At 35.6% G+C, this 60,948-nt stretch overlaps 1 protein-coding gene across 1 annotated transcript; it reads left to right on the top strand.

Moving 5' to 3' along the window:
• Window positions 1-17,560: 17,560 nt before the first annotated feature.
• LOC145668100 (protein KTI12 homolog) lies at window positions 17,561-56,176 on the top strand. The gene is made up of 6 exons (XM_081735622.1): window positions 17,561-18,039; window positions 27,092-27,143; window positions 32,132-32,184; window positions 46,357-46,652; window positions 54,701-54,763; window positions 55,601-56,176. Exons 1-6 carry the CDS (start codon window positions 17,892-17,894, stop codon window positions 55,808-55,810), a joined length of 822 nt encoding a protein of 273 aa, XP_081591748.1. The 5' UTR covers window positions 17,561-17,891; the 3' UTR covers window positions 55,811-56,176.
• Window positions 56,177-60,948: the final 4,772 nt, after the last annotated feature.

Genomic DNA, 60,948 nt, shown 5'->3' on the forward strand with positions numbered 1-60,948 from the left:
GTCGTTCCCTTTCATGGGTAAAAAATTGCCAAAAATTCAAATTTCGGAGGTTTTTGACCTAATTTATCCCCTTGGATGAGGTGTTATTACCCTATATGGTTATATGGGCGTATACAGGGGTCCATTACCTTTCATAAGACATGGGAATATTAATGCACCCCTTGAAAAATTTGGGAGGGGTACCTTGGCCCACCCCTTAAATTTTGGAAATTGCCCAATTTCAACATTGGGTATTATAGTACAGGACGCTAATATGGATCACTATAAATTTGGGTGGTCCACCTCGTTCCCTTTTAGGGGTACAAAATTGCCAAAATATAAACGTAAGCAATACGTTGTACCACGTGTTTTGTTTCGACCTAAGTTATCCCTTTGATGAGGTGTTATTACCCTATATGGTTATATGGTCATGTATAGGGGTCCATTACCTTTCATAAGACATGGGTATATTAATGCACCCCTTTAAAAATTTGGGAGGGGTACCTTGGCCCACCCCTTCATTTTTAGAAATTGCCCAATTTAAACATTTGGTATTATAGTATAGGACGCTAATATGGATCACTATAAATTTGGGTGGTCCACCTCGTTCCCTTTTAGGGGTACAAAATTGCCAAATTTTAGTACAACCACGTGTTTGGTTTTTAACCTAATTTATCTCCTTGGATGAGGTCCTATTACCTTATATGGTTATATGGTCATGTATAGGTGTTCATTCCCTATCATAAGACATAGGTACATTGGTGCACCCCTTTAAATTTTTAGGAGGGGTACCCTGGCCCACCCCTTCAATTTCAGAAATTCTCCAATTTAACCATTTGGTATTATAGTACAGGACCTCATTATGTATCATGATAAATTTGGATGGTCCATCTCGTTCCCTTTCATGGATACGAAATTGCCAAATTTAGGTACAACCACGTGTTTGTTTTTTGATTTAATTTATTCCCTTGGATGAGGTCCTATTACCTTATATGGTTATATGGTCATGTATAGGGGTCCATTTCCTATTATAAGACATAGGTACATTTTTGCACGCCTTTAAATTTTTGGGAGAGGTACCTTCGCCCACCTCTTTAATTTTGGAAATTGTTCAATTTAAACATTTGGTATTACAGTATAGGACCCTAATATGGATCACTATAAATTTGGGTGGTCCACATCGTTCCCTTTTTAGGGGTACAAAATTGCCAAATTTTAGTACAACCACGTGTTTGGTTTTTTGGCCCAATGTATCCTCTTGGATGAGGTCCTATTACCTTATATGGTTATATTGTAATGTATAGGTGTTCATTTCCTATCATAAGACATAGGTACATTGGTGGATCCCTTTCAATTTTAGGAGAGGTACGTACCTTGGCCCGCCCCTTAAATTTTTAAGCATTCGGTATTATAGTACAGGACCTTAATATGTATCATGATAAATTTGGATGGTCCACATCGTTCCCTTTTAGGGGTACGAAATTGCCAAAATATAAACGTAAGCAATACGTTGTACCACGTGTTTGACATTTTGACCCAATTTATCTCTTGGATGAGGTCCTATTACCTTATATGTTTATATGGTTATGTATAGGGGTCTATTCCCTATCATAAGACATAGGTACATTTGTGCACTCCTTTAAAAATTTGGGAGGGGTACTTTGGCCCACCCCTTAAATTTTGGAAATTGCTCATTTTATATATTTGGTATTATAGTACCGAACCTTAACATGTATTATTATGATAAATTTGGGTGTTCCACCTCGTTCCCTTTTAGGGGTACGAAATTGCCAAATTTTAGTACAACCACGTGTTTGGTCTTTTGGCCCAATTTATCCTCTTGGATGAGGTTCTATTACCTTATATGGTTATATGGTTATGTATAGGGGTCTATTCCCTATCATAAGACATAGGTACATTTGTGCACTCCTTTAAAATTTTTGGGAGGGGTACTTTGACCCACCCTTAAATTTTGGAAATTGCTCATTTTATATATTTGGTATTATAGTACCGGACCTTAACATGTATTATTATGATAAATTTGGGTGTTCCACCTCGTTCCCTTTTAGGGGTACGAAATTGCCAAATTTTAGTACAACCACGTGTTTGGTCTTTTGGCCCAATTTGTCCTCTTGGATGAGGTCCTATTACCTTATATGGTTATATGGTCATGTATAGGGGTCCATTACCTATCATAAGACATAGGTACATTTGTGCACTCTTTAAATTTTTTTGATAGGGGTACTTTGGCCCACCCCTTAAATTTTGGAAATTTCTCATTTTATATATTTGGTATTATAGTACCGGACCCTAACATGTATTATGATAAATTTGGGTAGTTCACCTTGTTCCCTTTCATGCGTAAAAAAATTGCCAAATTTTACTACAACCACGTGTTTGGTATTTTGGTTCACCCCTTGGATGAGGTCCTATTACCTTATATGATTATATGGTTATGTATATTGGTCCATTCCCTATTATAAGACATGGGTATATTGATGCACCCTTTAAAAAATTTGGGAGGGGTATCTTGACTATCCACTCAGTTTTAGAAATTGATTAATATAAGCATTTGGTATCTTCGTACAGGTCTTCAATATGTACCACTATAAATTTGGATGGTCCACATCGTTCCCTTTCATGGGTAAAGAACTACCAAAAATCAAATTTCGGATGTTATTGACCCCTATTTAATACGTTATATGGTTTATTACCTCTATATGTTTATGTTCTCTTTTAAATTTGGGAATTATCAAATAACAAAATTCGGTAAACGTTTTCTAGGACCCATTGGTATTCCTCTTATGGCCAAATATTCAAAATTTAAAGGTTATTGACCGGCTTTATTATTGAATAAGTACAGGATTTATTACTTTTTCATAAGACACAGGTGTATTTGTGTACCAATCTTAAATTTTGGGAGGGGTACATTTCTTATTGTCATATCAATAATTGGTAATTGTTCTTTGGGTAAATCATTGTGATCACGTGATCAGTTATTGACCTATGATGGGATTAGGAGTCCAGGACATTGGTACATTGAAACTGTAGGATAATTTGAGAATGCGTCATTGGTATTGATTATTACAGCCAAATATAAACGTAAGCAAGACGTTGTACCACGTGATTGACCTTGATGAGGTAGTGTACAGGGATACATAGCTAACCTTATTGAAACTTATGACTCATAGTCTTAAGGGAATACATGCTACAACACTGGCAAAGTTATTGTTGATGCAATTTGATTGGCTGATCACTATCTTTCGTGCAATCTGATTGGTTGATCACTATCTTTCGTGCAATCTGATTGGTTGATCACTATCTTTCGTGCAATCTGATTGGTTGATGAGTTTTAAATCTTTGCTGTATTCAGTTTTAAGTTTTGTTTTACATTTAAAAATCTTGTTTTCGTTCAACATTTTGCACTCAATGATAAATATGATCAAAACCGTTTATTTGTTAATCGAATAGTTAAAAACCGGATAAAGTTTGACGGTTAACCGTGAAACGTAAAAATTTTTTAGTTTGAAAATTTTTTGTTTGAAATTTTTTGTTTGAATTTTTTGTTTGAGAATTTTGTTTGAAATTTTTTTGACAACTTTTGTTTCAAAATTTTTTGTTTAAAATTTTTTTTGTTTGAAATTTTTTTCGTTTCAAAATTTTGTTTGAGATTTTTTCGTTTGAAATTTTTGTTTGAAATTTTTTTCGTTTGAAATTTTTTGTTTGCAAATTTTTGTTCGAAAATTTTGTTTAAAATTTTTTGTTTGAAATTTTTCGTTTCCAAATTTTTTGTTTGAAATTTTTTGTTTCAAAATTTTGTTTGAAATTTTTTTCGCTTCAAAATTTTGTTTGAATTTTTTTTTGGTTTGAAATTTTTTGTTTGAATTTTTTTTTTCGTTTCAAAATTTTGTTTCAAAGATTTTTGTTTGAAATTTTTGTTTCAAAGTTTGAGTTGACATTTTTAAAAGTTTGTGCACTTATTAGTAAAGAACTGGAACTGTTTAGAACAAAAACCTTTGACAACATTATGGTGCAATAGTACACGTCAGAACATAGGGTTGTACTTGAAATGAAAAAACACAATTCATTGAAATGGATCATTTTATTACACTCCACATACATCCATACCAGATAGTGGTTCTGGATATTGTCGATACAATGTATTTTGAACTTCTTGTACTAGTTTGTCTTTAGCATATAATTTTAATTTCAATTGAAGTCTTTTAAGGTCTAATGCAATATCAATTGGTGGAAACTCAATGTCCATTTGATCACAAATAAACTGTTTATCAATACAGGTATGCACCCACGAACGATGTTGACAACCATCACAATATCTAGATACATGTTGTACAATATGCATAACACATTTTTCAAAATAGTACTTTTTCAGGAATATACTTGTTTTGTTACACACTTCCACTGCATGTTTCACACACTGAAATACGCTGATGAATTTGTTCCATTCTGTTTCCGTTAGATACACCATATTGCGAGGGACATGGAATGTACTCTTTTTACGTAACAGCACCATCTTCTCTTCGAGGACTGTACGCAGCACCACTTCATGATTTGAGCCTAATGATTTGACTATGGTCACATTTAGCTCATCATGAAAATAATCGTTCATTTGGTCGATTCGTGAACATAATATTTGCCATTCTTCACAGGTCAGTTGTACACCAAATTGTTCTGCTTTGCCCAATCGAATCACAGGTTCAAATGTTCTAGCACTGATACCAATCATCACATGTTTTGTTTGAAATATATTTATTGGATAATAGCTTGCGAAGATGAACTCTTTATCGTTAGAAGTACACATCTTTCCTCCTGAAAAGCACTTGCTCAAATGATTTCGTGGGATGACAGTGTATTGGTTGATTTATAGTTATTGCTGACGTCATTGGAAAGGAATGTGCTGACATTTGAATTCATGGTTTCATCACAGTTACTGACGTCATGCTGACCAACCACATTCATACAACTATGCCTGATGTGCTGATGTTTGAATTCATGATTTCATCACAATGGCTGACGAATCCGGCTATGTACTAAATTCAAGTTGATGACTTCGACCCAAGAATCCTTTGTAACATAAAGATACAGATCCAGTATTTAAGAAACGCAGCAGTTCTTCTTGTTTTGATGGTTCCATGGGTAAATATCTTGCTGGTAAAATTATATTCTTATCATTTTCAAGCTTCACTACGATTCTTAATCCAAACTTTGTAGGGATCATTTGGCTAGCTAAGATTCTATAAGGTACATTCTGTTGTAAATCAGTAATCTTGGTAAATGATTTCATCACATCACGTGTGTTTAGAAACTGCAGACAAGTAGCCATGATGACGTTATCATGAATACTAACTCGAACGATACTTATATATGATGCAAAACTGATGACGTTGCATTATCAAGTTCTGACGTGTACTATTGCACCATAATGTTGTCAAAGGTTTTTGTTCTAAACAGTTCCAGTTCTTTACTAATAAGTGCACAAACTTTTAAAAATGTCAACTCAAACTTTGAAACAAAAATTTCAAACAAAAATCTTTGAAACAAAATTTTGAAACGAAAAAAAAATTCAAACAAAAAATTTCAAACCAAAAAAAAATTCAAACAAAATTTTGAAGCGAAAAAAATTTCAAACAAAATTTTGAAACAAAAAATTTCAAACAAAAAATTTGGAAACGAAAAATTTCAAACAAAAAATTTTAAACAAAATTTTCGAACAAAAATTTGCAAACAAAAAATTTCAAACGAAAAAAATTTCAAACAAAAATTTCAAACGAAAAAATCTCAAACAAAATTTTGAAACGGAAAAAATTTCAAACAAAAAAAATTTTAAACAAAAAATTTTGAAACAAAAGTTGTCAAAAAAAATTTCAAACAAAATTCTCAAACAAAAAATTCAAACAAAAAATTTCAAACAAAAAATTTTCAAACTAGAAAATTTTTACGTTTTACGGTTAACCGTCAAACTTTATCCGGTTTTTAACTATTCGATTAACAAATAAACGGTTTTGATCATATTTATCATTGAGTGCAAAATGTTGAACGAAAACAAGATTTTTAAATGTAAAACAAAACTTAAAACTGAATACAGCAAAGATTTAAAACTCATCAACCAATCAGATTGCACGAAAGATAGTGATCAACCAATCAGATTGCACGAAAGATAGTGATCAACCAATCAGATTGCACGAAAGATAGTGATCAACCAATCAGATTGCACGAAAGATAGTGATCAGCCAATCAAATTGCATCAACAATAACTTTGCCAGTGTTGTAGCATGTATTCCCTTAAGACTATGAGTCATAAGTTTCAATAAGGTTAGCTATGTATCCCTGTACACTACCTCATCAAGGTCAATCACGTGGTACAACGTCTTGCTTACGTTTATATTTGGCTGTAATAATCAATACCAATGACGCATTCTCAAATTATCCTACAGTTTCAATGTACCAATGTCCTGGACTCCTAATCCCATCATAGGTCAATAACTGATCACGTGATCACAATGATTTACCCAAAGAACAATTACCAATTATTGATATGACAATAAGAAATGTACCCCTCCCAAAATTTAAGATTGGTACACAAATACACCTGTGTCTTATGAAAAAGTAATAAATCCTGTACTTATTCAATAATAAAGCCGGTCAATAACCTTTAAATTTTGAATATTTGGCCATAAGAGGAATACCAATGGGTCCTAGAAAACGTTTACCGAATTTTGTTATTTGATAATTCCCAAATTTAAAAGAGAACATAAACATATAGAGGTAATAAACCATATAACGTATTAAATAGGGGTCAATAACATCCGAAATTTGATTTTTGGTAGTTCTTTACCCATGAAAGGGAACGATGTGGACCATCCAAATTTATAGTGGTACATATTGAAGACCTGTACGAAGATACCAAATGCTTATATTAATCAATTTCTAAAACTGAGTGGATAGTCAAGATACCCCTCCCAAATTTTTTAAAGGGTGCATCAATATACCCATGTCTTATAATAGGTAATGGACCCCTATACATGACCATATAATCATATAAGGTAATAGGACCTCATCCAAGAGGACAAATTGGGCCAAAAGACCAAACACGTGGTTGTACTAAAATTTGGCAATTTCGTACCCCTAAAAGGGAACGAGGTGGAACACCCAAATTTATCATAATAATACATGTTAAGGTCCGGTACTATAATACCAAATATATAAAATGAGCAATTTCCAAAATTTAAGGGTGGGTCAAAGTACCCCTCCCAAAAATTTTAAAGGAGTGCACAAATGTACCTATGTCTTATGATAGGTAATGGACCCCTATACATGACCATATAACCATATAAGGTAATAGGACCTCATCCAAGAGGACAAATTGGGCCAAAAGACCAAACACGTGGTTGTACTAAAATTTGGCAATTTCGTACCCCTAAAAGGGAACGAGGTGGAACACCCAAATTTATCATAATAATACATGTTAAGGTCCGGTACTATAATACCAAATGTTTAAATTGGGCAATTTCCAAAATTTAAGGTGTGGGCCAAAGTACCCCTCCCAAATTTTTAAAGGAGTGCACAAATGTACCTATGTCTTATGATAGGGAATAGACCCCTATACATAACCATATAAACATATAAGGTAATAGGACCTCATCCAAGAGATAAATTGGGTCAAAATGTCAAACACGTGGTACAACGTATTGCTTACGTTTATATTTTGGCAATTTCGTACCCCTAAAAGGGAACGATGTGGACCATCCAAATTTATCATGATACATATTAAGGTCCTGTACTATAATACCGAATGCTTAAAAATTTAAGGGGCGGGCCAAGGTACGTACCTCTCCTAAAATTGAAAGGGATCCACCAATGTACCTATGTCTTATGATAGGAAATGAACACCTATACATTACAATATAACCATATAAGGTAATAGGACCTCATCCAAGAGGATACATTGGGCCAAAAAACCAAACACGTGGTTGTACTAAAATTTGGCAATTTTGTACCCCTAAAAAGGGAACGATGTGGACCACCCAAATTTATAGTGATCCATATTAGGGTCCTATACTGTAATACCAAATGTTTAAATTGAACAATTTCCAAAATTAAAGAGGTGGGCGAAGGTACCTCTCCCAAAAATTTAAAGGCGTGCAAAAATGTACCTATGTCTTATAATAGGAAATGGACCCCTATACATGACCATATAACCATATAAGGTAATAGGACCTCATCCAAGGGAATAAATTAAATCAAAAAACAAACACGTGGTTGTACCTAAATTTGGCAATTTCGTATCCATGAAAGGGAACGAGATGGACCATCCAAATTTATCATGATACATAATGAGGTCCTGTACTATAATACCAAATGGTTAAATTGGAGAATTTCTGAAATTGAAGGGGTGGGCCAGGGTACCCCTCCTAAAAATTTAAAGGGGTGCACCAATGTACCTAAGTCTTATGATAGGGAATGAACACCTATACATGACCATATAACCATATAAGGTAATAGGACCTCATCCAAGGAGATAAATTAGGTTAAAAACCAAACACGTGGTTGTACTAAAATTTGGCAATTTTGTACCCCTAAAAGGGAACGAGGTGGACCACCCAAATTTATAGTGATCCATATTAGCGTCCTATACTATAATACCAAATGTTTAAATTGGGCAATTTCTAAAAATGAAGGGGTGGGCCAAGGTACCCCTCCCAAATTTTTAAAGGGGTGCATTAATATACCCATGTCTTATGAAAGGTAATGGACCCCTATACATGACCATATAACCATATAGGGTAATAACACCTCATCAAAGGGATAACTTAGGTCGAAACAAAACACGTGGTACAACGTATTGCTTACGTTTATATTTTGGCAATTTTGTACCCCTAAAAGGGAACGAGGTGGACCACCCAAATTTATAGTGATCCATATTAGCGTCCTGTACTATAATACCCAATGTTGAAATTGGGCAATTTCCAAAATTTAAGGGGTGGGCCAAGGTACCCCTCCCAAATTTTTCAAGGGGTGCATTAATATTCCCATGTCTTATGAAAGGTAATGGACCCCGTATACGCCCATATAACCATATAGGGTAATAACACCTCATCCAAGGGGATAAATTAGGTCAAAAACCTCCGAAATTTGAATTTTTGGCAATTTTTTACCCATGAAAGGGAACGACATAGACCCCGAATACTGATAGAGGTACATACTATGGTCCTAGGCTACCATACCAAATTTTTAGATTTGGCAATTTCCGAAATTTAAGGGGGGGTGGTCCTATGTACCCCTGCCAAAATTTAGGGGGTGGGCCAAGGTACCCCTGCCAAAATTTAGAGGGGGTGGTCCTAGGTACCCCTAGGTCATTGACCCCGGGCCAAGGTCATTGACCTTTGACCTATGACGTCACAAAAATTTTTGCTGACTCGGCGCAATATACGCGGGGGCCTACTACTCCTAATATGGGACCTTGGGGAATTCTACACTTTACTAATGATGTGATTGATGTATGTCCATTCACACTAATATATTGCAACAGATTCGTTAATTATGTTTTTGTAAGATTTAAGGCGATTCCCCTTATTCCCTAACATTGTAGTTTCTGAAGTAATATTTTGTGATTTACGGTATTGAACGTTTTTTAAAGATGATTGAACACACCTATCACGTAACTACTCTCGTCAAGAGCATCTCAGATGTAGTTTGAAAGACCATTAATTGCAAGTAGTGTACTTTTTTTAAAATCCATATCGTTCTTAAATTATTATTGAATGTTTTATGAACTCTATTAATCTGGAAAAGATTACTTTCTCATATATTTTGCTCAAAATACGGAGTATCGAAATTAGTCTGTAACAGGGTATCTGCCCGAAATTTTATTTAGAAAGGGTATAGTGAATTGTAGAGGGGGTGCAGATTGTAATGATATGTTTTATGTAAAAAAAAAGCATTTCTTTAGCGTATCTTAATACAGTAGAAACTCGATTAACCGTCACTCTTTTAATCGTCGCTCTCTGTTATCCGTCACTGCTCCGGACAGTACTCTACTTTATTTGTGCCGTAATTGACGCTGTGCGCCGTGGAGAGCACGGAATAAAGTGTAAGCGAAATGGACTGAAATAGTCATGCGTCACTTCCGGTCATGCTACTTTCCACACAAAAACTTGGTACAGTACTGAAACCCTTATGGAGAAAAGCATGGACTTGAAACACTCAAGATGCCAGAAATTAAATTCCAGGGGATCATTGAAAACATGAAACGTCGGTACATAAGAAGTTTCATTGAAAATTTGCTGTAATCTGACGATGCAACGACAGTTAAGGAATTTTGGAAAACCTACAACATTAAAGATGCTATATTTAATCTTGCCAGTGCGTGGGCGGATCTTGAATATTGAAGTCTGAAAAAAGGGTGGAATAAGCTTTGGCCTGAACCTGAACCTGAACTTCCTACTGATGATACGGTTACTGTTGAGGAAACTGTGTAACTTTACAATAACGGATTGGACAGTGAAACTTTAACGACAGAAGAAATAACAACCTGGTTAGAATGCGATAAAATGGATGGAAGTTTTCAACTTCTGAGTGACGACGAAATTATATCTAATGTTCTGCAGGCCAATGACGAAGCTGACGACGGGGATGAAGAACCTGAAACTGAGCAACAACCATCATTAACCACTCCGAAGCCGAAAAAATGTTAACCCAGTGCATCGACTGGTTTGAGAGACAAGAGGAAGTGAATGCCACACAGATACTACTTCTTAGAAAAATACACAACATTGGCGCACAAGAAGCTCGGCGTTCGAAGAAGCAGAAGAAGATGACAAATTATTTTTAAATGTGTGGTTATTTCATTACCAGTTCAGTGTTACTCTTGTATGTAAATACAGTACAGTAATTTAAATACAGTATAAACATATATTATTCACTTGTATAAGGTTATTTATTTCTTCCAGAACCTTTTAAATCTACTTACTGTAGAGGTTTATAACGATATTTCTGTTATCCGTCTATTCGCTTAACCGTCATGGTCCCGGTCCCGAGGGTGACGGTTAATCGAGTTTCTACTGTACTACATACACATTACAAATTTAGCATAACCTCGGCAAAGGATTGCATTATTTGCTTTAGTTATGAACAGGAGAAAAGGGAAACGCTTTCGTTTTTACTTTTATTTGCTATTGTATAAACATACGTTTTTATTCTCATTCTCTTGTACACAGACATATACTTGCCTTCATACATATCTTTTGTTCTACCTAAATTGCGCGACGTTCATTCATTCTTCACATATCTTTATGCATAGCAATTATCTACACATTTCTGTGAGGTTGCTCTAACCAGATGTTGCAAGCTTTACCTACCACTTCATTTACGACCCGCTCGGGAGAGTAATACTCCCGGAGGTACGTTTTTCCGCGCGCTACTTTAGACAGATGTTTTACGCGCTATCATAGCCAGTTGTTATTTTAAGTTAGTCACAAAATTTATATCATGAAGTACAAGGGGAACAAAACGACCCTATATCATGGAGTACAAGGGCATAAGTACTACAACTACTTATCTGCATAAAAATAAATAAATCACTTTTTTAAGTATTATTTTCATATTATTTTAATTTAATAAGTGTTATAAAAATGTAAAAAAAAAAAACTTCCCTCGGGCGGGGTTTGAACTCGCGCCAAAAGAGGATTTCATTATTAGCATATATCGCTAGCCCACTCGGCCACAGAGGCCGACAAAAGCAAGCGTTTGTTCTCTGCTATTTGAATGCAACGTGGCAAGAAGTGGATAACGCCAACCAATCAGAAATGTGTTTCTCGTTTCTACTTCCGGGAGCATTACTCTCCCGAGCTAGTCCTCTTCATTTAGCCTTTGTTCTTCTTCTTTAGAACCGGAGCGAATATTAGGAATATAGGAGCCTTCTATGCATATTTTCATTAAATTTGTTTACATGTTCACAACTAAGTCAGTATCGTTCTGAACATAATACTCTGTTCATTGTAGAAAATGAATGCTCTGCCCACAGGAAATAATAGAAGAACACTTGCTACTTCGAACAGAGTTGGAACATAATTATTCTTTCTTCTCCACAAGCAAGATCCAAGAATTTTTGGTGGATGCTGATGTTGGACTTGCAGGAACTCTTTTGTAAATTTTATACTCCAGTTCGAGTTTAGATTTATGAACATTACAAATGCTGGCTACTTCAGTTAAATTACGTGAGTCGTTTTTTATTTTTATATATATATATATATATATATATATATATATATATATATATATATATATATATATATATATATATATATATATATTTTAGCACATCATAGGAAGAGGTGAGACAGCTATTTTAGAGTATCACCAAACCTTTAGCGTGTTTTGAAATCTCTTCAAAAATAATATTTTCCAAATGTGCAATGACACCTACCAACATTTGCGCTGTAACCATATCATTTCCACTCGACAATTGCAGACTTTATCTTAGTTTTGCAAGTGGTTGCAAAAGTGTATTTAAGAGTACCAGTGTGAAAGTTGTCGATGTCTTTCTTAGTTCCAGCAATAGTCCAAGAGCATCTGATGACATGTCTCCTGCATCAACATAGATATGCTCTAATGCAATGTATATTGCAGCACAGTGTTTGATTACCACAGAAACACTACCTTCATATGAAAGCCACCTAGTGGAAGCAGGCTGCACCAATTCGTGATTCCACTTCCTGTAAAACTTTCATCCGCTTGTGACTACCACGAAATGCAGTGTACAGTTTACTCACCTCACTTACAACCCTTTTGATATATTTTGAAGTTCCACACGCCCTTAACAAAGCCAGTTACAAAAGATGGCTTCTGTAATGAACGAAAATCAACCTGCGCGAATCTTCTTTGAGACGTGCCAGTACTCCGGATTTTTTTCCGCTGAAATTTGAAGCACCATCGAAAGCCACAGCAGTTAGTTTTGCAGGACTAAGCTATGCTTTATGTATTTCTTGAATAATTGTCTCTTTCATGCATTCTGCCTTAGTAGACTGAACTGGGGCAGCACAAACGAAGGTCTCATTCACTTTGCAACCCTCTATGTAACGTATACAAATACTCAGAACTTCTCCTCCATCTACTGTATATCTGTCCAATCGTCTGCCATGAGTGAGAATTTACTAATTGTAGAAAACGTGGCTTTCGTAGATTCAGTACCAAAAGATTCTAGAATAGAGTAATGCGACAAGTGATGTACATTCTCTAGTGAGTTTCTTATATGCTACTTCATTGTTCCTTAATGGTCTAGCGATGCCACCGTACTAACCAGTGGTCTCCATTTGGATGCGTGTGGTATTTCTTCGGAAAATAGGAAATATGCGATTTTGAACAAATTTTTACTTACTACCGAACTACTTTCACGCTAAATGTTAAACTGCTGATGGACTTGAGTAGTAACTCCGTCACCTTGCAATGAGACCTGTACAGCACATACATGGTCTTTACTTTTGTCATCTTCTCTGAGAGTTCTCTAGGTAAATATAAAGACACATCGATTAACAACGATTGTATGCTCTTTATTCCGCCCATTCATTTGACAGATTGATGCTCTCATACCACCGTTTCTTGTTTCAAGCTCTGTTATCGAAACAAGAACACTTTACAATACTGCTCTTGACGCAACAGCCTACGTGTGCCATCACCAGGGCTACAGCTTGTCACGGATAGGTTTTCAGTTTGCTACTGCTCGTTTGAAGTTTACCTAATCACCTTTATTTTACTGATTATAATGAGCCAGCTTAGACATTGTTCTGGTATCAGATTTCAGTTCTAACATGGATTGTTTATAGACCTCTATGATTCTCAAGCAGTTCTTTAAGCGCAGCACTTCACACAATTTCGTGAGTAGAGAAATAAAAATAAATAAATAAACAAAATCGAAGCTAATATTTAGATTGAAGCTACTGAAGCTAATATTTAGATTGTTGAATTTCGTGCCAGCTACATGAAAAGTATCAGCAAGAGGTTATTTTTTGGGCAATATTTTACACTTCTGGCACCGATGATAGTACTAACAAAAATTGTACACCCCTTTGGGGTAATATTGACCTGTTTTGCCAGGGGGCATACCGTCTATCACAGGGAGGGTGTAAGAGGGTGTTAGGGGGTTGTTAAAAATTCCCTGGTTTGTAATTAGTTTTATATGCTTCTTTTTTTAACCATCATTGTACACTGGTATTACTTTTGTGATCTTCATTCCATCAGGGAATATTCCTGTTTCTAAAGTTGCAATAATTGTATGTTCTAGAATGGGTGCTATTTCCTTACTAGTAGTAGGGTAAAAATAGCCGAAAATTTCTCACAACCCAGAACTAAATACTATTGAAATGATTTTTGCACAACGTTAATGAGTATTGGCAGGGCCGGCGCGAGGGGGGGTCGAGTCGTGCCACCGCCCAGGGCGGCAAAATTTGAAAAAGAAAAGAATACTATCAAAATATAATGCTTCGTAATAGGCCCACAAACAGAAACATAAAACTGTATTCACCTGAGAATGTAATTGAACTTACTTCACTCACATTCAAGAATTTTTTTACTCAGGAAATTCACAGCAATCCCCCTCATTTTCAATTATCGAACTACCAGCCACAGGTATCTCGTTCAATATTTTCCTTGCAGCAGTGAAGATTTTCAGCTAGGGTGGATAAGATTTTCAAGGTGTCTTATATATATATTTTTTTTATTATTTAGCAATGTTCTAACGCTCCACTCCAAATATGTAAAAGGTACACTTCCACTTGAGACAGGGCGTTTAGCCTACAGCATCTAGAGACATTTAGGTTCTAGCAGCGAGTTTTTAATTAATTTACAAATTGGTTGAAAACTCGTTGGTTTCGTACCGGTAACAGACACCGCTGGTCTAGGACCTACAGAAGTACTAATAATTAACATCTAAAGGAAATGAACATTCCTATCGAAGACATGAGGGGCCAAGGATATGACAATGGTTCCAATATGAAAGGCAAACATTCAGGTATTCATAAGAGAATTTCAGAAATATATTCCCGAGCCTTCTATGTTCCTTGCAGTAGTCATTCATTAAACCTTGTCGTTAACGATGCAGCCACAGCACCTCAGTACGCCGTTTCAGGTTTTGTATAAGTTCAACGTTAGGCCATACTAAAGGAACATATTAGCAGTCTCATTTTAAAACCATTAAACACCAAAAGATGGGAGAGCCGAATTGATGCTCTGACTCAACTTACGTGTTAGATATCAAATAGGGGAGGTTTATGATGCCTTACTTCAAATAAGTAACGACAGTAGTTCAGATAGAATGGTCACCCACGATTCTCTGTGTATAGCAAACCAGCTGCGTGGCTACTTTCCTTTGCTCACTCGTTATCTGGTATGACTTTTTACTCCACATAAACATAGTAAGCAAAAGTCTCCAAAGCATTGATTGTCATATGCTGGATACAGTCGAGTATCTTGAAAATGTATTTGAGTACTTTGAGAGGAGAAGAAATGATGCAAAGAATATATGGATGATCCACAGATAGGTAATACAGTGCATGCTCGAAGTCGAAAGAATAAGAGACAGTTTCAGTACGATGCAGAGGATGAAGTTATTGAAGATCCACAAATAAGATACAAGATCGATTTTTATTACAAAGTTCTAGACTGATTGTGTTAGTTTAAGAGAATGGTTTGAGCAACTTCACAGCGAGTATTTCGATTTTCTTTACGATATAAATAATCTTAAAGATATACCAGCTGAACTTTTGTCTGAAAAGTGACTAAACTTGCCAGCATTTTAACACACCTAATCGAAAGGTATTAACCACAATTATTTGAAAGATGAACTGAAAGTGTTATCCGCTATAATTAAGCCTGAAAGGTCACCAAAATGGACTTAAAAATTAATTAAGGAAGATGACTTTGCTCCCATGACTTAGGATTCTGTTAACCTTACCAGTAACAGTGGTAGTGGAGAAAGAAGTTTCTCGAAACTTAAGTTCATTAAAAACTATCTAAGTTCTTGCATGTCTAAAACACGCTTGTGTGGTCTAGCGATTTCAATAGAACACGAATTGGCTGAAATATTGGACTACGCGAATGTGATAATGGAATATGCTCGTATCAAAGGAAGACGTTTCTTTCAATTAAAGTATAATCACTTAGTTTTGCCGTAATATCTGATTCAATGCTCCATACTCTATTGGAAACACCTTTTGATATAAAATAAGCTTAAAAATTAACCGCCTTATGCAGAGTCGTTTCGACGTATGATTAGCATCATACTAAAACACTGACTACTGCAGGAAACTTTTGTTAGTCGAACTCTTTAGTATGGCACTAATCGCGCTTCAAAACGACTCTGCATAAGGCCCTAAAATTCTTACCCGTGACTAAAGCATTTTTATTTTATTTTCTGTATGCGCTGCTGCACATCACAGGTACACAGCGAAATCGAGCATACTAAATATTGTGTCATATACGGAGTATGTAAGCAAAATTTTAAAAAATTCTTTGAGTTGTACGTCCCACGATTATGCCGACTAGGCCGACTAGCAGACAGTGATGATGAGAAATTATGAAAATGGTGGAATAAAGAAAGTAGTAGGAAACGGGAGAACCCCGAGGATCCACGCACACGGTGTTTGTCCATCACAAAATTCACTTGGCGCGAGCTGAGATCGAACCACGGACCACATGCACCACAGCTGAACACTCTTCCACTGAGCCATCGTGGCCCATCAAATATTACGTAAGCATTCGAGAGAAGTGGTTCAATTTTTTGTTTACTTTTCCATTTCATGCATGCTTTTAAACGGGGCATCTTTTTCATGTCATTTGAACGTCTTCTGTCAAAATAAGGTTTGTGGATTAAGGGGGCGGCATGTGATAGTACCGCCCAGGGTGGTAAAACTGCTAGCGCCGGCCCTGAGTATTGGTACTCTTTATAGGTGAAATGCTAAAGCATGGCACTGGCAGGGGACCGCGGTGGCTCAGTGGTAGAGCGTTCACCTCTGGTGCTAGGGGTCTCGGGTTCAAACTCTGCTCCCGCCAAGTGAACTTTGTGGTGGACAAACACCGTGTGCGTGGGTTTTCTCGGGATTCTCCCGTTTCCTCCCGCTTTCTTTATTCCACCATTTCATTCATCACTCATCATCACCGTCTCGTTTAGCCTAACCGGCATAAGCGTGGGACGTAAAACTCAAAAATTTCATTTCATTTCAAGTTTGTTCCAACTCCTACGAAAAAACTATTGAACTCGTTATTTCATGATCGGGCCATTAATAAGGGTTCCAAGTTCTTAACGATATTTTATTACCGCATGTTTTCCCATTGTTTGAATATTTATTTATTTATCATTTGAATTTAGTTATACTTAGCCTTCATGATAATATGTTTTTATTTTTTATAATATTTTTTTTTTTTTTTTTGGATAGACAAAATATTCTTCAGAACTCTGAAAAGTCACTGATTTTTTTCTTTCATCAAGACTAGTAGAATTTTGGCGCTTTCCGTCGCGACATGATGACAACACTGCTAACAAATTTTAGCGAAAAGAAGAAACAAATGAGTAATGAAATTGTTGATTGTGAAAGTTATTATATATTGTAAAAATAAAAATAAGTAAAAAATATAATTTTGAGTTATCCCGTTTAGTTAATTTTCTCTAGGCAATAGGCATTACAAATGTAGTAATTGAGTAATTACTAATATAGTGCTTTATACGAAGTTCATTAGTATCATAACTAAAAGGAACTTACCTATCAATTTCATTATTTTGTATAAAATTCTTCCGAACACCATGCAAAATTGTAGTTCCTGCACAGGAAAAGTTAAAAGCTTGATGTTTGACTTGATATCGCGTATATGTTAAGCTTGTATGGTGTTTGAATCTGCAGAAGATGCCTCTTGCAATTATTACGGGAATACCGTGCTCTGGAAAAACAACACTAGCTTCAAAGTTGAAATGTTACTTTGAAGAACAACAGGGCAAACAAGTTCACATTGTTTCAGAAAATAACATCGTTACCAACAGGGAAGTGTTCCAGGGTGAGTATAAATATGTGAGCCCAAGCGCAGCTGGCGTTGAATCGATTTCGCGTGACTAAAGGGTTTCACACGTGGTTTGTGAGTACGTAGTCTAGCTTCCAATGTTGAGAGTGTACGGTAGATCAGTATCTTTGATGCTAAATATTAATGTTACGCTAATCCGCTACTTGAAAAAGTAGCATGTACTTAAGTTCTTTTGTAAACTACTAGATCTTTAAATTTTGTAAATGTTAGCACATGTATTCTTAATCTGAATAGGGAGAACCGTCCGCTCGAGTAATGCAAATTTGTCTCTTACCAACATTTGGACAGTTCAGGTTCAAGTTCGTTAGTTGGTGTCCCGCTAAAATAAAGTTTCTAACGTTTATCTGAATGGAGAAACAATTTTGATTTTGTTATATTTCTGAAAGAAATGGCATTACTCGAGCAGACTGTTCTACCAAATATTGGGGAAGGTTCTAGAACACAGGTCCCCCTTTCCATTTAACTATAATAAAGACAGAAAACGTACCCTGCGGGGCTTTAACTTGCCCTCACTCGCTGTTGCTTGCTCGGAAATAACATGTGATTTAAAGCATAAACTTTGGTACAGAAAGGAACCAACCTAGCTACCAGCCTATATGGGGGGACCTGTCTTCAGGTCCCCCTTCTCATTTAGCTCTAATAAAGACTGAGGTAATAGTATACATGAGAAATCCCTGATCTGCGTTTCTTCTATGTTCTATCACCACTTCTACATGAAATACCATAAATTTTCTACGTAGTGCAATAGTAAGAAGTATCAATGTGCACAAGACATGCGATATGTGTTAAATCCCCCCCCCCAGACACTTAGTCATAGATAAAGTACAAGGGCACTACACATGCAGATATAAAGTACAGGTACGTTCTTTTTTATTTTCGTATCAGTCGATAAGTAAATTAAAGTCGCTTTGTTACCCCCTTTGTAAGTTCGTACATACTCAATGAATAATCCCTGAAAGTATGAGCGTCCTGCTCCTTCGGGAACTGATGCAGCTTCATGTATACTATATCCAAGACTGAAAACAAAGGCCTTGCGAGGCTTTAACCTGCCTTCACTCACTGACGCTCTCTTGGCAGTACTATGTGAATTAGATATTAAACTTTGCTACAGAGAGGAACCAGCCTAGCTACTAACCTATATGGGTGGAACCGTGAAGGGGGGCCTGTGTTCTAGAACCTTCCCAGGGCGCAGCACGGGGCCCGAGCCATGGCGGGAGGTGCGTCAGGAACTGGAGGTATACGCGTAAACGAGGGTAGTGGAAGAACTCACAGGTACAATACTTTCACTATCGCTCAAAATTCCGTGTAGGATTACTTTTGGCGCAGACGAATATTCGGACACAAGAGGAACGGGAATGGGAGATGGCGGAAACTTCATAACGAGAAACTACATAATTTATACAGTTTACCCAACATTGTTAGGGTCGTCAGGTCTAGGAGGCTTAGGTGGGCAGGTCATGTAGCTAGAATGGAAGAAAGTAGAAACGCTTTCAAAGTCTTTACTGGAAGACCAATAGGAAAACGACCATTAGGAAGACCTAGGCGCAGATGGGAGGACAATATTAAGATGGATCTCGCAGAGATTGGAATACAAAGTAGAAACTGAATCCAATTGGCTAAGGATAGAAGTCAGTGGAGACCTTTTGAGAAGGCGGCATTGAACCTCCGGAGCCATAGAGTTAGTTAGCACCACTCGAAATAATTGTTGAAAAATTATAATTCTTTCACTAATTTCTTTCTTATTGTTTCCCTCAAAGTTTTGCGCTGGGCGATATGAAAATATCTAACTTGGCATAAATAAAATTCAGGAGGGCTGCCAGAAGTAACTTGAAAAATTACAATGCCATTTCGATTTGCTTATAAATACGGCTTCCGGACGTATGGCATAAGAACTACAGTGCAAAAGCACAAACAAATCTGTGCCAGGTGACCGCTAAAATCCACGAACCGGGTCAGGGCAGGGTCATGGTGGAAAGTCCACGTGGGGGTGCGTTCCGAAGGGAGCAGGCGCGTCAGCGATGGTGGGTATATGTGTAAGCGAGGATAGTGAATAGAAGATAGGATATAAATAAACTATATTTTATTATAGTTTGGTTTGTGCATGCGTATCTTTTTGTACAGCGGGGGACACTTCTAAATGGTACAGCCATATGGAGATTTACGGCTAAGGTGTACCATTTAGAAGTGTCCCCCGCTGTGCATAGATGAATAAATGAACGTCAGTATGTTTGGAAAGTTAAAGTTCGCGATATTTTTTTCGAGCACTTCCAGTTCGAATTTTCCGCTTTCCGAAAAATAATTGTATCGCTTCTGTGTGCAACTTTTGTCGCAAAATATTTGGGAAATTGTCAGATTTTCATATATCGCCATTTTCTCGAAACATTGTATTTTAAAATTCTGAAATTTTGTCAGATTGTTCAATTTTACATGAATAATAAACATACCAAATAACATTCTCGACTAATACTTCATGAATTAACTACAACCCTTTGAAGTTAGCGAAGTTTCGTTGATTTTGAAGTTGCAGTTGGCAACACTGGAAACAATAAAAATGCAAACAATTTGATAATGTTTGTGGTTCACATTCATTATTTAAAGAACAAAAGTTTTTCCTGACTGCTGTTTATTATTTTGATGAAAAAGGCTCTTTGAAAGAGAAAAAAAAATCGTCCCCCTCACTCCTCTGTTTTCTTAGATCGATTACGAAACACAATTTGTATGTTTACCTATTTAAAATAGTCTTCAGTCAGATACAAAGTTTCACTGATTTTTTCTCACACTGAAACGATCATGTGTTTGCTTAGTGTCGTCTTCGCTAATAGCATGTAACCGTCCAGATCCTTCGATAGGTGTTGGTGCACTCACATCTCGTAGTACATTGTCGATAGTCACAAAACACTTATTTTCACTTCTCTTCTGCTCTTCTGGAAACCTGTATTTGTTGAAAGTCCATGTGGAAGCTTAAACAGCACTTCAACTTCATGTAAATCATAATTTACTGATAATTCTTCTGCTACCCACCACTGGTTATCATATATACATGTAACAGAAGATCATTTTTGTAGATTCCTTAAATCTACACTTTGAATTGCAGAAGCTTGATTTTGGGGAAGCATGAAATTAGTTCATGGTGACACGTTACTAGCATAAAAACTTCGCCATTTTACTAAACCAAAGGTGATTTCGTTGAATACCAGTTACCGGGGCAGACTTTCCCATTCTTTCATTTTTTTTTTCATTCTTTTTTCAAAATTGTTGATTTCAATTCCTGGCAACAAAACGAGTGTTTATACTTGCACTATAGTCACGAGAATACCCGGAGTTTATACTTCTGCAGTTTTAATAGTGTGCGACTGTTTTTGCCTAAGGCTATGTTGAGTTGCCACATTCTTTACAATCCCCCCCCCCCCCCATACCGTCGCAGGAGGCCCTCGCCATGGCCAATTTCACTGAAAATCCACTGCTTTATCGAACCTGTCCGCATCTCAAACACCTGAAAGCGATTTTTAAAGTGGGATGCAGCACCATCAGAAATCACTGACACGATTTGGAAATTTTTAGACACTTGTCCTTTTTCTTCGATTATTTTTAGGAACTTGTCTATGGCTATGAGTGCATGAGCCGAATCGTGTGGTTTGTCATCGCTTATTACAGCAAAACTGTCCGTTGTTTCATAATATACCACTTCCGTAAAGATGGAGATTTGCTCGTTTTTCCAGTAATAACTCTGAATTTCACTTTGTAGAATAACAGTACAGTTTTCAGCGAAGTCCACGTGCAGTAAAATAGAATTTGTATCTTGAAATTTTACACGATGCAATTCAGTACACTTCTGCGACCAGTCACAATACAATGACGTATTGAGTTTATCTGTTGCCTGCAGTAAAAATGCAACGGAGGCTTTCTGCTTTATATTAAAAAAAAAAAAAAAAAAAACTTTCAGTTTTACGTCCCATGATTATGCCGCCAAGACTAAAGGAGAAGATGATAATAAGAAATTAATAAAATGGTGGAATGAAGAAAGCGGGAGAACCTCAAGGAATCCCACGCACACGGTGTTTAGTTTTCCACAAAATTTTATATCAATTTTGAATTTTATTTCGCAGGTGTGAGCCAGAAGTATTCAAAATTAGAGACACAGATTTCCTACTGGTCAGGGAAGTCAGGGAAACGCAGGAAAAGAGACTGGAAATCAGGGAAATTTTATAAAATATTTTTTTTCTAACATTAATTGTACACCAATTTCAGCTTAGCCAACCATTAATGATCACAATATGGGACGTTGCTAAGATTTTTATGGGAGGTTGGAATGTACGTATGAGCAATTGATTAATATTTACTTCTGTAGAATAAATGTTCCCATATATAAATATCTACCGTTATTTATTCCTTATTTATGTCAACGTCATCCGACACCCGTTATGAAAGTCAGAGAATTTCCTGCCAGGGAGAAATCACGGAAATAGATTTCTCCAGATCAGTAGGGACCCTGAAAAAGTTACAGGAAAAACAGAGTTGTGAGATAGGATATTACACCTTGAGCGTTTAAAGTCAACACTGTTCTTTTGCAACATCCTCGTTTACACGAATCTCGCCGTCGGAGACGCGCCTGTTTGCAACGGACGCACCTTCGCGTTGCTGCTCGGGCCCATCTGCCGCGAACTTGACCTGATTCGGTTAGACGCAATTCATGCATTTTAATGGCAACATAACAAGTTGTTTGGTGTTTATGTGCACTGTAGGTTTCGTGTTGTATGTTCGTACGCTGTATTCATACCTATAACGGTTAAGGTCTCCTAAAGTTCATCTGCACGGAGGACAGCCGGTGCATAATATAACGTAACTAGCTATGTAAGAGTACCAAAGGGTGAAAAGTTACATGTTCAAGTAATTTGTTAAGTGAAACGCCCTTGCTCACATCTGCGGAATAGGCTATATCCCTTAATTTCTGGCTAACCGTCGGATTAGGGCTCGTTTTCAGGAGATACCGTGACTGTATACTCAGAACGTGACGTTACTAACGTGTGGTCTGAGTGTTGCGAGAAACGCTCAAAATAAGTTTCGTTGAGAGATTTGGGGTAGGACTTACTCTTGAAGATAAAATCTGAAAAGTTATGCTAGGGCTTACCGGTACTTTCTGGTTTGGTCTTATTTTCAGCGAAACACGGTAGTTTCCTGTGATTTGCTTTACCAGCATCACAGAAGATTGAAGAAATACGTATTAGAAACGAATGTCTATAAAGTGTGAAATAAACTGATTAAGAAAGTAATAGGGATGTTTTTTGCGTCCCGATTTCAGTTGAGAGAAATTGGGAAATAGAACAAAACGAAAGAACTGTTCCTACTAAGGGATGCCTGGTAACCTTATTCTACCACTTTTAAAAAAAAAAATGTCCATTGGTTGACATAAGATCATACTCACTTCACATATCATTTCATTAGTTCTTCCATCATTCATTCCTTGTATTCGCTTATAATACGTACTGCTTCAAGGCTTCTTTGGCTATCTCTTCAGCGTGTAGTATTGCGCTACGCTATTATAGAAGGATATCAAGGTAGGGCGTCTTTTAAATATTGGAAGCTTATACGTCAGTAAATATTTATGTTCAGCCTTGTCAACTTCATCTGTATTAAATGGGGTAGTTTAATACCGCTCGGTGCAAATAATTTTAAGCACTGCAGGAGTTGATCGAAGGAGAAATGGATAACGGTTCGTATTTACCAAATGGTGTTGGCATTGCGGCGTCCACCCAGTGCCGTGAGGACAATTGGGGAACTGCTTGAAATAGAGAATTAAAGCCGACTGGTGGGCTCTCGTGCCTACGGCCTGTTGCACCAGGAATTTAGGTTTTTACAAAAACATAATTAGTGGAATAATTTTAATTTTTTGAACGGTTATTTCAAGTGGTGATTTTAAACTTATGCTTACGGTCAGTGGTGCGTTTCCTTTGTATGGTTATCACATAAGACGAGTGTCACAGAAATTTTTGTTACAGAAATGAAATAACATAACGCTTAACATAGTTTAAGTAGTACTAATGCAGAGTAACGAAACAAATGATAAGTTCACTAAATCTATTCGAGGAGCTAAGTCCTTGTAAAATTCAATCTTGATGTTTCAGCACTATCTTTGTAGTCGAATCTTCGTAAGGTCTAAAGAAAGAAAGGGGGAAAAAATTCCAAGCTGTGCCTTGGTGATTTTCGGCATTTTTCTTCGTACCTTTTGTTTTGAAAAGAAGTCAGGGAAATTTTTAAAATATGTAATAGTGCCACAACATGATATTTTAAGAAAAGAAAAGAAGTTAGGGACAAATATGCAAAGGAGCATGATGAGTTTAATGTGTTTTTTCTTTACTGGCCTCTAAGTTATCCTAATGAGGAGAAATACATGTAAATTAATATAGCCAATCTTAATGGAATACAAATTATATAGGAAATGAAGAATATTAATTTTAAAGTGACAATGGCTACGTAGATTTTTGCTAGAGGTGAAAGTTTTTGTATAAGAAAATACATTTGGAAATACGAGGGATCCTGCAGCCTGTTGTGAAGAGAGAAATCTCGTTCAAGAGTACAGAAAAGAAGCACAAGTATAAAAATATTGTCGTAAAAGGATTTCAAAGATCTTTGAGAAAAGTTCACCACATTTAATCATGTCAATTCCTTGTTTCCTAATGTATGTAAACTGTAGTTGTTCTAGAATCTGAAATATTATGGTCTCCCACGTTCCTTTTTTTTTCCTTCTTTGTACTGTAAATAGTCATATTCTTTGATAAGAGACTTTTCTTATATTTTAATGTGTACTTTGTTTAGTAACTTCAATTTAAACATTGTAATAAACGTGAATATTCTTCACGCTCCCAAGTGACATGTTCTTGTACGTAACTTCCCTAGAAAAGAGGAAGAAAAAACATCTTAGTCAATTCTGGTCTGATATTTGACAAGCGAAAATATTGCCAAATAATTTAAGAAGCTGTGTGTCATAGTATAATACTTCACTATCACTAAACAACCCAAATACAAAATTTTCGTATGAAAATAACTTCGACAAAACAAATTCAGGGTTCCCAGATTCTGAAAAATCAGGGAAATGAAGACGTCAGGGAAATTATGCATTTTGCGTAAAATATCATGAAAAGTCAGGGAAAGTGCAAGTGTAACATTCCTTTTTTCAATCTAATATTGTTTCCTTTCTATCAGTTGTACAGATTGACATGTAAAGAGAACCACAATGACACAGCATTCTCATGAGCGATGCAGTGTCGCTATTTCGTGCTGAGGGAGTAAGGTACTATATATACTGGTACGTGCTTTGTCAGCTTTGGACCCCAGACCACAAAAGAAAAATCCAGAACTTGCTCAGACTAGGATAAAACGCATCCTACAAACTCTGCATGTGTATAACAGAATATCTGATTCTGTAGCTGAGAAAGCAAAGTGTCAATTTATGTTTTTCTGTACTGAGATCCAGGGGTCTCATGACTTTAGAGAATACGAAGAGAAGATGGACAACATCAGGTTAGATGACTTCTTTGCAAAGGTAATGTCCAAGAAACAAGAATATTCTGATCTCTAGAATGTTTTGAAAATGTTTAATTTCATCCCACTGTAATGTCTCAGTGGAGGGCGGGTTCTTGGTCAATAAGACATTTATTGTAGAAAACCGAATCGAAGATTCTCTGGTAGCACAAAGACGGGTGCATGATGCAATTATATAATATGGAGGTGTAGAATCTGTTCCTGTTGATCGAAGAATGCTTCTCTCAGTTCGTTCAGCTCGGAGACGCTATGATGAATACCTTAAACAGAAACGAATCCAAAGTGCAGAGGAAAGTAAAGTCAAAGGTGAAAAAAGAAAATTAAGTGTTGAAGTTAAGAAATTGGAAGCCAAGAAGAAATAAATGGAATTATATTACAAACAAGAACAAGACGCTCTCATAGAACAAATTGAAGAACTGAAAGCAAAACTTCGAATCTGTTTAAAAAATGTAAATATGAGGATCAACATGTCTTGGTTGGCAATGTTAGGACTGATAGAGGGCCATGGTGGCTCAGTTGTAGAGCGTTCACTTCTGGTTTATGGGATCCTTGGTTCGATCCCAGATCGCGCAGGTAAACTTTGTGGTGGACAAACACCATGTGCGTGAATTTCCTCGAGGTTCTCCCACTTCTTTCATTCCACTATTTCATTCATTTTTCATCATGAGCTCATGTGGTTCGGATTCCACGTTAATCAGTAGGTCCATGTCTCATATAGCCTCGCTGCTGAATGGGACGTAACTCCAAATCATCACCGTCTCCTTAGTCAGACGGCATAACTGTGGAACGTAAAATTTAAAGATGTCATTTCATTTCATTTTAGAACTGATAGTAATAGTTCTCAGGGAGAGTTGGCAATATATTGCTTTTTTTATTGTTTTTTCAAGCAAAAAAAAGTAATTTGCAATGTCAAGGTATGTGGTACTGTATCATACACATATTATTATATACTTACATGATAAATTTTGTGTAAATAATTATTACGTACATTGAACAGAACAAATATGTAAATAGTAATTAAAGGAGTGTGTTGGACGGGTATGGAGATGAAGGAGGCCGTTAAAAAAATGTATGATACAACTTACCCTATATCTTCCCATTTATATTCAAGAATTTATGTCAGGGAAAACAAGAATTTGTGTCAGGAAATCGATCTTCACTTTTTTTTTTTTGTGGGAACCCTGAAATTCCAAATATACGGAAAAAAAAAATTAGAATCTAACTTGAATAATTAATTACGTTTTAAAGAATTAACTTGACATTCATACTTCATCCTAGACATGCACAACATTCTCTGTTATTCTATTTTCGTGTTAGACATATTCTATAATATGTATGTTTTGTTATATATAAATATGTACGAAACTTCACGAGCACAAAATTCTTCCATTAAACGCAGATATCCGCTGATGACGGATTCCTTTATGTGTCTTTAACTGTGTTACTTAATCAAGGTTCTTTCACTGTATCATTATTTTCTTTATTCCAGACTCAATAAAGGAGAAAGAAATACGAGGCGTACTGAAGTCTCAAACTCAGAGGTTAGTAATTAACATTAACGAAATTAGTTTATTTGGTGGCATGAGGATCTCGAATTGACATGTTTCACAAATACCCAAAGGAAAAAAATGTGTTGTTCCTTTTCATTAATATACTAATATACTTATTGATACTTATATTGTTTTTTCAACACCATTGCGGCAGTTTCTGTTTTTCCAACATCATTTTCATAGTTATGAAACTCTTCAGCTCTTCTTTCGATTCAAACCAATAATCACTAATACTCCTCCAGTGTTTGGAAATCCCAATGACCTGTTTCAGAAGTAACACCGTGGATTGGATCACAATTCCTGCGTTAAGTATTCTCAAAATCCCTTCCCCAGACACTTCCACGGTTCATCGACAAGAGTGAACTTAAATTCCATTATATACAGCCAATTTCACCTGGTTTTAATCTGTAACCCGTTCCCACCTATTTCTCATATAGTAAAACTTGTTTTTGTTATTTCAGATTTTTCCTTTTTTCGTCTTTATTATTATTATTATTATTATTATTATTATTATTATTATTAATCTATATTTTTTATTAGTTCTTTAAATTTTATTTACTCAATTATATTATTAGTAATTAATATATGTGCATTTTTCGCTCTATTAATTATTCCTTTTCCTTCCAATACTTTTACCGACTAATCCGTCCTCAGAGGTTACTCTCGGCCTACACTGTGACGGTTGATCTTGCATAGTTGTGTGTCAGGCTCTTGTCGTGCTTCGGAGCCCACATTAATATTATTTTACCTGTTACATCCTTCATTATCTTGCAGTTGTATAAGGACGCAAATTTGAATCTTAACCTTTATGCTCGACCTCCTCCTTGAAAAGCCAATGTGCTGCCAGGCCTAATATCATTCTACTATTGCACTTGGGTACGTATATAGAAAAGAACTAATCTTGCATCTGGTGCTGTTGTATCCCTCTTAAAATTTCGTACTTTCTATTTCAGACCGTGCTTGTGCAATTGTCGCGAACACTGTTAACGGCAAACTGAAAGAAATTGCAGAAACATCATGTAGTTTTTGGTCCTGTAATAGAAATAACACTCCGAGTATTCAGAAAGTACTTAAAATGTTAAACTTGAAGGCTTGAACTATGTCCATTCACTTTTGTGTGAAAATGTATTGATAGGAAGATTCGTTTTGTTGAGAGATACTTTCCTTCTCACTGACCTCTTTGGCTGTATGCATTTTTCCTTAGAATATTCCTAATCTTTATTGTTCATTTATGCACAAAACTTGTATATGGATCTTAAAATGATATTCATGTCTTTTCGTTACACAAATGTCACTATATAGGCTACATGTGTTGTGTGCAGATCACTGTTGCCAGAAGATAGTAATGTAAGACATTTAATGAATTCAATAAAAACACTACATTATATATGTACAAACTGAGAAATAAATTATATTTGTTGTTCTGAATTAGTCTTTTATTTAGTTTTTGATTATGCAGTTACATCGGTGGTCTGAGTTTCCTCAGTTTACGTTAAGAATTGGATTCTTTGTCCTAATAAAAAACAATTCATATACATTCCTTTCAATATCGTTGGAACACGAGAGTAGCACGTCAATCCTATGGATGACGTGTCCCGATTTGCTGTGAAAGTCCTGACGTGGGGGTTCCTCTCCTCTTGCTTCTCTAATGTGTTTCTTCACCATCGTCTTGATATTCCTTTTTTGTCATTACTATGTAGACCTCACTGCATGAACGAGACAAAACTTTCAAGAAGTGATAATTTATCTCTAATAATTTTTATATTCCATAAGTGAATTTGAAAAATTGTTTTAGATTTCACGGAAAATTTTATTCCAAAAGATGGCCAATTTTTGAAATTTTGTCAGAAAGTCGCGAGTACAGTGGAATCCACTTGCTGTCCATTTTACGTTTATTGACCGGACTTATTTAATATACGCGCGCAAAATTCTTCCATTTTTTTGAGTATGTAGTAATCAAACCTATTCTTTCCTAGAAAATGCCTTCAAAAAAAGTTCTTCCGATATTGGCTGTGATGAGATGGGAATATGCTGAATCTTTATGGACAAGTATTTCCAAGGAAACTTACTTCGTGTGTACAGACGCGAAGAACTTCGTTATTTTTGCGTTGTGTGTGAATATCTAGAAAATTTAGTTCTTGTTTTATTTATCTATAATAAATATGATTTCATCCATATTGACTCTAGAACTATTCCTTAAATAATTACTACTTTTCTGACCTGAGAATATTCTTATTTATTAAAATTTTATTTTAATAAATAAGTATATAAATTGGTCAGAAAAATATCAGTTATTTAAGTGAATTTGATGTTTTTATGAATATTGTTGAATTCAAAAACTAAATCTACTAATATTTATTTTTTCTTGTAAATAATTAAAGTCATGAATATACTTGACGATTCATACTTGCCTTTTTGTAAAACATTTGTTTCATGATGATTCATAACTGTGTTGGCCAAGAGCGGGGATAATAGGTTGTCCATTGCTAATCCTTTTTCTTGTTTGTGTATACGCGTATTGTTTCCAAATTGAAAGTAATTATTGTTCAAATAATATTATAATAATTTAGTGATCTCATAAATTATCATCAGGAACTGATTCTGACAGAATTTTAAAAATCAACCACTCTTTTGGAATATAAGTTTCGGTGAAATCTGGAACAAGTTTTGAAAATTCATTTCAGAACATAAAAATTATTACAGGAATAAATTATCACCATCTGAAATTTGTTCTGTTTCTTGTTCATGCTGTGAGGTGTACATAGGAATGATAGAAAAGAATATCTCGGCGATGGTGAAAGAACACATCAGAGATGCAAGAGAAGAGGAACCCTCATGTCAGGACTTTCACGGCATTTGTAAGAATTGTTGGAACACGACACCCATAGGATTGACGTGCCACACTCATGCTCCAACGACATTGAAAGTAATGTATTTGAGTTGTTTTCCATTAGATCAAAGAATCCAAATCTTAACGTAGACGGGGGAAATTTACGTAAGATAGTGTTTTTATTTAATTTGTAATACGTCTCACTATCTTCTGGCAACAGTGATCTGCATACAACAAACACTGTAACCTACTCAGTGACATTTTCTAGTGGAAAGCCATGAGTATCATTTTCGGATCCATAAACAAGTTTTGAATACAAATTAGGAAAATTCTAAGGGAAAAATGCATACAGTGAACGAAGTCAGTGAGAAGTGAAAGTACCTCTCAACAAGACGAATCTTCCTATCAATACATTTTCACACAAAAGTGAATGGACATAGTTCAAGTCTTCAAGTTTAACATTTTTATTGCTGTCTGAATACTCGGAGTGTTATTTCTATTACATGACCAAAAACTATGTGATGTCTCTGCAATTTTCTTTCAGTTTGCCGTTAAGAGTGTTCGTAAAATGGCTCCACCAGGAGGCCGAGATTGAAAGAAAGTACGAAATTTTAAGAAGGATACTACATCACTGGATACAACATTAGTTCTTTTCTGTTTAAAAATAATGCATACTAGAGCTTCTACAAGTTATTATATTGCGCGCACACACACACACAAGTTAATAAAGGCTATTAGTGTAGTTATTCGATCACTTTCATTTGAACATACATAGATTAGAGATAAGAAATTCTTCCGAATATTAATTTTTGTTTTATTTTATGCACTGGAAGCCTACTTGGAAAATACCTTGGCGAGAAATTTATTTTGCTTCTTGTCAGTGGTAAGGTTCAGGGAGCTTATATTGCTGTCAGTTTCGAGTTCCTTTGCTATTTTAAGATTAAGGGTATAGCCTTTAAACTGTTGGATGGAAATTCTAATTCAGCATCGTCATATTATAAATTCTTTATGTATGGATTTAAGTTCGTGCACTGTAATCATAAAGCTTTCGAAATGTCAGTTGCAAACGGATTTAACACTTTTTTTTTTTTTTTTTTTTTGAGTGGATGAATGTGTATTGTGTTTTATTTTCTATTTATTTATTTACCTCTTTGGCCCAAATACAGTTTCGTAGAAAGCATCCTCGTATTAAAATCGTAGCCTGTCCTTTTATACTTAAAAGAAAAGTTTATTTCATACGACACAGGACTGTACCATCTGTATCACCCCTGTGTTGCCGAACTATTGCATGGCTCTTCAAAGTTCGATGTGTATAAGTAATGGTAATGTTTTATATTAAGGTTTGATTTGACTTACACCCAAATTTTTTTTTATTAATGTATTTTCACTACACTTCCATATAGTATTCAAATCAATCAAAGTATACCACCAGAGAACTGAATTCGTAGTTATAACCACCAGCAGAAGAGGGTGCAAATCTTTCTTTCTTTCTTTCTTTTTTAACTTTAAAATGATAACTTTTCCACTAGATAATATTTTCAAACTGTGTGTAATATTTTATTCTAGGTATTTTTCACATTAAAATAATTTTAAAAATCTGGAGTGTGTATTATATTCGAGATCATACTGTTCAGATCAATACCACATTTTTATGGCTACTTCATCAGTCTATTTATTATAAAATTTATCCAAAAATCTGACCAAACATTGTCCTAGAGCAGATAGCTTCTCTAGAGGGTTGGTATGTCTTGTATTAAAGTTAAGGAATTTTGTATTTTGTTAACAGAATTAAGGTGAAATTTAATACTAAAGTTAAAGGAATCGTATACATATTCATCCAATGAAACCAATTTCATATTGCCGATACTCTTGTGAAATATAACTTCTCTGATTATCACGCTGTTTTCTACTACGTGGTTGAATCATTCTTTATTTGGTTCAACACATAAACAGCCTGATGATGAACTGGCTTGCTTTCCAACATAATTGTAAGCTTAACAATGTATATGTGTACTTGATATAGTTTATATTGAAATGGAGGAAACATATTAGAGAATTTTGATGGGAAGACTTCGATTTGGTAGCAGCTTATAAGTTCTCGTGTAACTTTGATATACTTATTTACCAATTCTGTTCATTTCATTTACAGGCTAATTGGAAGAGATGATATTGTTATTTTGGATGCAGGGAATTACATTAAAGGTAACTGTTTACAATTAAAGTTTTACTTGGTACAGAGACATGAAACACAGTCATTTGTCTTCTGTTGTGTATTAAAATAGTGTAAATCTTGCGTATGTTACTAGGGCCGCTATCTGATACGTCGGAGAAAGTTTTCTTTTTGTATTTATCAGTGTTAATTAAGTAATTTCACAATTTTATATGGCTCTTCTTTGTGAAAGCTGTTACATTTTAAAAAACTCAGCGATTGTGACAATAAAGTTAGAATTTGACATTGAAATGAGAAATGTTTAGATTTAGCAGCATGGGGTGACATCTGCCGTGCTATTGAATTGTTTCCTTGGTGTTTGTTAGAGGTAGGAACTGTTAACGACGCTGTGGACTTATTTACATCTGTTGTCCACTCAGCTATAAAGGACTTTGTGCCGGTGAAAGCATCAAAATCGAACAGGTTTCCGGTCTGGTACGACAATGAACTTCGTGAACTTCTTAAAAACAAAAAGCTTGCCTGGACTCTATAGAAATCACATCCGAGTGACTACACATACAAAAACTTTGCTAAAATTAGAAGTCTTGCCAAGAAGGTACAGCGGCGTAAGTATTTTGAATACATGGACTCAATTGGTGATTTTACTGTTAGTAACCCTAAAGTCTTTTGGTCTGGAATTAAATCTAGAACAAAATCTCCGGGGATACCGGCAACAGTTCAAGATGAAAATACTGAAGCGAGTGATGATCAAAGACCCGACCTCTTCAATAACTACTTCTGCAAAACATTTACTTCCCTTCCCTCTACAACCCATCTTCCCCCTCTCCGCCCCATCTGTTTGGAAACCTTATCCAATCTCTCTACCACCCCGGTCGAAGTTCTGACTCTCTTGCTATCGTTATCTCCACATAGATCACTTGGACCTGATAAAATTAGTTCTCTCTTTCTCAACAAAACTGCTTCAGTTATTGCGGTTCCTCTATCTATCTTATTCAATAGATGCTTCAAGGAAAGGTATTATCCCACCAGTTGGAAACTAGCTCACGTGACCACAATATATAAATCAGGACTTAAAGATCATGTATCCTCCTATAGGCCAATATCTCTTCTTTCTGTAATATCAATTATCTGCGAAAAAATAATCAAAGACAGGCTACTTAAATTCACCTCACCTTACATCCACAGTTCTCAGTACGGCTTTCTACCGAAAAGCTCAAGTCTCTCAAATTTAAGTACTCTTCTGTCCTGTGAAGTCAAATGTATGAATAACAATTCTCAATTGGATGTTATCTACTTTGATCTCTCGAAGGCCTTTGATTCTGTCAGTCACATTCATCTTCATAAGCTCTCCAATAGATTTAATGTACATGGTAAATTTCTCTCTCTAATCACAAGTTACTTGAAGGACCGTAAACAGAGAATTGTTCTTTCAGGGACGACTTCTAACCCCCAACCCGCGATCTCAGGGGTGCCTCAGGGGACTGTACTTGAGCCTGTGCTCTTTGTCCTGTATATGGATGCACTCACTTACTTATCTACGCACTACACGCACTTATCAGCTCAACCTAGTGGCCTTCTGCTTTTTGCTGACGATTGTAAGTTATACAGAGAAATATCGTGTCTCCATGACACAACTGCTCTACAGGAAGACGTAAATTACCTTATAAGCTGGTGTGAAATGTGGCACTTGAAACTAAACAGTAAGAAATGTGATAGTATTACTATTATTTTGAAAAAGTCTCCAGTTCTCTCCACATACTATATCAACGATTCCCCTATCACATATTCTGCTAGTCACAATGATCTTGTTGTCATCTTTGATTCAAAACTCACATTCTCTGACCACATCTCCTCAATACTAAAGAATTCAATGCGCATGTTGGGACTTCTTTATCGATTCACCGAACTACGCACTGTTTCTTCATTAGCAACTTTTTATAAAACTTTAATAGCGCCCAAGATCGAATACTGCTCTCCCATATGGACCATGGCAGCACCTACACATCTCTCCAGACTTAATTCTGTTCTCAATTTCTTCATTGCTATAGTCCGTTTTCGTGTTCCTGCACTTCGATCATTATGTAAGAAGGAACTCTTGCGACATCTTAATATTCAGACTCCTGAAGTACGCAGAATTACCTCTGACCTGAAGTATCTACATAAAATAGTTAATGGAAACTTAAGATCGGAAATATTACTTCAGGAACTATCCTTACGTGTCCCTTCCCGCATCACCCGGAATACCCACCTATTCCATCTTGCCTGTCCTAGTTGGCTATTATACAGAGGTCTCTTTCTTATAGAATACCAAACTGTTATAATCAAGTAACAACTGATGTGGACATTTTTTCGAGCTACCCAGTGTTTGAAAGAGCAATTAAACGAGTTTTGAAGGAATAGTTTTACTTTTACACTCTTTTTTTCTATGTTGTTGTTATTGTTGTCTTGTTTTTTTTTTCTTTCTTTTGTTAGCATGTCCCTGTGTAAAATGGCAAAGTTATGCTGTATCTGGGAATTTGTTCAATAAATAAATAAATAAATAAAATAAATTCACTGAGTTTATGTATATCAAATAGATAGTCAATATATATTTGGTTAGTGACAAATATTTATAATCTTACTGACATGCTCAATGTATCCATACCTGAGGAAGGTTACGGAAAAATTCTCCGTTACTTCAATAATCTATTGTTTTACAATCTTATAAAGTTTGTATATATTTTAGAAATTTACACGAAGCTATGATTTACCTATATTGATAATTAAGCAACTATAAATCTCCCTGAAACATTAAGCCGTTTGATTAAGAATCAGTAACACTAGTTAGAGAGGGATTTTTTTTTTTTTTTTTTTAATGGAGGGGAATTATCTTCTTGATGAAGACAGTAAAACATTTTCTTCAATATGCTAGAATAGAAAGACACTTATTCAACATGTCTATGAAATGACAAATAATTGATCCTTTAATTTACGATGTAAATAATATGTTAATGTTTTTATTTTAGCATTGGGGATTATTAGATTTCTGGACTTTCGATATCTATGATTATGTTGGTTCCTCACGTATAAGTAGAGACACGATTTTTTGGTGACATGCGGAAACGCGAAATGTATCAGTTTTGTATGAAAATGTTGCGTACCTATATATATATTTTTTCTCTATTTGTTAGACCATATAACGCTCGCGATTAAACGCAAAATTCTGTTAAATTAACAAAATTTGCAACAAGTCTCGATATTCCACGAAATTTACGGAAAGTGACAATTTTCTGGAAAGTGATACGGAGAGCGTTCATTATTTTCTCAATTTGTCGGAAGGTAGTGTCAAGTCTGTGCATTGTGAGGCTACATTTGTCAAAGAACATTGTGCTCCCACTTCTGACTTGATAAGGTGCTTCGAAAGTTTCAACATCGCTTTGGCCCATAAAGTTATTCCAAAAGTAAATGAACTGATGTCCGAATATAAACTTTGTGGTACAACTTATGTTTAAGGAAAAAAACTATTAAAAAAAAAAAAAAAAAGTGAGTTGACTGAAGAGAAAAAGAGTGCCGAAAATAAATTCAAAGAAGTTGGGGTAGCATGCAGCAACAAACTGGCTGACATGCTTAAAAAGGATCCAGCTAGTGAGATCTTTAAGACATTGACATAATTATTTCATCTTTCCTAGCTCAGACTTGCAAAACCTGATGGTAAGTTTTCTAGCAATGTGATGAATGTTCCCATTTCTGAGAAAATAGACGACCATGAATTTTTGAAATTTTACATGCAGTTACAAAATGATTTCCAAACGGTATCTACTGGTGAGGTAGATAGTGTGGAAGGAGTGTTGTTGGATAAGCATTCAGGAATCTCTGGACAGTGTCTCCAACCACTGGCGCAAATCCCGGGGGGATGAGGGGGACTCTTGGATTCTGCCCCCCTTCCCCCAGAATAAGCCTTAAATGATCCCGCCTCCCAATGTTGAAGGCAACTCTGCTCCTCTGATTCTCCACAGCATTGTTTTTCAACTTCATAAATATTTTGAACATCGCTAGAAAAAATAAAATTAAAAAAAAAAAGTCTTACCCGTCCCCCCTCAATGTTGAAGACAGATTTGCGCCGCTGTCTCCAACTAAGCACAAAAGCATAAATTTAACACCAGAAAACATTGAAACAATGCTTATGAGTTATTTGCATAAGTAAACTGTGAACACTAGAAGTTATTTTTTTCTATTAATGTTCTCTGTGTGTGTGTTTTTTTCCTTTAAATGATACTTTTATTCAATGAGGATGCTTAGTATTATTTTTTTAAAAAAACTCAAATATTGTTTAATATAGTCATGCATAAGCTCATGTCATGATAATTGATGATGGAAGTTAAGGTCAAATAAAAGGTAACTTATTGTAATTGCACAGGAAAATAATGTTCTTACATTGAATTTTTATTCACCGATTTTATCCCACTTTACGCATATTTTTATAACGAAACTTCGAATTTTTATTTACCAGAAAATCGTGTTTCTACGTATAAGAGATGACGTCTCGGTGATCACACTGCTCGGGGAATTGGGAAGGAAGGAAGCGACCTGGGACTATTATTTTAGGTACCATCCCGGCATTTGCCTGGCGTGAATGAGGAAAATCCAGAAAAAAACTTACTCAGGACAACTGGCCTGAAAAAGCTGTTATACTTTTCCGACCGAATGTCCGAATCGAGTTCGGGACCGCTCGCACCAAAGGCGAGAGCGTAAGCGACTGCAGTAAATATTTTCATTTTGTTTACGCAATCATACATAGTAAATAAAGTAAAAGTTTTAACATTGATTTATTTGATTTGTGGTCCGAATATTTCCCGTCCTTTACAATGGAAGCATCGTCTGAGGAATAAGCTTCTGAAGAAAAATAACGATTTTGTTCACATGCTTGCCAAACTGTTTTCTTCTTTATATTTGAGGATACTTCTAACTTTTAAACTAAGCTGCGAAAATTCTTATTATTTACGCCTTATAATGAGAATTCTATGTACAGGCACTATATGAGAAAGTATGTTCATTGTCACTGCAAAAGAGCGATTCTTCGATCTATGTCACTATAAATGATGGTAGCCAATTCTTAAAGTGGAATTGTTGGATAACTAATATAAAAAATTACTGGAGAGAAATTTACTTATTTGATCGAGATTTTTAAACTGATTTGATGGTTCCAGCTAATGTAGTTCCAGCTAGGACTAAATCATGTTCCAGCTAGGACTAAATCATAATTAAATCTTGAACAAGGTTTTTAGATAGAAACTGGAAAATTAATCTAGGGATACCATTAACTCCGCTTAAAACTTCATAAATTTTTCTTTAGTAATTTTTTCATAATAGTTACCCAACAATTTCACTTCAGAAACAGGCTATATCATGATTTGTGGTGATGTAGATAGAAGAATTGCTACTTTTGCAGTGACAATGACAACATATTTTCTCATATAATGGCGTAAATACAATTTTCATAATAATATGTAACTAGTAAGAATAATTTTTGCAGCTGAAGTTTAAAAATCACGAATATTTTAAACTTCATGGAATAAGACAATTTGGCAAGTATGTGAATAGAATTTTGATTTTGCTTCAGAGGTCTATCCCTCAGACGATGCTTGGGAAGTATCAGGGCCTCAAATCAAATAAATCAAAACAAAGTATTCTTGTTTACTTCATCAACTTATATTTTCTTAATCAACTTCTATTTTCTTTACGATATATAACACAATGCAACAAATTACAAGGTCACAGAAACTTTTTTCGAAAATGTGGGCGTTCTTTATATATTTCGACCTCCTGAATTCGAAAAAATATTCAAAATATCGTATCACCCACAGTTTTGGCACAAATCGCTTAGATTTGCAATTGATGACAATGTAATATAATGATATTATAATATATACGAAAATATCATATGAAGCTCATAAGCGGCGCATCGCTTTCAATAGTTCAACTGTTGCGCCCCTAGCGGCTCACAGCGAACTGTCACATTGGAAATGGCTCTTCCTGTTTGTCACTGTGTTGTTTGAGGAAAAAAAATGAAATGAAATTATCAGTTTTACGTTCCACGGTTATGCCGGTTAGGCTAAAGGAGACGGTGATGATGAGAAATGAATGAAATGGTGCAGTGAAGAAAGTGGAAGGAAACGGGAGAACCCTGAGAGAAAATCCACGAGCACGGTGTTTGCCCACCACAAAGTCCACACGGCGCGAGCTGGGGTCGAACGAGTAACCCCGAGCACCGGAGGTGAACGCTCGGTCACTGAGCCACCGCGCCTCCTTTTGTTTGAGGAAAGAAGTACGCGTTAGTGTTAGTGCACAATGGCTGCCCGAGGTTGTGTAAACTCTCCTAACATTTTTTGTTATATTTGTAGTGAACTTGTGGGAAAAAAAAAAAAAAAAAAAAACGAAGAAACATTACAGATTTCGTCAAAAAGGTCTATCATGCCTATTTCGGAGTGAAACTAGACATCAACAAACTATAGGTTCCACAGGTCGTGTATGTTGTGTGTGTAGAAGATTTACGACGGTGGGCATCAGGAAAGAAGTCATTACAATTTGGCATCCCTATGGTCTGGCGGGAGCAACAGAATCATACCGACGACTGCTACTTCTGCTCTTGTAAGGTTACTGGTTTCAACAAGAAAAACAAAAAGACTATTGAGTATCCGAACAACATTCGCTCAGCGATTCGTCCTGTTCCATATGGCCCGGATATACCTATATCACAGCCTCCGCAGACATTAGATACGGACGACAGTGATGACATAGATACCGTGCAGGAGACGGATAATACTGAGTTTGAAGTAGGCATAGGTGAGGACCCTATTCTGTTCACTCAGTCAGATCTACGTAAATGATTTAGTCCGTGATCTGGGACTGACAAGAGGACAAAGCAGAGCTCCTAGGGTCAAGACTGCGTGAAAGACATTTGTTAGCACCCGGTACGTCCGTTACATTTTACAGACAAAGGTACTTGATATTCACACAATATTTTGCTCAAAAGGACTTGTTAGTGTGCTGCAGTGATGTACAAGGTTTGATGGGTCAGTTGAACATTCCGTACTCGCCAGGTGATTGGAGAATGTTTAATTATTAACTCATCTAAAAGAAGCCTAAAGGCAGTTCTGCTGCACAACGGTAATATGTATGCCTCAATACCTGTCGGCCATTCTGTGCACCTGAAGGAAACATATGACATGAACATGTTTCTTACTACCATACATTATGAAGATCACAATTTGGATGGTGTGTAGTGATTTGAAAGTGTTGGGTATGCTTCTAGGACAACAATCAGGATATACCAAGTTCTCTTGTTTCATCTGTGAATGGGACAGTCGGGCTCATGACAAGCATTGGGTGCAAAAACAGTGGCCCCGAAGCTAGGGGACAAAAATATAAAATGTGATCTCTAGTGAGAAGAGACAGAATACTCTTGCCACCTCTGCACATCAAATTAAGCGTATGAAGCCATTTGTTAAGGCATTATCTAAGTGTGGCAACTGTTTCAAATATTTATGTAACAAGTTCCCCAATCCGTCAGATGCTAAGTTGAAATAAGAAGTGTTTACTGGTCCCGATATTCGCAAACTAATGCTGGATGAAGGTTGTCTTCATTCAATGAATGCCGTGGAGCAAGAAACCTGGACTGCCTTTAAATTGTGGTTTAAATCTTTCTGGCAAACAATCGTAGCCCAGATTATATCGACATTGTTGAGAAAATGCTGACGAAATTCCAAATGCTGGGATGTTTAATGAATTTGAAGTTACATTTTTTACATTCGCATCTTGACTTTTTCCCTTCAAATCTGGGTGTTGTAAGTGAGGAACAGGGATATGATATTCTGAGTGTCATTTTCGAATTCAGGATATATAAATAACACCTACTTTTGCGAAAAAAAGTTTTTCCATCGTTGCTCTGTGTAAATATTCACTATTCTTCTACACTTACAGAAGTACTTATCTGTTATTTTCTCCATTTAGTATTATTTTAGTTTATTATTGTTATTATTTTCAAATTTTGCAAGAAATTTTACCAAAAAAAAAAAAAACAATTGAAGGTATACAATGTATGTCTGATGTACATTAATGATGTCGTGAACGGCAGCTGTCTTAGGGGCGAAAAATGGAGAGTGTACGGAGCGGGCTATATTAGTGTGAGAATTGATTTTGCATGATAGTATGTGCATCTACCAACTGCACCGAATTCAAGCCCCGGTCGTGATTCGAAGCCCGTTAATAGATCCCGCCCGTATTAGATAAGAGCTAGCGACTTAGTAACTGTGGAATTACTGATGTACTGATCTAATAAATATGTCTCTGTTGTAAAATTTCGTAGACAACACGCATGGCAATATGCATATGCAGTTTGTTGAAATACATGATACAAGAATGCGTTTCATGTTAACAATTGACTCTTTTCTGCATGGAGTATGGGGAGCACGGTGGCTTAGTGGTAGAGTGCTTACTTCTGGTATGTGCGGTCCCTGGTTCGATCCCTGACCAAGCAAGTTAGTGGCGGACAACGTTGTGTCCGTGGGTCTTGCTAGCTCTGAAGCTGATCCAACTGCATGAGTATAAAATGTAACCTTAGTATTAATATTCAAACAGAGATAAAGTGTGACACAGTTTTGTTAAGATTATTAAGAACAATTAACTCACCTGTGTACCCTATAGTTTTTATTAGTAACAACTAACTTTATGTACGAGCCCTGGGAATTCTATGAAGCTGATTAAATTTCCTAGTCTAGTTTCGACAAGCAATATTGCTGCTATCGACTGCCAAACACTAACCGAAGTTGACAGAGATTTTTACATGTTACTCAACTTAGTTTTTTTTTTTTTTTTTCTTGCAAGAAAATACTTATATAAAGAGTAACATCTTTAACTAGTGGTGATTACGTACACACACTAGCTGAAAAGTTGGAGATAACAGTTATCCATTATAGGTGCTCCGAGTAGTAAGGGCGAACTCAACAAAGGTTTGTTTCGTGAGAATTCCTCTTATCCTTCACTCTGAACGATCAAAATAGTCGTAAATTTATTTGAAACTGCATTTTTTTTAAGGGAAAGGTGTACAAAATCTATGTATGTAGGCAGATAACTGGACATATCAGTTAAGTATTACTATTTAGAGCACCTCAAGCTTGATATCGATAATTGTTTCTTGCGAGTTCAGATTACACTTAGTAGCCTTTCGTTGAGTTCGCCTTGACTAGTCGGAACACCTCATTTGATCATCAATAGTTAAAAAGCTATTATTAGCATTTTACTTAAGTTATTTCTAGGTATTATTAGTGTTTAAAAGGACTAAGTTCAATAACATGTGAAAATCTTCGTGAAACATGCGTTCTTTAATAAGTGTGTAGCAGTCGAGACCAATAGGACTGATCACCGAAATTATAACAGGAAAGTAATCATCTGACTAGGATTCCCGGGGCACATAAACAAGGTTAGTGGATGTTAATTGTAGCATTAATAGTTAGCATGTTCGAGTTCAACGGTTAATTAACATTTCACTTCTCTAGTTAAAATTCTGAAATATTAGTACTGCAAAATTCAATTACCATTTACATTGTATTACCTGTTCCAGTAACAGAGGAAGTTCCTCTAAGAGTGCGCAGCGTTGATTTTGATTGTTGTCAGCCAGTAGCGGATTTAATTATTAGAGCAAGAGGAATTTGAGATCATTCACACTAAAAATGCTGAACATTTTGCTAAAGTGATAAAAAAAGAAAAAAAAGTTTTAATCTGAATTATGGAAATTGACGAAAATCCTATCTGAGAACAACGATGGGTCAAGATAGACGTACTGGGTTAGCCCTAATGAAAATTCACAAAGGCATTCCTATTGAAGTCTGAAGTAGTGGATCTCTTCGCTCAGAAACATTCCAGAGGATTGCAATTTCTGTATAATTGAAGCAAAGATATATAAATTTTGTTTTTCTAGTTCTGTTTTGTCGTGAAGTTTGTGATATGTATTCTTTGTTACAAAGTATTTTATGTATCTCCCGAAGATTTTTAAATCCTAGCTCATTAACAATACAAAAAATATTACAATGAGGTACATTGAACAATGTAACAATATTAATAAAATAAACCTTTTACATAGATGAGGTAGAATATCAGGTAACGCCACTTCTTTGGCTCCATGAACCAATCTATTTTTAACTATATTAGGGATGTACCGATATATCGGTATCGGTGATATCGGCCACTTTTGGGAGTATCGGTATCGGCAAGTGAACACCAATATTTACCGATACATTTTCCGAACTATTTTCTATTTGTTTAATATTAACAGTAACACTTACATTTAATCGATTTCTTTTAGACTTAAAGTTGATCTAAATTCTTATCATTTGTACAATCGATTTCTTTATGCATGTGTACGTATTGATTATTTGGCGTGAGTAGGCCTACGTATTGGTTATTTGTCTTCCCGTGGAGTTAACAAAGCTACATGAATTGCATTTTAATTGCCACGGAAATGGCCCAAAAAATTACCTTTTAGAGCGCAATAATTCCAGCGTACTTTCATTTCTTCTTACAAGGGTTCGATATGTTAGTCAGCCGCTTTGAAATTAATTGAGAGAACATTTCGAGAAAAAAATGTTATTCTTTAATTGCACAAAAATCGGCAGTTCCTAAAATGTCTTTTCTTTTTTCTAATACTAAGGAATATTGATTTTAAAAAAAAAGATTAATAAGAATCAACTTATACCTTTTTCTTGTTTTGCCTACAGCATATATGATATTCCGCAGTTACAAATTGGTGGTGAAAGAAAAAAAATGTCTCTTTTTTTCACTAACAGACACAACAACGCCCTTTTCGCAGACGCAGCAAAGCCTTTTTTGTTGGGTTTTTTCTTTGAACAGAAAACAACAAAGAAACAGTTGAGAATGCTCGAAGAGCATTGCCAGAACGAACTGAAAAAGAATTATTTTTTTTCGAAATTTGTATGAAATTTTACAATACATGTATTTGATTAAATTCAGTAGATAATACACTTTCATATTTGGAACCTGCGTATTAGGGAATCTGTTGAATTAGCTATATTGAGCTGTCATTTTTTATCAGTGATGCCAACTTAGCGTATTTTTGGCTAAATCTAGCCTATTTGGAGAGGCATTTAGCCATACTAATTTACGAAATGCTTATAGCCTCAAATATAGCTTATTTTATGAAACTCTTTTGCCTTTTTTATTAGCCGTTAAATTAATTATAATAATTATTTTCTTTTCAAAATAAAGTATTATTTTTTAAAAATTAGCCTATTTGTCATTCTATATAATCGTATTAATTGATTTCCCTAGACAGAGGGTATTTTATTACGCAACAAACTTTTCTTTTTCATTCTTCTTCTCTCTCCCCACCCACAGATTTACAACTATGTAATAATATTTATCGACTCAGAATTTCAATGTCGCTTCCGTAATGGCCCCAGTTTTTGTTACTTTTAATTATTTTAATTTTCACATTTCATTACAAGAATGAAAGTTTTCTAATACAAATTTAGTAAGCTGTTCGTTTCTTCAAGCTACAAAGATTGTCTTTGTTTATTATGGAAACAAATAGGATATGTAATTAGCTTCAAAACTTTCAATGCAATCATGATGATTCATGTGGATGTATCGAGAAATAAGAAGTGTTTATAAGAACTGCCGAAAGAACTACTACTGAAAATTCGGACAATGGCAGGCTATATAAATACGACCATTGCACAATCCAACGATGGTGCATCCAGTTCCAGCGCCTCGGCTAGCTGCGATGTCGTCGATGATGACTTATTTCAATTAAACTGATAATTTGGCTGTTTATTTTCACAAATCAGATGAGTTGATGGATCTTGTAATTTAGTGATGTATGTTGCTTGTTAGTCTTCTGCGAATAAAATTCAACATTTCATATTTTAATATAACTCACTTATAATTCTATACACAAAAAGGGGGTTTAAAATCTACAATGTGGGTTATAGGTTAGCAATTCAAAATCTAGCATTTTTTTTTCGTAAAAAAGCTTATTTCTGAAGACCATCTAGCCTATTTACTCCAGAAGTTATTGGCAACACTGCTTTTTATCAACGTATATATATTGAAAATGAAGATATAACCAGTGGAAACCGGTTACTATTTGTTAACAAAATGTTCACCATCCTCTTAGGTATTGTGGACACCAATATCATTTCTCTATTACGTACGGTTCCCAAGATAGGACTTCTTAAATCTCCCAAAATCGGAACTTTTTTGGCCAATATCATGGGAACTGAAAGTCACAGAGAGATGATATTGGTGTTGATCAATACCTACGAGAACGCTGAACATTTTGGTACCAAATAATGACCGGTGGCCACTGGCCAAATCACACAATTTTCCAGACAGAATTTTAAGATGTTCATGAGCAGGGAAATCAGATCTCTTCTTAGATCTTCGTTGTTTAAGTTTAGGGGAAATATATTTTTTGTGTGGAACCTAAGATAAGTTCTGCTTTATGTCTTTGTATGTCAAAATTGGCCTTATATCTAATATACCTTATTATAATGTTGATCATTTCATTATTCTGAAAATTCCTGATAATATATAAGAAATGTGTCCAAAAGTATCGGTATCAGCAGTATCGGCCTCTTCAGTATCGGTATCGAGTGTCGGTGAAAAAGTCGCATCAGTACATCTCTAAACTATATGCAAGTGTATTATATATTACCATCAAATTTGAGTTGTAAAAAATGAGTTCCACTGCTTTTCCAAATTATTCTGTTTCAGCCCCCCTCAAAAACAATTTCTGGATTCGGTACTGTTGTCAGCGATGAAACACAGTGAACAGTCCAAAAATAGAAGCAATTGTCTATAGAATATGTGTTCATCGAGCTCCTGTGTTTTGTCCTGTTTGCTGTTGTCTGCAAATGATAAATATATGCAATAGTTAGGCTGTTTTCTAGAATGCTATATTAAGGATGAATAAAAGTCATAAGTTTCTATGTTACCTGGGTACGAACGACATCCTTACATTGTAGTGCAGCTATGCAATTGATTTTTAAATCACCTGTTGCCTTTACAGAATCTACAGTGTGTTCTATAAGAGTGCGACAGAAATGGCGCACGCTCTTAGATGTCTGACACTCTTGTTCTTGAAGTACTAGGCGTTAATGTATCAAGAATGATAAGCAAGTGGAAGTGCACTATAGGGAGACCAATAATATTGATATAATTTTAGAATTAGTTCAACTGGATTTTAAACTAAAGAACTACCTTCATGAGAGCAATTATCATTGTAAAGCTCCCAATCATTTAAGTAGTTTTAAGACACGACGTCGAAATTCCTATACAAATTCTCTTGTGATCAGTAGTGGCATGAAGCTTGATCATGTTTCCAAGTTGCTAGTATCCTTATGTGCGCTGTTTGTACTATGCATTCTTAAAGGTGTACTCTTCCTCTAAGAGTATGTAAATGCACTAATGTAAAAATATTCCGTTATTTTTTTTATAATTTCAACTCGTTAGTTTCGTTTTTGTGTTCAAATAAATCTTAAAACATTAATGAACACTCTTATGAAAAGTTAACCTTTTTCCTTCCAATTCTTGTGTAATCAACTTCTGAAATCGGTATTTTTCTGTGTATTAACATTCTAAATTAGTAAATACTTCAAAATATGTAAGTAAAGTTTCAAGTTGCTAAAATATTATTCTTATGTAAATTAGGGGCGGATAATAGTCGCAAGTAAACGATGATTCAATAATGATAGGATGGAAGCAGTGTTCAGTTCAGTTGATTCCTCCCTACTTGAGAGGAGGAAAGATGTGGATATAACCCAATTCACGGGTATAGAACCCCAACCGATCCAGTTCTCTGATAACGTATCATCTTTTTTTCCCCCTAAATACTTCAGAGAAATGGCTTCGAGTGTAATGAATCTCATTGCTAAGTTATACATTTATTATCAAAGTGTGTATGTTCCTACGTATGTTCTGTTGAAACTAAGCAACGAAAAGACGGTTTAAATTTCGTTATTTTTAGCATGGAGAGAACGAACTTCCTGTTAAGTTACCGAAAACCATTACTTTTTTCATAATGATATTTTAAAAAGAACTGAAAAGGGCTATTCGCTTTTTCTGGGTACTATACGAAATTAATAAAAGATGATAGCATAAATTATTGTACTTAATTAGATATTTTTTTTTACTTACTTACTTACTTACAGGCTATCGATATGAATTGTATTGCATGTCCAAATGCAGCAAAACGACTCAGTGCACACTGCATTGTGAAGTCTCTCCAGAAGTGGCGTGGAAATGGAACTTAGAACGCAAAGTAGAAGAGCAATACTCGAAAGAAGTGTTCGATGCCCTCGTGCAGCGTTATGAATCTCCTGACAGCAGGAATCGATGGGACTCTCCACTCTTTACGATTCTTCAGGATAACGAGGTGCCTTGTGACGATGTGTTTGCAGCATTGTTTGAAAGGAAACCTCCCCCACCAAATCAATCTACACAATGTGTAAGTTACGTGTTTAATACAACTTCTGCTTTTTTCTTCTTGTTGTTGTTTGAATCCTGCATAACTTTGCTAGGCGAGATCACAAAGTAAGAGTAGGGCTATCAGTTCCTTTCCTCTAATACAGCATTTCTCAAAACTTTTTTTTTTTTTTTCAAAGGCGATTACTTTATCAGTTACAATGTTCTACGAACTACTTACTCTTGTCCTTTTCGAAAGTAAATTTATCATTTTATAATGTTTTAAGCATATACCACTACACTTATATTTTAAAAGTAGGATTAAGGGGTCGTTCACATATTACGTAACGCTATTTTTAACCCCTCCCTCCCGCTTATCACTTCGTAACGCAAGGCCGAATCCCCCTTCTCCCTTGTCACGTAACTTTTCTTGATTTTTATGTTTGTTGCCAGTTTTGCTTATTTTGAGTTTTGGGTTATTACAATAAAAAACTAATTTTAATGGCAGAATTTTCTGTAACAAAATGCGTGTATTCTGTATAAATTTGTAGTGTTGTTTTTTCTTCAGCAAATCAATGTGTTAGAAAATGGTAGTACTGTAATAATATTGTAACCCCATAAGGTTGTTTAATTAACTGCAGTTCCGACGTAGCTGACCACGTAGAGGAGCAGGCGGATCTCGTTTGTGAACAAGCTTTCAACTTCTTCTTTGGACTTTGAACTTCTGTTAACCCCTTTTCAAATTATTATTATTGTTTTAAATCAGTGTCAGAATGCGAATAAACTCTATTTCTCCAGAAAAATTCACATCCAAAGAGCAGAAAATTCAGTACGAGATAAATATCTGACGAATACCATATCTTATTAATACCTTTTCTTTATTAATATCTTATCTTATTAATACCATATCTATCTTTTTAATGCCATATCTTATTTTGCTCTGCAAATTTTGAATCGTTCCGTCGCGGAAAATATTATTTCATGAAAAAGAATTTCTTCTGTTTCATTACTTGTGTTTCTGCAAAACTCCTTAGAAGAATAGAGCGGGTAATGATTCAGCGGTAGGTGTGGGAACACGAGGGCATTTTTAAGTGATGGTTACGATCGCTAGCAACTAACTCCAGAAAAGCTTCGTGTGCTGTAAATGCAATGCAGTGATACCCACAAAACGGAATTTTATTGTATTGTAATACACGCATGGTTCGTCATGCTGATCTAGTAGCATCTTCGAATCCCTTCTGCATGATTCATTTTATATAGGCTGTATGTTCACAATTTCCCAAAATAATAGAAATCTTTATTTATTTATTTATTTACTTAAAAACTTAAATAAAATTATTTGTTTAAAAGATTAGATATAAGTTTGAGAATAAAAATAAAAATTACAGCAAAAAAAAAAAAAAAAAAAAAAAAACGTTACGCAACGAAGACGTAAAATCCCTCCTCTCCCCTTGTTACACCTCGTAACGCAAGACCGAACCCCTCCCCCGTCTTGTCGCGTTACACAATATATGGACGACTCATAATTATAATTTCATATTGGTATTAATAGAAGAAATGGGACACCGTAGTCTAGTGGGTAGAGCGTTAGAGTCACGTTCACGTGGTCCCGAGTTCGATTCCAGGTCAGTGCTTCCCATTCGTCGTGAGGCAAACTGGGAAGTCACGTGAATGAAATACGTGACGGCCACTAGGTCTAGAAAGCACCCGATACGCCGGTTAGTAACAGGGCGACGCAGCGCGCTGACCACGTGCTCGTCCCTTAGTTCATCCAGTATCCGACAGATGGCGTTGGAGCGGCTCAGGCCTTCAAATGGGCTGTTACACCTAGTCGTTTCGGTTTTATTTATTAATAGAAGAAAATACTTATTAGATTTTTAAAGAATATTTTATAACAACCTATATAAGCTATTAGAATTTGTATAATCATTATCTTTTTAAATTGTATCATATTTGTATAATTTATACCTGTTTGAAATTCTTAACTATAGTTTATGACACGCAGGACACGTTCAATCTGAGATGACCACAAGAATAGACCTCGACGACCACAGTTTGAGAAACTCTGCCGTATATGCAAAACGGGTAACTGATTAACTAAAGTGAAGTGTGGATTGAGAATTATGATTAGGAATACCACATATTCAAGGACTGAGTATCGCCTCAGTATACACATACTGACACACGTCAATTAATTTCCCTACAATATAAAGTACTCGACTGCCTATTGTCATCAAGCCAGTTCATTGATACAGATTTAAATATGATTCAAATATGAGACCGATGCGTGTTATGATTACCAGAATCACAAATTCAACAGTACGACCCTCCTGGTTATTTTTATGCTTCTCAGAATAGCAATTGCTCTATTAGAAAAAATATGTATATTGACTTTTAATACGAATTTCTTGAATGCATTTGTCTGAGCATATGAAGAGCAAATAGATTAAAAAAAAAAAAAAAAAAAAAAAAAAGGGAAACTTGTATTAAGCAGATAAATCATCCATAAAACACACGTTTCTCCAGCACACATTGAGTCAGTTCATTTTCTGAATGATAAACCTTATTATAAACAAAGAATGAAAAGTACATTACTGGACCGGGACTCGAACCCGGAATCTTCGGCGTACCGTACGATTGTGTTAACCACTACGCTACCCAGTTCGCTCCCAGAACAGCCACATACTTTCCCACTCTTCTATGATACACTAATTGATGATCTCATCCGTTCAATCACACACTGACCATTATACCTGAAAAATCAATACCACTTGTCATATTTCGTATTATTACTTACAATGTGATCCACATGTAATGGGATCTTTCATGTTGGTTACCGAGGTGATCAGATTTCCTTCCAGGTTTAAATCTACCTGATATGGCCAAGGGAAATCACAGAAATCCTCAGTCGGAATCGTTAAATTGTAGTTTCTCCGTGCTGTTATGTAAGCACGCACAGTTCGTACAAAATACCCCTCCTCCTCCCTTCCTTTCCCTAAGTTACGATATCAGTTTCCTGGAACACATTCCATGTTCTGAGCTGCCAAGGCTTTTTTTTTTTTTTTTTTTTCTACATTGTACCCAACTTTACGTTGGAGCAGGTCTGGGAACTCCGTATCCCCTGTAGAGAATCATTGCGCACCTATTGTACGTTAGTGAAACAGTATAGGTTGAGTTCCTGTACGCGGTTATGGACTGCTAATTACACAGCTTCTCGAATTCGAAATAACGAGTTTTGAAATGTATTTTCCAACGATTTCGGGGGGCCCTGTCTCCGAAACTATGTAGTTTTTTTTTCCCAATATGAGCTTTATTTCGTATTTTGATGTGAGGATTCACCCTTTGTCCTTGAAGCACAGTTTCGCGGTCTAGTTTATTAATATTAACACTTCGTATATCTTCTCATAATTGACAAATTTCAGACATTATTTTAGTGAAAGAGAGAGTTCACTTTAACTTTCGAGGTAGATACGTTCTTTGCTGTACAAATATTCTTATTGCTGACATTTCAAAGTTTGATATGTAGTATTGATGCAAGGAATACTCAAATGTTACGGCGTGACAAAGCTTATAAATTGGCGTTAGAAATTATTTTTAAAAAAATCGTGTCAATGAAGAGTTTTATTATTGTTTCTACGTATGTCTTTATAAATCCAACGTTAGATGCAGATGTTATTGAAATAATAGAAGAAATTAATATGATGGACTTCTTTCACCCTCAGAACAGCTTTGATGCGACGTGAAATGGAGTTTTCGAGGTTGTGAATGATAGCAAGTGCAACATTACATTATTCTATGTACAGTGCATCATTCAGTTCCGTAAACGAAGCGAATTCCTGTCTTCAAAATGGACAACAGATATTTAATTATGTTTAGGTCCAGAGATTGGACAGGTCAGGGCAGGCGTTCAACTGCACCATGGTCGCATTATCATCCTAGAATATGAAGTCATTGCCCGGAAACAACATCTGGACCATGGTACCCTAAAAGAACGACAAACTCATGAACAGTGACGCGACCTGTAAGCGTCATCGCAAGATCCACTGAAAACAGGATATAGCGCCCGTAGTATGACAACCCATATGTCTTGATTGCACAGTGTCCTCACACATAAATATGGCCAATGGTTTGAAATTAGGTGAACAATGACTTATTTGATTTCCCAATTACACTAGTTAACAAAGGTTTTGTTACATAAAAGGAAATACCTGTTCTTAAAGGAACTTTTTGCGCTGAATTCGAATATGCACTCGGTTTTTCTCCATCACGTACGATTTTCTCGTAACAGAGGGATTTTCGGGAAAATCCCTCAAAAATTTCCCTTTTCGTTTATTTTACACCCCAAGATCTTGTCCCCTTGCATATACTAACATAGAAATTATATCTAAGTATACTTTGATTCATATTTAACAAACCCTCCAAGTTTCGTAATAATCGCTTTATTCTTTCTAGAGAAATAAATATGTTTGTATGTATACTGTGTGTACTGTTTATTGCACCTTATAGTAATGCTTTCAGATCTCTTAAGTTGAGGTAAAACGTTTTGCTTTATTACCACAAACACATATATAAAATATAATACAATATAATTTACAAGTGTGACAATTTACAATAAACAATAATACAAATGTACCAAAAGGTCATGAAAAGACAATCAAAACTATCACAATATATGAAACTTCCATTGGGTTACAAACACGTACACTACTTCCTTCTTTTGTAAGAAATGTTGCATTCTCTAACAAGACCCCAACAATAGTCCCCCATCATTGAAGGATCCCATCGTCCCTGGTACCTTTTCTCCATTGCCATTATATCTTGGTGGAATCTTTCCCCCTGTTCGTCGCTGAGAGCACCTAGGTTAGCAGGAAAGAAGCTGAGGTGGGAGTGCAAAAAGTGGATTTTTAAAGACATCCTACAACCCAACTCTTTGTATTTCTGTATCATGTCCTGTACGATTTCTGTGTAACTCTCATCTTTGTTATTGCCCAGAAAGTTGCGCAGAACACACTTAAATGCTGTCCAGGCAGCTAGCTCAGCACTGTTTAACTTGCTGTCAAAGCTATCATCAACCATTAATTTCCTAATTTGGGGACCAATAAACACTCCCGCTGAAATCTTAGCATCACTCAGGTTAGGGAACTTATCTCGCAAATACTTGAAACCTTCACCAGATGTGTCCATGGCTTTGACAAAGTTTTTCATAAGTCCTAACTTGATATGAAGTGGCGGTAGTAATATCTTATTAGGATCTACCAAAGGAGTGTATTTGACGTTGCATTCTCCAGGTACGTAATTCACTCTAGGTTACCATTCCTTCACTTCATAATGTTTGTCATCAGCTCGGCTATCCCATAAATATAAAAAACATTGGTACTTCGTGTAACCGCACTGCAGTCCTAATAAAATACCAACTACCTTGAGATCACAACATATTTGCCAACAATGGTCCTTGTAATTTATAAGATTTAGCAAAGTTGACATGGTGTCATAGGATTCCTTAATCTTCACTGAGTGCGCAAGTGGTATAGAAGGTTTTTTATTTCCATTATGTAAAAGGACAGCTTTAAGGCTGACCTTTGACGCGTCGATAAATAACCTCCATTCTTCTGGAACGTAAGGAATTCCTAGCTCCGCCATCAACCCATTTATATCCGTACATACGCACACATTATCTTGCATTGAGAAATAGCTTGAAAATTGAACATGCCTTTTCCTGTACACTGATATGTTCGTTTCTGCATCCAATAAGTTCCACTGCTGGAGCCTTGATCCCAGAAGTTCCGCCTCTTGTTTTGTCAGGTGCAAATCACGGACTAGGTCATTAAGTTCACATTGCCGGATGAAATGTGGCTCGCGAACACAGTCAGGGATGAATGTTGGATCCTTGGATGTACATGTTGATGTCGATGGTTCATCAAGGTCATGATCATCATCAGAGTCTTTTGGCCATATCTCTTCCCAGTTGGTAGGGGGCTCGGGAAGTGGAAGTTCATCCCCGTGCGGAATAGGTCTAATTGCGGATTTAACGTTGGGATAACTTATTGTGTATTTACTTTTTTTTAGAATGTCCCTTAACTACTGTGAGACAAAAATAACAATCATCCAGATGGTTGGTGGGTTCTCTCCACACCATTGGTACAGCAAATTTCATGAACCTCCGTTTCCCTTTGGCCCATGCAAGTAAAGTGACGTAGCACGACGCACAAATTATGTTGGGTGCCCAAGTTTTGTCCTGATCTCCCACACGACATCCGAAATATATATAATATGCTAGTTTCACCGATGGCGTAATGGATCTACACTGTCCTTTAACTACAAACTGGCCACACACATAACAAAAACTATTTGGTGAGTTAACACACGAACGCCGTCCTCTTGACGCCATTGTACTGATCACAAACTAAACTTCTGGTCTTAGTTGGGTATAATGCCGTTAAGATCAAACATGAAAGCACTCTTAGCAGCAAAGACAACTTTGAAAGTGAAGTAGTGTTAAACCACACGTCAATATAAAAATGTACAAAACTCCTTCACCAGGTGTCAAGAACACAAGAAAGAAAGAAATGCGCGGGGGGAGGGGGGAAACGATACCGTAGTGGAAAATTCAGACTGCATTAGTTCATTGTTGTCAACAGTGAGTCTGTATTCCATTCTTTCTTTCTTTTGCATTCTGTTACATTTGATAACAAATATTGATAACCATTTCATGAACAAAACGAAAAAACTTGGAGAATTGTATATATATGTATTAAGATATACATATACTGTACGTTTAAAAAAATATACGTTGGAAGTACATTCTATTTTTATACACGTTTCTAATTTACAGAGAGCAATACAAGTGTGTTGTTGACTATTGTAAATATTCATTTTTATGTCTGTGTTTGTAGTAATAAAGCAAATCGTTTTTATCCCAACTCAGGAGATCTGAAAGCATTACTATCAGGTGCAATAAACAGTGCACACAGTATACATACAAATATATTTATTTCTCTAGAAAGAACAAAGCGATTTTTACGAAACTTTTAGGGTTTATTAAATATAAATCAAGGTATACTTAGGTATAATTTCTATGTTACTATATGTAAGGGGACAGGAGCTAGGGGAATAAAATATCTAAAAAAGGGAAATTTTTGAGGGAATTTCCCGAAAATCCCTCTGTTACGGGAAAACTGTACGTGATGGAGAGAAACCGAGTGCATATTCGAATTCAGCGCAAAAAGTTCCTTTAAGATCAGGGGATTTTTCTCATGTAACAAACAAAAAGTTTAAATTTGTTAACTAGTGTTATCAAAGGTCCATGTTGCGTATTCGCAACACCCATGGACATCATGATCCCTTACCCGCGATTTCACCCCCTGTAACCCGATTCCGTATGTCTATGTCATGTGATATGATTTGAAGTTTAGCAGCGAGGCTATATAAGACGTGGAACTATAACCGAACGTGGGATCTGAACCACATGAACTCCCGCCGGGAATCTAACCCGAATCTACCACGCCAAAGGCGCGTAAGCTGACCGCTTAGCTATGACTATATCATGTAACTCGCGGCGGACTAATGGTCAACACATTCTGTAAGAGGTGCTGCTCTTAAGTTTTCCGTCACTTACACCACGCTCACACCATTGTTCTGAGTCAGTTCACTTTAATGCTCAGCGGAACCTGTCTCTGAGGATTTTCTTCCGACCACTGTTCCTCTTCGCCGATATATTTTTTTTTAAGGCCATCATCACCTTGGATACTTTCCCAACTACATACCCAACACACTTGCCATTTTCGTCACGTTCGCACCACATAACCGAGCGCCAACTATTTGCCCTTTTTGAAAATCAGAGTCTACTATTTTTACACTATCACAGTCTGTTCAGTTCATTACAGACTGCCGTTTTGTTGCTCCTCACGTAGTACAGACTTTGTCCTAATATATCACCATCAACAGTCGGGCGCCACATGCCGACATTTGACGTGTTTCCAACTCCGATGTTTCCATTAAATTGATAGTGATATTTGCTTGTATTTCTGTTATGTTTTAAAGCTTGCAGTATTAGAAAATTTTGATATGTTACTTTTTTATTTTTATTTTAAGCAACCCCTTTCGTCGACGAACTTTCTCTATGAATTGGACAGAGTAACCCAGGACATCGTTACCGTAAGTATTTTCTTTATTTTTCTAACCACTCTCTTCAAATAGTAATACTAAAAATACCGTCATATTGTTTGTTTAAACAACTGTTACTCAAAGTTCGTTATACTGGCTTTCTGTCATATCATCATCAGAGGAACCATACCATATAATTTTAACTTTAGGACAATAAAAATTAATCGGAAAATGTGTTACCGTTTAGATTTTTATTTCACTAATAGATTGTTTCACCCTTGTATTGTTGCCCAAACATGTTAAATAACTCTTCGGAAACTTTTCTGTGACAATACGTAAATAGAGTACATAGCAATGTTGCGCTATCAAACTATATTCTTGAAATATTTCAGGAGTTCGCGTGTCCCTCATCAGTTAAACATTGAAACTAGAAGTAGATGTCTGTGGATTCACATAACACAATAGCACATATCCCTCTGACAGATGTGCTTAGTTTTAAGGTAGTTCACACCAAGCCGACCATCAGTTAAAAATATTCTTTAAGATTTGTAAGAACCAGAGCCATGTTTTCAACGTTCTTTGTGATTATAAGTGTTGGCCAGCGTGCCATGGTCTTTCTGTTAGACGAAACATATATTATTATGCTGTATAGCTCATCGATTTATATACTTTTGTTTTCCATCATCTGGCTGATGAAGGAACTACAGACTCCTAAATATTTCTAGAATAGAGTTGAAGGTGTCGCATTAGTGAGTAGTCTATTGACCACAAGATATGCCAGAGACACTCTTAATTACTTTTCTCCTCATTTATGTATGACTAAAATTATAAGTTCACTGAAACGAAATCATCACTTCAGCGGAAATAATCATAATTTTTGTTTCGTAGGCAATTTTGGATGCTTCAAAATTAGGAATTAGTGGTGAGGTGAAAGTCCCAGGATGTGAAGAACTTGTGATAGTTGAAGACCATCTGACTCCAGCTCAGCTAACAAGACTACGAAGACAATTTATAAGCTATACAAAAATGCATCCAGTAACTGATCCTAAAAAAATAGCTTCATTGTTTGTGCAGTTTATTAACAGTAGTCTTAGATAACATATCACGTTTGCAATAGCAGGAAGAAATTGAAAAAAAAAAAGGGGGGGGGAGGGAAGCTATGCTTGAGGTGAAATAAATACTTCATATGTAATACATAAATGTATTCCTGTACATTTCATTAGGCCTGCCATTGAGAGGAATGTACTTTTGTATCAAATGTATTGTACAGTGTTTTAATTCGAATTTGTAAGGCGTTTTTGTTTGTTAACAAGAATATATTTCACATTTTGTACATTTATTTTTATTTATCTTATATTAGGACTATAAGAAATTCTGAAAGAGAGAGAAAACAAAGAATATATTGTCTTAACTGTAGAGCGAACATACGTCTTACAGCCTTTTCATTAAATCAATTTGAATCAACTGCAAATTCAATTAATTCCTCCTGAGAATAACCAAACAGTATGAATTAGTGATACCTTATTTTAATGTAAGTTTACAAATTATACTGGAATGTCTTTTTTTCTTTCTGTAAATTACAATGTTTCTTCATAATTGTCAGTAAGTGTATATCCAGATTATCTAGCATAGATGTCAGTGCGTATTTACTCAATAGAAGGAAAATATACCCATCCGTCTTTTCACACACTGTATACTAGTACATAGAAAGATATACTTCCTCAATTTGCCAGAATAATTCTAAAAGCCGCAGCTAAAAGAGAAATTTAGTCAAATGGATCTGAAAATAGGACATGAGTCGTGTTTCTTCCTTCATCTGGAACTCTTTCTTAATCAACATTAACATCTTATTATTACTGACAGAACCTCTTTCCTTTCTTCCTTCTGCCCTCTTGTCACGATAGGATCATTTGCTTTCATTTCCTAATTAACTATTTTCTGCAATTCTCTCTCAACTAACTCCAACGCTTTGTAGCTCTTCTTCTAGAATTACTTATTTTTATGGTTTTCTTAACCTCTAGAATTGCGGATCTTTCTTCCTCACTTGGTAACTCGGTACTTCTTGCTTTTTCTGAGGCTTATTTCTTCCAGAAATTCTGATGAAGTTTCAATTTTATCTTAAGTTATTTAAGTGTGTCTAACCGTAGTATATCTGCTAAATTTTGAACATAATGACTTTCCACCACATTTGACTGGTTTACCTTGTCCCATCTTTTCACTGTCACTAGATGTTTGTTTAATCTCATTTTGACTTTGGCCCGAACAAACCATAGTAAAATTATTCCAACTCATGCAATAAAACCATTATTTTTCCTATGTTGGACACTGACCTTCACGATGTATTGACCTACGTTTCTTGGAAATCTTTATCGGAATCATCTGTTTGCAACAATGGCAAGTAGGACTTGATGCAATAATCGAATCTGAACCTCAAGATCTGTTATTGCTTTTGTTGCTTCTTCCAAAGATCAAGTTTGTTAATTCTTTTGGTGAATAGTTTGTGCCTGAACACTTGCATTTGAGTGTTCATATGGTGTGTAGAGTGTTCTCAACTTCTGTTACTTGCTGGAACGATAACTTCTGTACCATTAACAATTATCTTATAGTCATTTCATTTCGGTACCAAAAACGAACTGATCTCGTAAAGTATGTTCTAAACATATTTCCCAGTTACAATATGGAGCCTATTTTCATAATGCTACAACAAATTGTGCTACCGTTTGATAGTCTGCGTGCTTGATCCTGTGGAATTTGTATCGTTCTGTTATCTATTTGCAGCAACTCCATAATGTGAAATGAACTGCTTCAGGTGTTCAAACGTTTATTTATTTATTTATTTATTTTTTTATGTCATATTTCGATGAACACAAGTGGTATACATTCTCATAGGATTTCGAGTCTATTACGCCTAAAAAGAGTAACAAGTTTTCTCTCTTCGGGAAGTGCACTGGAAGTATATGCTGGAATTTTTGTCAATATGGTTGAATCCTGCTGCTATCTATATCAAAGAGCTCTAATTCCGAAAAAGAAGTCATAGTGATCTAATTAGAGCGTGATTTCTAAGCAGAAGCTGCGTCAAATACATGTTAAGTTTTATATATAGCTCAAACAACTTGTAAGCAGTCGCGTAGAAGTTTTAGAAAATAGCTACTTACTAAGGATTTCTTCAAACCAAGATTACTTGACTGTTAGCTACAATTGTTACAGCACGACGTATAATAATACGACTGCAGACATAAGTCCAAGCAGCCTGTATTAAACTTAAATTGTGTCAAACTGTTAAATTTTTTTTTTTTTTTTTTTTTTTTTTTTTTTTTTTTTTTTTTTTTGTAGTTAAAGCACACACTGTAACTGAAGTGGCACGGACATGAGCCCGAGATTGCCTGTTTTCGAGTGATATGTTTACATATTTAAATTGTTATAAAAAGGTGTTACTAGCGTTCGCTATATTTTACTTAAAATATATTTAAAAAATGGTAACAAAACAAAGTTTACATTACATTTGTTACTGCTACTTATTTTTCCGCCATCCTACCAGAATCCTCTACTGTTAGCTTTTTAATAAATGAACGCCGGATCTACACTCAAAATCCCAGTCACATTTCTATTCTTTCTTCCTTCCTTCAACACCATTGTCGGTAAGTAAAGGGTGCTCCGGTTTTTTTTTTTTCTCTTCTTTTGTAATTCTTAAAAGGTTTCCTGGGGAAACTTTCTAAGTGTCTTGTTTCTTTAAGTTTGCATAAAGTAAAAGTTGAATTTTATTATGCCTTATCCGTCCCCTCGTCCAGGTTGTGTGGAAATTATCACATTACTTTATTATTATGCACTTAGGATTCCTAGAATGTTCGAAATTAATTCATCTAAATTTTCTTCATAATAATAAAACAGTTCTTTGGTTGTGCAAGGATTAATTGCTTCATTTTTTTTCAACTTATGAAAGCTCGTAATGGCTCCTTGATATTTGGTCTTTTGTCTGCGTAGTATTTTTGACGATTTGTTGATAGTTATCTTTCATTCCTTGAATATAGAAAACTTGGTTGTTTGAAGTTCTATTTATAGTGGACTTCGATTGTTCTTGAATTTTATGTAGAGGATTTCATAGTTGTTTTCTTTAAGAGGCCTCATCCCGGCAAAATTAAAATACCGCTAATTTTACAGTATTTATGTGATATCTTTAAATAGATAAAAGATAATTTAAATGTGGAACAAGAGCGCCCTAGACAATATCATTTTACATGAGATACCGTTATCACGACTCATTTATCTGCTTTCGATTTCGAGCAATTTTGAAAATCGGCATTTTTTTTTCGCGTTTCTAAACGGCTGAAAACGGAAAACCACTACGTGACTTGTGATAACGGTACCTCACGCAAAATAGTATTGTCTAGGGCGCTCTTGTTCCACATTTCAATTATCTTTTATCTATGTGAAGGTATCACATAAATACTGTAAAATTAGCGGTATTTTAATTTCGCCGGGATGAAGCCTCTCAATGGGATTCAAGATCGTGTCCTTGGGTTTTCTCAGGATACTCCCATTTCCTCCCACATTCTCATTCTATCACCTTTCACTTACCTTAATCATCCGTCTCCCTTAGCCTAAAGGGCATAATCGTGGAACGAAAAACAAAGAACTACATGCATACTACTAATGAACTACATGTAGTTTATTTATTTATTTTAAGGTTTCATCATTGTGAGAGTTTTTGTATTGATTACGTCGTTTTGCTTTTGTTAATACAGATAAGTAAGTGTCCTTGGTGTAGTGTGTTTGTGTTGTCTGTTGATTAGGATGTTTTATTATTTTCTATTTTGGGTATCAGCAATATGCTTGCAAAGTTGCAATGAATGTAATTCAAATCTGAATTTTTGAGAGTATGAATTGCTTGTATTACAGTCAAGAACTTTTAAATTTCCTTCCTGTGGAAGTGTCATCTGAAAGATTGTTAGTGTATGATTTGCTTTGGCTTGAGTGAGAACTATTTGATTTTCATGTGTTTGAATTTTTAGGTTTTTCGTTATTTGGTTTCTATGTTTCTCATGAATGTTTTCGGATAGAAATAGCTCTACGTTTAGAAGCAAGTGTGCCTCATTGTTGCCCTGCCTGCACTGTCATGTTTAAAGAGTCAGATTTAAAAAGACTCGACGGAATGACTTTTTTTTTTTTTTTTTTTCGTAGATGGCCAGTTTGCATAGGATTTGCCCTCACTTCTCTCAACGGCTCGCATTCACTCGGGCTCAGTTCTCTGTTTGGCTCGCGCTTAATTATTAATTATTAAATGAATAGTTTGTATTGCGTTTCTGGAACCATGCAATATGTTCTGAAGTTAATTGAGTACCAGTGTATTTCTTTACGTTTCCAACTTCTGTTGTAAAAATAGATATTAAAGTGATACAACCATGAACACCCGGATGGTAGAGCCTCGGTTCGATTTCTTTCTTTTTTTTTTATCTTCTCCCACCCAAAACCAAGTTTTATATGCTCAGACAGACAGAGACACACACACAATATATATATATATATATATGTGGTGTGTGTGTGTCTTGGGGCGATATAGTATATGCAATATATATGCAGGTTAGTTGGGAACCTGGGGTCCCGCAAGTGTTTCCAATCGAGCCCTGCACTTTACCCCCCCCCCCCCCCTTATTTTGAAGCAAGAAAGCTTTAAATTTTTAACTTTCCTCAGAAGCAGCCTCTACTTTTAATTGTGTGTTTGAAGACTTGAAATATTGTCATGCTAAAATACATTAAATATAATAATTTCTTAATTTTTTTTTTGCAGTAATTTTCGGTCGGACACATGTTATCTTTTTTATTATTATTAGACAATAGACAATATTACTTACCAATACGCATTTCTCGGATTTTTTTTCGAATCAAGTGAGCAACACTAGTTCACTCAAGTCTTAGGTCTCAAACACTATTTATGAGCTTTTAAAGATACTCAAATCACAATATATTCCAATAATATATATGGTTTAAATGTTGTTAGATACACCCTTCTTACAACTCTCGTGACTCAGAAGGATTCTGAGAACTTTTAGATAAAGGAATACATTTTGTACGTAAATTTACAGAACGAGACGAGAAGTGAGTCTTCGAGAATCGAGACGTATAAAATTTATGAAATGAGATGATAAACATTATTTCTCGTCTCGTCTCGTCTCATGGGCAACACCAGTTTGGACCGAAAGATATAAAGGAAACTCGATTCAAATTCTATCTGAACATAT

The sequence above is a fragment of the Thermobia domestica genome, chromosome 13 (assembly GCF_964235325.1).
Source record: "Thermobia domestica chromosome 13, izTheDome1.hap1.1, whole genome shotgun sequence".
Lineage (NCBI taxonomy): Eukaryota > Metazoa > Arthropoda > Insecta > Zygentoma > Lepismatidae > Thermobia > Thermobia domestica.

Excerpts from the sequence above, each read along its gene's own strand:
- LOC145668100 (XM_081735622.1), top strand. The coding sequence starts at position 17,892 with ATGCCTCTTGCAATTATTACGGGAATACCGTGCTCTGGAAAAACAACA. Across the intron at positions 18,040-27,091 it reads CAACAGGGAAGTGTTCCAGG|ACTCAATAAAGGAGAAAGAA; the intron begins GTGAGTATAAAT and ends TCTTTATTCCAG. Across the intron at positions 54,764-55,600 it reads TAACCCAGGACATCGTTACC|GCAATTTTGGATGCTTCAAA; the intron begins GTAAGTATTTTC and ends TTTGTTTCGTAG.